A 63,772-nucleotide genomic window follows, 5' to 3' on the forward strand; every position below is an offset into this window, starting at 1 on the left:
CCCATCCAACCTGACCCTGAATGTTTCCAGGGATGGGATGTCCATCACCTCTCTGGGCAATCAGTTCCAGTGCTTAACCACCCTCATTATAAGAAATTTCCTCCTTATATCTAGTCTCAATCACACTCTTTTACTGTAAACCATTATGCTTTGCCCTATCACTACAGGCTTTAGTAAAAAGTTCGTCTCCATATTTCCTGTACTCCTGCTCTAATTGTACTGATAGCTCTGCAGCTGCTGATTCCTAGAGAAAAACGTGGAATTACCATCAGCTCAGGTTTTCAAGAAGAGTTTGGACATATTTGACCCTGCTCTGAGAGAGATACAGGGAATTGATTGATGTCTCTTTACGATTACCCTTCAGAGCTTCTGGTCTTTTCTCAGTGATGCTTATTCTCTCCTCTCAAAGCAGTGAGTTAGAGAATATTTTAAGACTTATGTGAAATTAAATTACAGTGCTGTGAAATGCTTTTAGAAAAAGTATGGGAACACTGCTAATGGGAACATAAGTATTCTTAAATAGGACAATATATCTAAAAAATATCTCAAATATTTGAAGCAAAATCCCAAGTGAGCATAAGCTAGGTCATTATTTTCGTTGCCTTTCCTGACAGATTATAGCTAAGTTTGTCTCCTGCTTTTATAGTTAATAGCTATATCTTCGCAGTTTTTAAAATGTTACTGTAGGGGTTTTTTTACAGTTTGCTTTCACTGTTAACTTGGATAATGTAACATCCTACATTTCCTGAGGATAAAAGACATACTTTTTGTTCCCATGTTCTTTGACAGTGCCCAGATGAGGTGATAACTTATAAACAAATGCATTCTTTGCAACCCTTTCATTACCCCATTTATTTTAATAGAACCTTATGAGGCTTTTCTGCTATTTTTGCTTACTCAGAACAGCCAGACAGATGTCTGTTCTTGTCCTCTCAAAAGCATCAGTTGCTTTGTTTTTATTAAATACATTGTTCTCCGGCCAGCAGAGAGCCTTTCCACTTGGTCAAGGACAAAATTCCAGCCAACATTTTTTTTAAGAATGTGAACAATGACAAAAATCTTGCCAATAAGAATTGCTTTCCTCTTAGTGTTGAGAGGTCACAAATTTGTTTTAGTTATCTGGCCATTTCCCCAAGAATTTATGTTAGTCACAGAGGCTTGCTTCAGTCTCAAAGGCTGGAGTAAGGAGGAGAAGCAGACTCTTAAGTTAATCAAGCCATTAATGCTCTGCTTTCTTGCTTTCTGCTTCCCCAAAGCCTGCCATTTTAAAAACAAATAGCCCTATGAATAAGAAGGTATTAATCTTATTCATAGGGCTATTATCTAGACAAAAGAGAACATTCAAATTATGTACTTATTATTTTATATAGCTGCACCCTGTTGATTTTTAGAAAGTCACATTTCAGCTCAGCAGCTTGCTTCACTCAGCTCAGCTTGTGCTCTATTTTATCTGATGACATCTTACATATTGTCAGTCATGAAGAACACAGACATAGCAGTGGCTAAAATTAAAAAGGGGCAACACTAAATACATATCACATGTTCAAGCAAAACTGTTGGGACTTCCAAGGTGGAGAAAGGTGTCTGATATTTTTTTCTAATCCTGAACTTCACGACCTCTGTGAGAAAATCAGATCAGCTATTGAACAATAGTTAACATATTTTCAATAATTCCATTAGTGTTCAATATGTTTTTCAAATTATATAGATGTGTATGTTGGAGCCTTGCAGCCCTTGAGCAGGTAAAACTGCCAGTGACTGACTTGTCTCTTGGCTTTTCTGGGGATTTGTTCTCTGTTGGAGAGATTAAAATGACACCTGGTAATAATACAGGGTTGTGGATTTACTCCCAGCTCAACGATCCACTACAAACCTTAAAACTGACTGGGCACCCAGCAGCTCAGGGGCTGATGGGTGTGGAGAGATTCACTGGTAAAATGGTAAAAATGAAATAGGTGGATCTGGGTTTTCCTTTGGAGAAATTATTCCTAAAAAGGATTAGGGCAGGGAGGGGGGAAGTAGAACAGAAAGGATCTGATAGCTTTGAGCAGGACAGGTAACTGTATACACGCAAGAAACTGTATAGTTGTGGAAAAAAACCCCAAAAATCAAAGAATCTACAAACTGAATATTGCATGTGCATTTCTTCCCAAATACATCTCTACTTACAACCATCTTCAGAGCATATAGGCACTACTGCCATGGACCACAGCCTGGTGTTTTCTTGTCAACATGCTTTTCCAAGCATTATAGAAAGGAAAAGCTCTCCATAAATGCAAAGCATTGAGAGAATTACCTTGTTTTGACAGAAATAAAGTCTATTACTGCAAAGCTTTCTTCCTGCCTTGGCAAAGGAGATCTCATTCCCAGTGTCCCTGGCAGTATTCTCCATTGCCACAATGACATCTACTGGAGGGGATAGGGCTGAACAAGGATTTTGCTGTCCAAGTGTGAAGGCTTCTAACATCAGCAGGATTGGTGTAATTTCACTCACTGACATCTCTTACAGTACTGAAATGTGTGAAGAGCAACACGACAATGTTTGTGTTCTAGATATTTTAAATTGCAGCTCCCTCAAGAGACACATGAGAAAAAAGGATATAGAAGAAACAATTCAAACCTCTTCTAACACAAGTAAATAAAACTGGCTTATCCAGATAATTTCAAATTATTATATGAAAAGAAACTTGTTAAGTATCTCTTGAAAGATTCAAATATGCATTAACTGTAAAATAATATGTATTATTGTGCACTCCAAAGATATGCTAACCTGAAGCACAGGTTTGTTAAAACAAAGGAGATATTAAAAAGCAGTTATGCAAAACAGTATAAATGAAAAAGAAAATATATGCAATGATTTGCATATGAGGTCTTTTGTTTTCTCCACAATAAAAATACCAGATGGTGGCTAGAAAGAATAGTGTATATTCTTGCTACATTTTCACTTCATATTTGCAAATGCAAATAGATCTTCACAGTAACTGAAAAGGAGTTACTCAGGAGAGCAACTGAAAAGGAGTTACTCAGGAGAATAACTGAAAAGGAGAATTAATATGTTTTCTGAAGCATCATATCTAATTTCTGTTGTTGGAAAAGAGTTTCTGCAAATTTTGAATGAAACTGAAGTCACTACTCATTGTAGATGTTTTCTCAAAACAAAATTTTGCAGGGAAGCACACTTATTTTCCTTTAAGCCCATCCCACTGCCAGACTATGGCTGCACCTTGGCTGCCTCCTCTCAGCCTCCAGAGGTCCACCACCTGCAAGAGGGGGGGCATGCACCAAGGAATTCTGTTGTCCTTTTGTTCACTCTGTTCTATTCCTTTTCCACGGTCAGGAGCAGAGAATAATGTTGTGGGGCAAATGCTGTGTGATAGCAGGGGGTGGCTGCAGGCTCAGCCTGTCTGGATTGGAGAGGCTGTGTGTGGATTCTGGCTCTTGCTTCTGAGTAGGTTTATGGAGGAATTTCCCAGGAAAGGAGTGCACACAACAGGTCAGATTTTTGCCATGAAACCAAAGGAAACAAAATTATTCCTGATCAAATAAATTTGCAAATAAATAACCCAAATCCTCCTGATTAAATAAACTTGCAAATAAGTCTGCACAAACACAGATTCACTGTAAAAGAGGGCTTTAATTAACAAAAGAGTTTGTTTGCCTCCTGGAGCTCCCATTGCTTATCTTGTGCAGGAAGAGAAAGAGTAATGGGTGCCTGCAGATGAGGGGGTAGTCTGAAATTAATGATTTTTTTCCTTCAGAAAAATTGCTATATACAAAATGAGAACTTTTTCCAACATGAAGAAAATTCACTGTAATGGGATGAGAGGTGAGGACAGAAGAATAACACAAAGGAATTGTTTTTGTGGAAGCAAGAAGAGAAAAAATGAGACTAGAGTATCACAAGAGTCTTAGACAGCAAGGCCCTGAATCTTAAATTTGGCAATATTTAAAGAGACACTGAAAGCTTCAAATAGCAACATTAGACCTTGGTAGTGGCAGCAGTGTGAGATAATGCAGGATAAACTGGGATGAAGCAGTGTCTGTGACCAGCAGGCCAGCAAGGGAGAGCACCATGTATGATCTGTGCTGAGCAGTTGCTTGGTCTACAAATGGGTAGGAATCCTGATGTGCCCTTTATCAAACTTCCTGAGCATGCCTGTCCTGCACTTCAACTTGTCTAGAAATCAGAAACACATTGGCAAAGTAATTTGGCAGCAGATGACTGCTGCTAAAAGCAGCCATCTACTGCCAAAGGTATTAGGCTTGGCAGGCTGGGAATGTGCTGTCAGTGCCTGGCAGCTTAGGAACCTGTCACAAGCTGAAAAAAACCCCAGTAAATACTATATCTCTACCATAAAGATAAGAAAATGCTTCTAAAGATTTTACAAAAGGCTTTTTCAGCCACTCCACTTAAGCAGCAATGATGTTAAATCACACTTCTAGGAAACACTAGTGCATTTTCTTTGAAGGATATCACCCACATAGCTGGAGGAATAGTTACAAGAACTACTGTACATGCAACTATCTAACAGGCTCATTCATAAAATGCTACCCTTAGGAGGATTATACATATCAAAAAGGAGAAGACAGCAAAAGATAAAATCACAGATACGGAGAAGGAAAAAAATGTGAAGCAAAGAATGTAGTCCTTTCTTTCTTTCTTTCTTTTTCTTTCTTTCTTCTTTCTTTCTTTCTTTCTTTCTTTCTTTCTTTCTTTCTTTCTTTCTTTCTTTCTTTCTTTCTTTCTTCTTTCTTTCTTTCTTTCTTTCTTTCTTTCTTTCTTTCTTCTTCTTTCTTTCTTTCTTTCTTTCTTTCTTCTTTCTTTCTTTCTTTCTTTCTTTCTTTCTTTCTTTCTTTCTTTCTTTCTTTCTTTCTTTCTTCTTTCTTTCTTTCCTTATCATTGCTATACTTGAAAAATACCTCTGACCCCAGTCTGAGCAGGTTTCTTCCCACATCCCAATCCTTCAGTTATCATCTTTTTTGTGTGTGTGATGAAATATCATGATGCTTTTTCTTCCTGCTGGGGTCCTGTCTGCACTTCCAGACTATCAGTTACATCTATCTTAGTCCTTCACACATGACTGTGCTTCTGTTTTCTCCAGTATCAATGACAGAGGTAATGAATGCCCAGCTTAATTCCAGGTCTATTACTGACATATGAAAGACAAAAATATCTCTAAAACTGTGAAACTGTCCACATGTACAACTGGCAGGCTTGCTGTCCTCCTGGCCCAGGGAGGCTGTGTTGAGGGAGAATGCCTGACCATTCTCACACTGTTCAAGGAGCTGCACACACATGACCCAACACTTCAACTGACAAGACTGGAGTTCCTTTACAGAGGGCAGCTCCAGTGAGCCAATGGATGATCCCTTTTGACTCCTTGTGCACACACATTCATTCTTAGGTTGTGTTTCCTTCTCCTTCAGTCTCAACTCTCGGATTCCTGCAGCAGAGTCTCAGGCTTTGGATTTTTTAAGAATAAATCATTTAATAGAGTGATACAGCAGCAGAGCCAGCTCAATCTGGGTGTCTCCAGAGGGGCAATGCAAACAAAGACACCCCTGGGCAATTACACCCTTATGATTTATGCATCCATGCCTCGTGTGCCCTGCACGGGACTTTCCAGTTCAATGGTGATTTGTGGGCTGGGGTGTTCTAACACCACATGGGATCCTTTCTTCATCTCCACACATGGAGCCATTAACTGTTCTTACTTTCTCCAGTTGCATCTTCTGCTGCCAGCTCTTTCTATTCTGGTTTGTGCCTCTTGTGCACCTGCTCACCAATAGACCATGGGAAACTAAAAAAGTCCAAGACCGAGGAAAAACATTAATAAGCAAAAACGAAATCACCAGTGTGTTATCAAGATTATTCTCCTACTGAATCCCAAACACAGCTCTGTACAAACTACTAGGAAAATTAGTAGGAAACCAAATTTATTCCAGTCAGTGAAAATTCACAGCTTGTGGCCCAAAATTTCAGCAAATCCAGTTACTCAGGCTAAGAAAGCAAAACTAAGCAAATAGGATACTAAATCATACAACATTGTAACTCTAATTGACTCATTCTATTTAAAACTTACTTATTTAATCTAAACTAACATCTCTCAACAGTTGGATATATTTAAATTCTCTTTGCAGTCTCTCTCCTTCAGTTTGTCTCCACAGGGAACTTCTGAAAGGTTATCTTCCCCTCCTGTGTCTTCTCAAAGGGTTTATAAGTCTTTCAACTCCTTTTGATATTCAAGGTCTCGGACTGAAGTTTGTTTCTCCTTGGAGATTGCGTGCCATGTCTCTGAATCCTGCTAGTTTCACTCATTATCTTTTCAGTGCAGGCTTGTCTGTTCTTGTGTGGGAACAATTACATGTTCTTTGTTTGCTCTTCCCACAGCCTCAGGCTAAGTAAGATGAAGATGGGACACTCAGAATCCATCCTGTACATGCAGTGTTTTCAGATCTGTATCTTTCACCACATCATTGCATCCCAGGGCTAATAATTTTATTACATACCCTCATTTTTTTTTTCAGCAACCCATTGTAAGCATCCCAGACTGCTGTTATTCACACTGCTTGGATCAAAGGTCAGCCTAAATGTGACTCTGCACAAAGAATATCATCAATGGACCCCCGTTGCTGATGTTGCATTATGCACATGTCAGCAGCTGAAAGTCCTCCTGAGTAATCTGGAAACACTTCACTGTATAACTTAAATGAAGGTCAGAACTGTGAGCATTCTTGCTCTGCCAGAGTTTCTTACTTGTACAAATGTCCATACAGAAACTCATTTTCACTAAATTATAAGCTGTCATAATTTCATTTCCCCTGAAAAATCCTGTTTACTTATCTGCCATTTCAACACTGAGAATACAAACTCCTGAGAAAGACGAAAGTTCAGTTGGAAGAACTGGAGTGCAACTCCCATGCAGCTGCCCTGACTAGGGAAAGGGATCAGCACAATCTAATCTAATCTAATGTAGACACAGCCTATTGGAAGTAATTTCTTGTCCCAAAGGTCAAACTGTTTGCTCCACTGTGATTCAGACACAGCAGTGTTGGTCTGGAAGTTGGTGCTGAAGCCAGTGGAGATCATTATGCCCTTCCAGCACTTTCTCCATTCCCATGTGGAGTTTCCCTTCTCAAGAAAACAGAAAAAATCAGTCCTTGCAATCAGCAGTGACTGCTCTGGAGTTCCAACTCCTGCAGTGCTGGTTCCCTGGTCCACTCTAGATTAGTGTAACTCGGGGTCAATGGGGCTAATGTTTTTAGACACTTGGCAAGATCAAGCCAGAGGTCTGCCACATGTAAAATTAAGACCTTTTTGAGCAGCCCTTTGAACATTATAGTCATGCTTCTTGCTGGCCATGCAGTGCCTCCACTTGTCTACTATGCTCCATAGATCCTGCATTGGGATATCATGTTTATTGGGCCCTTGAGATCAGAAGTGTTATTTCTTCTTTACAATCTCATACTTGTCCATGATGTAGCCAGTTCATCCAGCCAGACTCTAATCTGCTTCATAGAGAACTGCAAGAATCATTTACAGGAGCAGCTGCTTGACAGCACACTCCTGCACTAAACAGAACAGGAAAAAACATATCCATCTAATGAAAAACTGAGGAGAATTTTAGATAGATAGATAGATAGATAGATAGATAGATAGATAGATAGATAGATGGATGCAATTTTTCCACTGAAATTCATCCAAAGACCCACCGTGAGCTGGACTCTCTGTTTTACTAAGTGGATACAGCTCTGCTGACGTCAGTGGATTTGCAGCTGTTCACAACAACATGAATTTGGCCTTGGATTTAACAATCTTATTGTTTTCAGGGAGGAGAGAGAAGGATTGTTTGTTTCAGATAAAACTGGGTCAGTGATTGTGTCATAGCCCTGCTCACTGCCCGCTGGAAACCAGTAAAGCCTCTATTATATTCCAGTAGCACTGGGGAGACACTAACACACTGCCACAACTGAACAGGGGAGATATCGGAGGTCAGTGTGTATCAGGCACTGACTTTGACATACTCATAAAGACTTTTATTAATTTCCTTGAATTTCAGATGATTTTATAAAGGGATAATACGCTACTGAAAGCAGCCATACCATTCCCATCATCCATGCAGCACGTACTCAGCACCATCTGGGCTTGGATACAGACAGATTACTGCATCCTGTAACCTCCTGTCTAGTGAGTCTTTCAGCCCTCTCTTGGTCACCTCCTGTGTCAGCCCCCAGCTGTCTGTGCCAAGGGTCAGGTCCAGCATGTGCTAGCTGCATAATCTTGGCTCATGCTTTTGAGAGAACTGTGAGCTTGTGAACAAAAGCTGTGAGACAGTTCAGGCAGAAGGAAGGGAAAATTACAGGTAGAGGTGCTGAATAGGGGTAATAAAGTGGTCCAAGAAAATCTGAGAGGAAGAACATTAAAAAGGAAAGGCATAAAATATTATAGGTAGGGAAATATAGAGGTACCACTGTCACTGGAGGACTCAGTGAAAGATGGCAATCTAGCCACCCTCGTGATTGCTCCAGAAAGCAACTGACTGCAGAGCAGCTTCTTTTAATCACCATTAATTGTTTCTTTCAAAACCAGCTTCTGCCTACCCACAAAACAAATGTGCAGTCAAATGAACATGACAAATACATCAGTGTTGTTATAAGATGATTTCTCAAAGCTAGTTTCTCCCAATAGCAAATGCATTATCAGCACCAATGATCCCAGCAGTCATTCAGCATCCAGGCCACCCCCAGGCTCTGAAGGTCCCTCACCTCTGTCCTATGGAAAACTTCAGCCTGATGAGTGACCGGAGAGAGAAGAGTTGGAGGGGCTATTTCATTTTCTTCAGGTAAATGCTGAAATGACAGAACCTACCTGTATAGTGCCTTTACTTTGCTAGCTAACCAGTGTTTCGGGTTTCCTTCTAGAGCCCTTATTCACCCTGGGCCCTGTCAATTCCCAGGAAAGCAAATGGGGTTAGCACTCTTGTGCTAACCATATGGCACAGGCATGTTAGCCCAGGAATGTGAGGCCAACAGGACCTACTCCAGCAAGAGGATGGAACAACAGGGATAACAAGAAATCTTTACCACTGTACAGGGTTCTGCTGACTGTAGGATGGGTTCCACAGTCCTTCAGCTGATGCATCAGGTCACACAAAAGGATCTTTCTCCTTGTGAGCAAGGTGTACCCTTGTTTCTACTTTGTGAGACCCTCTATCCCTCACCTGCAACTAACAGGCTCTAGCACACTTACCACTTCTCAAAGCTTTCTTTTCTTCCCTTAGTTCTCCCATACCTTTCAGAGTGGGAGAACTCAAAGCTAGAGCCATGGGTTTGAGACAGACAGCAAGCATTAAGCCCAGGTATCACTGGGAATTTGTGAAAATCTATTTTATAATAGTATTTTCATAATACAGAAATGTACACAGAAAAAAAAGAACAATCTGCACAAGTTTGTGAGTGTTACCTTACCTGCCAAGTCCACAAATGAGTTCTTCATCTGCCCTAAGGTTCCCACATTAACCCTCAGAAAGTATTTTTTACATTCAGACATTCAAATAAGTTTTTAACAAGGAGTAAAAATTTTATGAGTCTTAAATGATCACAGGCTAATACTTCTTAACATAATCCAGAATAAACTATCACTGAAATGGCATTTTAATCTTTGTGTGATGGTATTCTAGCTTTTAACATCAACAGCTCAACATTAATTCTTACTGTCATAAAAAATCAGATTGTTTCTAAGGCCGTTGGGCAATTATGTGAGTAACATTATACTGTTTATAATTGGATATTTTAGATGGATGTCCATGGCTTTGTTCCAAAGGAGGTGCCGCAGTTGTAGGTCTCCTGAGGATGACTCACACATTGTTTCCTTGAAGGCATCCTCTTCCAGACAGCATTTGGAATGGAAAAATATTATTTGTTTAAAAATATATATACACAACTATCATTTATATCATACATATTTATATAATTTATATTTGTGTTTATAATATATACAACTATTGTTGGGGCATAGAGGCTGTGAGTTCATTTAAACAATGGTAGAATTCAACATGACTATGAAGGCAGTTTTGTCATTTCCTCTTTTGTTGCTATTAAAAATTTTACATTTGTGCCCTGCTAAGAGCTTTCCTTATATGAGAGCAATCTTTCTTCTCCTTTTTTTTGGTCTGTGAACAAGAAGTAGTTAATTGACTTATTCAAGTAGAAGGGCCTGAGGAATACCCCTTGTTCACCCTATGAAATCTGTAAAAAGTTGTGAATTGAAACTGCTAACACCAGCTTTCCTATTTTGAAGCCATTCTTTGGTAGGTGAGATGGCATAAACTTTGTTCAACTTAGTGTAACGTTCCTTTTCTGTACCTCAGTTTAGCTGTGGGTAAAGCTCACAGAGACAATCTCAGATAAACCCAGTCCTTGGTGTCACTCTTCCTACATTGCCCTTTATGTTCCTACTTTGAAGAAAAAAAGAATAAAGATACTAAGTTATAAATTTATGTTGCAAATAGACACACTTAAAGTGTTCATTTACAGATTTTTACTGGAAGGTCAGATAATGTTTATTGCGTGGCTGAAAATAGATCTGTGAACTGATGGAACCCTTATTGTGGAAGATTGATGTTCTCTGTAACACAAGACAGCAGTTTTACCCATGGGTTTGGACTTCTGCACAAACAGTTCCACTACTGTCTGATCCAGTTTCCAGCAGGGAAGTTAGCCTAGTGAGAACTTAGACAAGTTCAGACACTTAAACACATACTGCCTGAATTCCCCTGCTTAGCAAGAGGATTATTTACACTGAGAGCCATCCCCAAGAGGGGCTATTTAGGTGTAAATAATCTTTCCTGCTAGGTTTCTCCCAAGAAAAGACTAGTTACCCAAAAGGAGAGGCACAGCTCTTGGCTGGGACTGGGGTGGTTAGAACGTGCTGAAGGGCAGAACATGCTGGAAGAAGACAAGGCAATATCCTATTTTATGTTGTCTCTTTGAGGTTATGGTATTTCAAACTCACTAAAAAGAATGTATGTTTCAGTGTTCATCAAACTGATGCCCAAGAACTTAAAGCAATAAAATCAAGAAGGTCACTTTTTTTCAATGAATTCCCCTGTACATTTAGGGGTTTTTTTCCTATGCTTTTTGTGACCTTGCTACAAAAATCTCCCTTGCTAGGGTTGCTTGCTTTTCCCTCTCATGGGCAAGGAAGTCTAGGCTGTTTTGCAGTATCCAGAAATGTGTCAGCAGGTTCAGGCTCTGCAGTCCCAGCCCCTGGCAAGATCCCATTCATCACAGAGGGCAGGAATCTATGCTACAAGGAGACAGAAAAACCAACCCCACATCCTTATACTTCACAAGAGGGCTTGCTATGTACAGCTGCTCTACTGCTATGTTGGTAAAACCAGTGCTACAGTAGTTACTGAACTGGCTTTAGGACACATGAAATATTATTTTTTCCCTTGGCAGAGGGACAAAAGAGTGGGCTAGCTTAGAAGCATTGCAAACAGCCCAAGTATTTATTGTTCATTAGAGCAGAAAATCTAAATGAAGGAAAAGATCTGGAATTTGGTTCCAAGTGACACCAAAGCCCAGGAAATACATTTATTTCCAGGAGATGTTAATGACTTTGTGTAACACCTCTTGTGGCAGAATTGCCCCCTGCCTGGCATCAGCCAAACAGCATTTCAGGGAATCCTCTGCTTTCTGTGTCTTGTTTACTTTATCTGTTCCGGAAAGGAGATTGTTTCCAGAGTTTTCATTTGTCACAGTTGCTGCCTTTGGCTGGCTCTGGTGATAAATCATCCCACAATAATCTAAAATGGAAATACTGGCATGGAAAAGGACAGCTGCCTGACAGAAGGCACGTCCTATCCTGGCTGCCAGGCCAAAGCAGCCCGTCACGTCCCCAGCCTGACCAGAGAAGTACAGAGCAGCTCTATGACAACAACAGTACAATTAAACAGCATTAAATTCAGCTTGGGAGATTGCAGGAGGTACCAAACCAAATCAAAGCCAAACATGTCTCGCTGGAAGAACTTCCTCATCCAAACTGTTGGAGCTGAGAGCACCCAGGCAGGCTTCCACCCTGTCCCAGGACTCCTGCTGGCTGCCCAGGGACTGCAGCTCCTTGTCACCTCAGCTCCTTGCCACCCTTGAGCCAAGAATGACACAATAACAGACAAGAGACCCAAATGCTAGAGGAGAAAAGAAAGCCTTACTACAAAACATTCTTTGGTTTTTACAGACCAATACAATACATCCCACTTGATTGGCTGGTTAAAGAAAAACACCTTTCTCACACACCTTGAGAAGAACAGGAAAACAAGGTGGAAAAACACCACCTGCAGATTGTTTGTACTAACAAGTTATCACATTCCTACAACTCCCTAAAATCCTCACAAGCCACTGTGAGAAAGGAGTGCTGTTTCTCTCTCCCTGACCAGACTGGCACCCACAGCTCCTCTGATGGCCTCAGGATCGTCGGCTGCTCCCATCACAGCCCTGGCTCCGTTCAGATGTGGGGGAAGGCACCCTGCCCAAGGAGGCATTCACATGTCAGGATGGGGTCTCCTCCACTGCTGGCTCCCTCCTGGGGCAGCCCTGCTCTTCCTGCCCCCTGGCACAAACGTGCTGCTTTCAGATAAGCATTACTTGCTTGGGTGAACAAGCAGTAAAAACCACACAGAACACACAGCAGCTACACAGAGTGAAAAGTGCCAGTTGTGGCTCCAATTGTAAATTATTTCATGGTCCAAGTTTTCAAAGGGGACCTTAATCTTTAAGGCAAAAAGGGAAAAAAAATCCCACACTGACCTTACATCATGAATAAACAAATAAACTATAAATCCATTTTAGTCTCTCTTCCCCTTGCCTGTAAAGTTTACTGCAACTGTTGCATCTGTCAGAACAGAAAATTTGGGATGCCAAGGGATATTGTGAGCCACAGTTCACATTGGGGTAAGAAAACAAGAGTTTTCCCCTCATTAGCACTGAAGGCACAAGTTTAAAACTTGAGAGAAAGAAAAAAGGGAAGAAATTTATTTTAATAAAATAGAAATGAAGCCACGTGAAAAGGGTACTTGGATTCTAGAAACAAGCAGTGAGAAAGCCTCCATTCAAAACATTAAAACAACACTCCCAGGAAAGAAATCATGACCTCTAGTAAACTGCAGATGAAAGAGTATCCTGGAAACACTTCAAACATGAAGAAACTGTTCAGACCAAATTCCCCTAGTGCTCTGGCACAGCTTGGTGGTACAAGACATCCTTGCTTAATAGAGGCCTCTGGCACCCAGTAAGACCCAGCTCCTGAGAAGACCAGCAGTTAAGAATGAACTGGTCAGAACTGGAATATTTATTTCAGGCAGTCTAAGTTCTCCCATTGCTCATGAGAGTACAAGGAAATAAACCTTTGATCTTCTTAATGTACACAGTAAGACACCCTGGCTAATGTGGTGATAAGCTCATTTTCTCCTTGAAGTTTATGTCTCTTGTAAGTATCAATGCTAAGACTTGTCCTGGCACTACTTCTGGCATAACACAGTTTAAATTCCTGTATGTAGCTGAATAGGAAAAAAAAGGACTGCTCTGGAATAAATAGAGAACAGCCCTGAGGTTGTTTTCATAAAAAAAAAAAAAAATATCTGGGATGGGCTAAGATTAAAAGAATGGGAAACATTGCAATTTGGAAAGTATCTTGCCACTGTGTTAGAAATATACCTGAGACCTTCATGCAGTTCACTTCAAAACATTATACCTGCTGACAATCCCTGGTTTAATACTGTCTCAATCAAGAGCCTATTTTCTTCTTTGATGTCCTATTTCCACTAATCCAGTAAAGTCTCATCTGAGCACTTGTCATTGATATTTTTGCTCTCTGCTGTGACAAGTTAGTTTGTATTTCTCTAATCCACTGAATACAAGTCAATGACAGACTCAAGAGAACTGTTTTTAAAAGCAGTGTCTGCAAAATGCATAATTCGGGCCTCAACTGGGCAATCTTTCTTTCATGCCACATGTGCCAGCTCCTCTTTAGCCAGCATGCACTGAAGGAAGCCTGTTTCCCATCCCAAGTCCCAGGTTTCTGTTTGATTTCACTGCTTCACCTGGGCTGCTGGCTCTTCTCGTGACAGCAGCACTGCTGGTACCTGTCAGCCAGCCACACCAGGTGAGCAGAGGGCACCCGACCCTTCACAGAGGCTGACCAAAGGCATTTGAGTCTGTCACTCTGCTTCTGCCAGAAATAAGGCCATAGCACTGCTGAGTGTCACATTAGAATGAGATCTTTCAGAGAGCATCACTGTGCTTCCTTAAGCTAGGTGACTGCTCGGGAAGGGGGAGTCCTCCTGATCTCTGGGAGAAGAGTGCAGGGTTCTCTTGGCAGCTTTCCTTTCAGGGCAAAAGTGGCACTGCAAGTTGTTCTCTCTATGCAGCACAACCTTCCTGTCCTCACTCACATTCCTACTAGGACCCACCATTTTCCTCATCTTCCCCATCTTCTCAAACACATACACTTTGCCCACCAAAGGCAGAGGCACTACAGGCAAGACAATGGGAAGGGAAGGGAAGGGAAGGGAAGGGAAGGGAAGGGAAGGGAAGGGAAGGGAAGGGAAGGGAAGGGAAGGGAAGGGAAGGGAAGGGAAGGGAAGGGAAGGGAAGGGAAGGGAAGGGAAGGGAAGGGAAGGGAGGAGGGAAGGGAAGGGAAGGAAGGGAAGGGAAGGGAAGGGAAGGGAAGGGAAGGGAAGGGAAGGGAAGGGAAGGGAAGGGAAGGGAAGGGAAGGGAAGGGAAGGGAAGGGAAGGGAAGGGAAGGGCAGGGAAGGGAAGGGAAGGGAAGGGAAGGGAAGGGAAGGGAAGGGAAGGGACGGAAGGGAAGGGAGGGAAGGGAAGGAAGGGAAGGGAAGGGAAGGGAAGGGAAGGGAAGGGAAGGGAAGGGAAGGGAAGGGAAGGGAAGGGCTTGCTGCTTCATCTGAATGAGGAAAAGGCACGTGGAGATGGGTTACAAGCCACAGGCTCAAGGGAGAAGACACAAAACTGCAACGACAGATGAATTCCTAGCGTGCCTGCAGATTCCATACAGAGTCCATATCATTGTGACATAATTGATGTCCAGGTGTCAGAAAGATAAATTACTTGTGGGTTGAGAATTGCCTCGTCAAAGTTTAGAGCTTGAGATGCTTTAATGATCTCAGACCTAGGGGGAGGTTAACAAAGCCTAAGGGAGCCTTTGTGCCTCTGATAATGGGCACAAAGGATACAGAATTTACAGACCACTAGGACATTTGGCAGAACCCCCAAGATAAGGGAGAAACTAACAAAACCAACTCAGCAACTGTGCTGAAATCAGCTCTGACTGGGTAAAAGGTCATTTCAGCAGGGGGAGATCTGCCACCACTGACCCAAGAAACCCACAAATCAACAGAAAAGGAAGACTGGGCATGCAGATTAATTAGCATGAGAAGTGAGGGAATTCTTAACCATAAAAGAAGGAACACTAATTAATAAAAGAATGAGATACCTTGTAGCCAATGAATGTTAATTCCTTCATTTGCTAAAATGTATAAATAGTGAAAAGTTTTCCTAGTCCTAGTGCTGGCTTTGGGGCTTTCCCACCCAGCACCCCTTTCTACACAGAGCTGTCAGTAAATTGACTCCCTGTATGGACTGGCCTCTTGCACAATGGGTGAAAAAACTTATTTTTCTGACAGTATGAGACATCTCATATATTCACACTCAGAACTTCTACATCTTGTCTTACTTTGTGACTCAGAAATAAAACAAGGCACTGGTGAAGGTTAATATTTATAAACAGTCTGTAACAATAACAAAGTAACTGAGTAGCCTTCCTCCTGCCCAAAGAAGCACATGCACCCCTGAGAGAAAAGGATGCTGTAAAAATCCTGACTTTCACTCCCAGGCTAGTATAAAGAGCTGAACATGTTACGCTGTGTCATTCTGGATCTGTTCTGCAAAGTCAGAACAGATCCAGAATGACACAGACTTGCTGATCTTTTCATTTCAGTACAATGTTTATTACTTCAGCTTCTTGATGGAAAGATCTCTACCAGAAGTATGTATTAGAGACTATTAGATGAAACAAACAAGGTTTTGTAAACACTTCAGGATATCTATCTATCTTGCACCACTCTGTTTAGCAGCATTAGTTTATGGCTTAAAATGTAATTTGATATGTTTTTGAAACCACAATGGATATGATATTGTTTGTGTCGGGCCAATGGTTTTCCTATCATGAGCATTAGAGGATAATCCTTTTCTCGTTTTGATTTTAACTTCAGTTTGTGAATTGAGGGATAAAATACCATTAAACTTTTAGTGTTTGTAGAGTACATTGAGAATACCAATGTGCTCAGAAGAGACACGGTACATTACAACATTTTCATACGTATTAAATCCCTTACAAATTTCCTAATCATTTGGATTATTTAAATTTAATTTCTCAGCATTCACAAGAAGCTAACTCTTCTTTCCAATCTTTAGCTCAAAATTTTGAGTAAGAGACTTCTGTCCCTGAGATTACTGTCCCTGTATTTTCTGCCATCCCTCAAAGATGGTAATTTTTTGGTGTTCAAATCTAGTACCAGTACATGTTTGGAAGTTTTTTCATTGTGACGTGTTCTTCTTGTATTTGTTTAATTACACATGGCAGTGCATGTTTGCATAAGTGGACATGGAACTGTTGGAGCAAGTCCAGAAGAGGCCACAAAGTTGGTAAGAGGACTGACTTCCCCTATGAAGTCGGGCTGAGAAAGTTGGAGCTTTTCAGCCTAGAGAAGAGAAGGTTACGTGGAGATCTCACAGCAGCCTTCCAGTACCTGAACGGGGCTTGCAGGGAAGCCAGAGAGCACTCACTCTCCATCAGGAACTGTAGTGAGAAGACAAAGAATAATGAGGAGAAACTGAAAGAGGGGAAACTTAGGCTAGGTATTAGAAATAAATTCATTACTGTGACAGTGGTGAGATATTGGAACAGGTTCCCAGTGAAATTGTGGATGCCTCAAGCCCCAACCCTGGCAGTGCTCAAGGCCAGGTTGGATTGGGCTCTGAGCAACCGGATCTAGTGAAAGGTGTCAGGACTAGATGATTTTTAAGATCCTTCCAACCCAAGCCATTCTATGGTTCTATGCACACACAATAGCTGGTTTTCATCAGAAAGGTGGGTATATGTGTGATAGATCTTATCACATATAAAATGACATTTAACCCTGAAAGCATTTCAATTTAAAGTAAATCTAGAACTTTCTCACACAGCATGCCAGCTTCTTGTTGGTAAGGCAACTGCTCCCACCTGCTTTGGTATCAGGCTCTGCTCCCAGCTCAAAGCTCCTTTCAGGGCAGGGGGCCCTTGCTGTTCCCTCACAAACTGTCCATCTTGTACTGTGGTCTGCAGTAGTGAAAACTTCATGAAAGAAACTGGCTCTGTGGTACTCTGTCCTTTAGGGAGTACAGAAGTTCCCCATATTGCAGGTTATCCTCAGTGCCAAATCCCACTAAAGCTGCTTGCAAAATTCAGGTGTGGCTGACCCCTCGTTTGAGCCTGGGCATGCCCATGATGTTAGCTGCTTGCCTGTGTTACAGGCAGCTCCCTGGATATCTCCTGCACACTGGTGCTAATCCTTAGGTCACTAATGCTGCCCATCCAGGCACAGAGCAGCACAAAGGGAGATACCACACCGAGTGCTGGCAGCGACTGGAAGTGCTCAAGTGTTCTTTCTCAGTGGAAAAGGAACCAGCAGTAAATTCTCTGCTTAAAAGCAGCTCCCCAGGGAAAGGAGGGGCAGACCTCTGATTTTATCTTTCCTCACCACAGCCTGTGTCAGAAAGGGTCTGACCACGGGAGCAACAAGCTAAACTCCTTAACCTAGCCTACTAATCTTCCAGAACATAGCAGTGCACTTGGGACCCAGCTCAGCTATTTCTGTGCATCCCATGGATAAAGGAGGCATCTTATGATTACCTTCAAGATGAAATTAAAACTCTATATGTAAACTCTTCATACTGTGAAATCTGAAAATGGCCAGAAGTACATTCCCAGTTTTCTCATTTTTTACAGTTACATGATAAAATCTGGAAAGTCAAGTGATAGCTGTGTCAGTTTTGTTTACTTCAACAAAGCAAAGGTCAAATGCATTAAAATTCTTACAGCTTCCATGTAGTAGTAATTGTTAGATTGCAGAACCACAGAATATCAAAGTCTATTTTTTTTAAAATCTTACCATATGGGACACGATATCACAAACAAAGTGGCTCATTCCTTTTATTAATAAAAGAGCCTCATGTTGTTTCTGCAGGAAACTCTCTCCCTTCAAGTCATGGCATTAAGCTGTTCAATGCCTTGTTATCCGCGGAATTAAAATTCGGAACATCACACGAATGCACAAACAGCAAACTCACACTGAAACCTTAATTTGGCTGTCACTACCCTCTTCAAAACACGAGAATGAAAGCACCAAACATTTTGGCATTATTTCTGGGAGAGGGGTGGCTGCGGCTGTCAGGACAAAGAGGTTTTCTTCTGGATCACGTTTGTTTCCTTAGCCGCCCACGTGAGACCGGGACACACGTCGCCACGGCGGGACGAGATCCCTCCAGCGGGAGCTGCAGGAACCATCGCACGGGGCGGAGGAAGTCCCTCCACCCGCCGGGCAGGGCAGCCCCGTGCTCCTGGGCAGGCGGGGCACGGCAGGGTGTCCAGCAGCACGGCCAGACCGAGAAGCTCCAACCTCCGACCGCGGCCGCTCCTGAACGGGATAGCAGCTCCCGGGAAGGAACCCTGGCCCCGCCCCCCGGGCCCCACGGCCCCGCCCCGAGCCACGCCTCACGGGCCACGCCCTCAGACGGAGGAGTGTCCTCCCGGTAAAGCCACGCCCCCACGACCCGCCCCCCTCGAGCTGCCGCGCACGCGCCCTCCACGTGCGGCCGCCGAGCCCCTCCCCGCTCTTTGTTTACCCGGCGTGGGGCCGCGCGCCGGCTGATGGCGTCAGCGCGCCCGGCCCCGCCCCCAGGCCGCGTCCGCCGCGGCGACAGCGGCGCTCCGGGAGCCGCCCGAGCCCCTCGGTGTGCCCGTCCCGCACCGAGCGCCGGCACACGCTGTTCGCCGCCCGGCAGCCGGCGGGCGCATGTTCCCGGGCGGGGTCGGCGCGCCGGCGGTGAGCGCGGGCGAGCATGGCCGCGCCCGGGTCGGAGAAGAGCAGCAAGAAGAAGACGGAGAAGAAGCTCGCCGCCCGCGAGGAGGCGAAGCTGCTCGCCTCCTTCATGGGCGTCATGAACGCCATGCGCAAGCAGGTACGGGAGGCGCTGGCCGGGGCCGGCAGCCCGCGGGGTCCGTGCTGCCCTGAGAGCCGGTCCCGCTGCCGCGCCGAGGGTCCCGAGGGTTTCCCGTCCCTTGGGCCCGACTGCGGGGGAACCCAGCGGAGCCGGCACCGCCGGTGCCCCAGGCCTCCGGAGCCGCACAGCGAAGTGGCGAGTTCCGGTTTCTGTGCGCCGGCTCCTTGTGGGTGCTGGAGGCAGAAGACGCCGTGGATCTGTTTTTCCTTATCTGATAACGCCTTGCGGGTGGTCGGGCAGGAGTGAGGCTGTGGTTGATGGATGGCCCAGTGTCTCCAGCTGGAGCATTCACGGAGCCCATTTCGAACCGAGCCCTGAGGGCAGTGGAAAGGCGCTGCTGCTGGATTTTTGACCAGAAACTCTTCTCTGAACAAATTGACTGTGTACCCTGTGAACAGTGAAACTGCAGCAGGAGGAGAGGGAAGAGTAGAACCATGGTTTGGTTTCACAGGTGGCGTTTTTGTATTGAAGACCTCTGGCCATCGCACTAGGAAGCCAGTGGCAGTGTAGGAGTTTGGTGGCTTCATCCGGCCTCAAATTGTGAAACTCTTGCCTGATCAGCTTCCATGGTCAATATTTTAATAAGTATTAAAGGTGACTCCTCTGTTTACTAATAGAGCAGGAGTGGTAACCAAAATCACAGTCATACAAGTGCATTTCAGTTGAGCTGTCCAAACTGAAATAAACACTCAATTTTATTACTTTTTTAATAAACAATATTGAACTAAAGGTACAAGAGCAGAAGGATTAACTCCTTGCATATGAAGAAATCTTACTTCTCAGAGAAGGATCTAGATTGGTTGTGGAGCTTTGTTTAAAAGTAGTGATGGGCAGCCAGAGTTAAAGCTGGCTCTGAAGCCAGACCATGTAGGGACTTCAGACTTGGCACTGTCTTGTGTTGTATCTTCGAGGGTTTAGTTGCTTGTCCTCCAGTGTTAGTCTTGCCAGAGGCTCAGTCCAGCTCTTAGTGCTGTCTGCACCAGCAGTCTGGGTCCTGACCTCGCAAGTGTTGGTGTTGGTTCTGCTTTTCTCCAGCACTTCAGCCCTGTTCTTCTCTCAGTAAGACAGTCAGTTATGTTGTCTGCATAAACCATTTCATACAACTAAGCTCTTATGTATGAAAAACTGAATTTTTCTTTCAGTGACTTTAGGTGGTAAAGACTTAAGGCCTGTGATCTGTGTTTTTTATGTGGGCTTTGTTTCTGATCTAAAAGTGTAAACATATTCCAAGGTGTGGCTGAATTCATAACTCGGTTCCTTGCTGTTTAGTTCATACCTCTGCCATTGTTTGAAAGAAAATGCCAGATGCTTTTATGATTTGTAGGTAGATAAAGGAAATATTGGATATATGGATATATGTGCAGGCCCCTGTGCAGAATTTCACAGTGCTTTACCATGTCCCTGTTCCAGTGTGTGGTACCACATTGCACTGTGTAAGTGCCTCATCTTGCGGTACAGAGGAGTGCCTGCGCTCATGTAGCTATGAGCCACTCCAAACAAGGAGTGAGAGGATCAGGATTAAGTGCTGTGAAGTTTGTGTGTACTTCTGATTCAGATTCCAGAATCTGTTATGCCCAGGAAGTAGCAGCTCTGACTTTTGCCTGCAGACTTCTCATCTGACCTCAGATGCTTTACATATCTCACACAGTGCTGACTGGTCCAGAAATTTTTGCAGATTTCATGAAACTCATGATTCTTTTAGGAGTTGTTTGGAAGAGGAGCTCAAGTATTACTGAGGGAGTAGGAGGAGGTGTGGTTATACAGGATAAATATGGGAAGTCAGCAGTACCCAGAGGAAAACACACTAGTTTCAGCTCATTAATTGGGCTAAAGTTGTAAGAGGATTTGTAGTCAGTTCTTTCCTCTTGTAGTTTGGCTAGTCAAGACCTATGCTGTAGTTACAAAACCTGAATATGAGTTAAAATTTCCTGTGATGAAAACATCAAGGTGCTCATGCAGCTCTAGATATTTAGCTCATTAGTTAATCCTGTAGGAATCTGGGCCAATGGGAACTTACAGCTCATTTTAAGGAGGCTGCTTTTTTGTGTGAGCTGGGAAGAAGAGGAATCCTCCATGAGTATGGGAGTTTAGAGTAAACTGTGGACATACCTGCACTCAGTACAGGTGAGATGTTGGGCCAAGTGTGCTTAGTGCTTGGAGGACTTGATGCTTGTCTCCAGCATTGATGAGCCACATCTTTGTGGGTTTTCCAGAGCTCTTGGACAGCGTGTGCATAAATCATTTGTTGCAACATTGGAGCTCAGTGGAGGTCAGCCAAGAATGAAGTCATTGTGAATGAGGCTGGGGTAGAGCTGCAAGGTGTTGCTGAACCTGTTATTTAGAAGGTGAAGTGCCCTGCAGAAGCTGACGCTATGGTGTGTCCTCTGGTTAACACCAGTCACCTGTTGCATCATGGAGGTGACCCAGTGACAACATTGGGTCCTTCTGGAAAGAAGTGCAGAAATCCTCAGAAGAGCATTAGTTGAAATGGAACCATCCCACCCAGAAACCTCCCAGGCAAAGAAGTTAAAATGGTGGTCTGTTTGGGTTGGTAAATGCACCCAGAGCAGCCTCAGAGCATCTGAGGTGTTTCAAATGCTGAGCTGAGGCATTTAAAGTGGCTTAGAAATGCAGCATGGGGCTCAAGCAACAACTGCAAGTCTTGGCAAAGCTTGGCCATATGGTCTCTTGTGCTGCTAGTTTCCAATGCTTGTTTTGAACTAGAAGTGTTAGAAATTTCAGCTTTTAAAGGATTTCCTCTGCAGCTTTTCCAGAATGGTCTCTTTTTTTTTGTTGTGGTTTAATCATAAATGGTTTAAAACTACAAAGGAAGCTATATGTCACCCCTCATCTAACTTCCATTTTGATAATATTTTTGAAAGTATTATTTATATTTTGTCCAATATGTGCTTTTGAGTGTCCTGTAAAAAAAATCAGGCATGTTTAAAGGAATTGTAAATGTGGGTTATCAGCCCTAGATAATGTTGACTTCATGTGGAAAACACTGTCTCAGTTCTAAGCAAGTATATCTTTCTCACAGTAGAAATGTTGTTTTCTGGGGCTGGCCTTGGGATGTGTGTGTGTAGATGTTTTTGAGAGCAGTTCCATGAACTTAAGGTAATAGTCCAAAATTATTTCCTATTTTTTGAGGAAGCAGTGCTGCTCAGTTTTTCTTTCTTAGTAGATATTTATAATTAACTGTAGTATGATGTGCATTTATTTCACTCAGTATGTTCTTAGAAGAGACAGCATTTCAGAATCTGTTAAAATTATGTGGTTTTACCTTGATCCCCCCAACAGCTTATATAAGTTCTGTTGCTTTCCCTTCTCTTTCTAGAGCATGGCAGTTCACATGTAGGGGAAAACTAGCTACCTACATATAAACAGCAAACAAATGAGAAATAAATTAGGTTTTGTTTGTTTGCTCATCAGGTATGACCAGTCAAACCCTTCCCCAGAAGTGGTATTTTTTGATACATTTTCTTTAAAATGCTCCATTGAGTGCTTTAAACTCATTCATCACTTTGACTCCAGCTGGGAAATAGGATGGCAGTCTTCAGATATGAGGTTCTTGTGAATTGTTTTGAAAATCAGCAGCAGAATAAAGGAGAGCCGCTGGTAGATGAAAGCAGGGCAATATAAATGCAGCCCCTACTAGATGCTGCAGAGCTACATTATTGTAGGCTGATGTAAAAGCTACAGGAAATACTTGGATCAGAGTTCATGTTATTTGTGACCATCCTGTACAAATTCATGGGTAAACTGATGTTTGCTAGTTCTCCAGGCTAGCTTTGACTTCCAGAAAATCTTTTTATCACAATAATGCTCTTGAGTTGTGTGTGTTACAAAAAGTAATGAATTTCCATAAGCTGTTTTTAAAGAAATATTGTTAAAATATCTTCAAAAATGCTGATTTTTGTCTTTTTTTCCCTCTGATTCAGAAAACTCTTTGTGATGTCATTCTTATGGTTCAAGAAAGAAAGATCCCAGCTCACCGTGTTGTGCTTGCTTCAGCCAGTCATTTTTTTAACTTGATGTTTACTAGTAAGTCTTTTGAAAACTGATTTATTTTAAACTTTAATTATGATATCCTGTTTATATTTGTGTCTGTCAACCTGTTTATCTTATGGAAGTGATTAATTTGAGGGGTAAGTACAAGTGAAGATCTCATTTTGTCTCCTTCCATTCATCTCTGTTCACCCCTCCCCTCATTTTTCCTTTAACTCTTTTGATCAAGTCAAGTGTTACTTCATATATAAGCTCTCTTAATTAATAACTGGGGCCTATACACTGTATTAGTTTAACTCCCTTAACCTGAAAATTGTGAATTTTTTTTTTTGTCCCATTACAGAATTTGTCTGCCATTGGGCATTTCTGCAAATAAATTGCACTATCAGAGGTTAGAGACATGGTTTAGTGGCTGGAGTGGATGATCTTAGAGATCTTTTCCAACCTTAATGTGATTACCCTAATTCTGTGATTCTGTAATTCTTTAATTTTGCTCTCTTTAAAAATTCAGTTATGTAGTATCTTATCTTTTGTATGCCTTGCCCATGAATCGTAAAATTACTGTAAAATCCAAGTTGAGTGGAAGTAAAATAACCATTCATTCCACTGGTCAGTGAATGGAATTGCCCATCTGTGGGCAAACCTAGTGCTGTGTCTGGATGTGGGGAGCTCGGAGCTGTCTCCATTGTTATCAGCTTGAATGTGGAAATGGCCTTTGACAGTGGTAATGCTAACATGGCAGTCTGGCTGCAGTCAACAACGTCTAGGACTTTTTCTACTTAACACAGTTTATCATAATTTAGATAATACAAGGATGTACTCACACCAGTTATCTTGTTTGTTCCACTGCCTCCTTTCCTGACTTGCATTAGCAATCCTGGGAAAACAGCAATCAACTCTGAGCAGTTTTTAGGAGGTTACTTCTTTGTATAATTGCTTTATTTTCTGCTGTTTGCAAAACATACAATAACTAGAGTGACGTCTTGATTAAAAGTTTGTCTTTTAATCTGTTTGCAGCAAATATGATTGAATCAAAGTCCTTTGAAGTGGAGCTAAAAGATGCAGAGCCTGACATTATTGAACAGCTCGTGGAGTTTGCTTATACTGCAAGGTAGTTTTGTTATTTAAAGCTCACATTTTTCTAGGAAGTCTGCCAATTTTAAATGATAAAAACTTAATACAATGTTTTTGTGATTCATCAGTTTTGTTACCATTGAAATTCTTTCCTTTTTTTAAAGCCTGATGTGACTAGACCTTCTATCCTTCTTCCCTCTTCCTTTTTCTTTAACCAGTAGGAAGCCCTACAGACTAAAGGAAATGGTATTTGTCTCCAGAAAACAATTCAAAGCACTTCAAGCTTTTGACTTCAGTGTTGGAGTCAAATGATGTTTCCCATGGTTCTGTAATTCAGGTCCTCATTGATGTCAGCAGGGTCTCTCTTTGTGGCCCTAGTAGCTGTAGAACAGAACCATTTCCAGGAAGTTATACCTTCATCTCAAAACAGACAAGGTAGATAACTCCTCTGTAAAAGTGTTCCCCCCCCTCTCTCAGCTTTGGGGGAGTTGTCCATGTATTTGGGGGTTTTTCTGGTCTTTTTTCTCTTCCAACCCCTCCCCCCACCCAAACAGAGCTCTTGCAGATGGCTAGGATTGTAAACAGTACTTAATCAGCTTTAATCCAACCTATGGATGGCAGGCCTTTCATCTAACGGGGTTAACTCTCATTAGGGAGGCTTTCTCCTTTCTTTTGAGAGCAATCTTGTATAGTCCATCAGTGGCAAGAGGCAGTCTGTGTCAACAGCCCACCCCAGCCACATGGTTGCCTGCCCTGATAGCCAAGCCCTAGACTGTGCCTTCCATAAGTTCTCATGAAGCACTGCCAAATGGGTTGTTCTGCTTATGCACTTTGGACAGACCAGTCCTGACAGATTTTAAACAGATTTTGCTGATACCTGTTTGGAATTTGAAAATGGTCATTAAAAAGGTTCTGAGTTTGTTGGGGTTTTTTTATCTTTCCTGAAAGTGGTTAATCACACAACTCATAACAGTAGAATAGGACTGCAGAGGACCTTTGTTAAAGGCTTATTATTCACATCCAAGGACTAGTTATTCTTTGCCCTGCCTGGGTGAAGTAGAGCAAACAAAAGCAGTTTGGAAAGATCATGAAGGATGTGTCTTTAGACTGTATGTGAAAGATTCTTGGGTAAATGGGAGGGAAATAATTTTGCCATTTATGTGAATTTGTGTAAGTTTCTTTTTTTTTTTTTTAATTGAAACAGAGTAGGTCATTTCAGTGATGCTAATTTTACACCTTCTGTTTTGCAGAATCTCAGTTAACAGCAATAATGTCCAGTCTTTACTAGATGCAGCAAACCAGTATCAGATTGAACCTGTGAAAAAAATGTGTGTGGACTTTTTAAAAGAACAAGTTGATGCTTCCAATTGTCTTGGTGAGAGAGATAGAATTAAATTTGCTGTTTATTTTTTAACTTTGCTGTAATGTCTGTGGATAGCCATAACATTTGTCTAAATCCATGTAAAAATAGTTTTTCTCTGAATCTGAACTGTTGCCCCTTGCCATAGGGTCTGCTGACTGTGCAAGGTCTCATCCAGCTTGGCAGAATGCTGGGGCTTCCTGTTAGTTAGAGAACTGCATGCATTTAGTGAGGTGGAGCTTTCAGTTGTTATTGTACTTGCAAACAGAATTTTACATATTTGTAACTTCTCCAAAACTAGCGTATCTTTTACAAGTATAAACAGAGTAAGTTTAGGCTACTTTTGGTTTTATTCACTTTTTATTTTGACTGAAAACAATGAATGTTATCTGGGCAGGTTTGATATCATGTTCTGTAGCTCTAATGTGGACTCAGTGTTACAGAAATGGTAAACAACAAGTAGAACTAAATACTTTCTCATGCTTATAGATTTGTTGCACTTTATGTAATCAGAAATTTAGGAGAAACATTTTGTGGTTTTTATTGTCATTGTTAGGTATTCTCCTAGTAAGATCTCAGTCATATTACAGATGCTTATAGCAGCAATAGAAATGTTTTGCAGAGTATATCTGAATTGCAGCTGACACTTCAGTGCATTACAGCTGTGGCTCTGTACAGCTGTGCTACAGCTGCTGGAAGAAAGGCATTACCTAAGGAAAATACCACTTAGGCTTGCTTTGAGGCATATTTCTGCTCTGTGGCTTCTGTTAGGTGAAAAAAATTAATTATGGTCTCTAACACATGCATACTTTGTTGCTAATTTATTGCAAAAAGATTAAAACAATTTTTCCTTATGGCATTGTTTTTAAATTGAAACATGTTTTGTGCAGCAAGTACACAGTTCATTTTTTAAAAAAAGTATTTGAAAGAAACCATGGCTTAATTTGAATCTTGAAATTTTGTCCTATAGGTGGATTTAATCCTTCTAGTTTGTGTTTTACTACTCTGAGCAGCTCAGACTAATTTCAACCCTTATGCTAGTGAGTTGGTCCTACCCCGCTTGCCATTTCCTCTGTGAGAAGGAAGACCTGTGGCATGATGAGAAGTTGCTGCTGGAAAGCTTTGTGCTTACATGGTTTTTAATGGCAAAATTGGCAGTGGTGCTTCTCAGCTGCTCTTGCTGTTTATACCTTTATGCCAACCTTCTGTCCTTCCAGCAACACCAACTTGACTTTGTGTTGGTCTGCAGCTTACTGTGCTACACGTATAGAAAAATCCCAGTTCACCATGGCTCTTGAAGGAAACTGGGCTTGGTTGGTCACTGATGGTGGATGAGCAGGTCAGGAGAGGTTGTAAAACATGGATCCAGTTTCTCAAGCTGTTCTGGTTAGACGTGGGTAGTGTGGCTTGGCTCAGACTTGGTTAAGGTGCTTTGTCTGGTTTGTAGTTGGGAAAGAAACAGTGAGGAAATAGTGCTGGAGAGACAGTTAATACAGCAGGCCTTGCAGGTCTGACTCTCCAATGAGTTCAGTAGGGATAGGGATCAGCAGCTTGCTCCTGTCTTAGTTTGCCTTGAATTGCAGATGAATTATGATAGCATGTGTTTTAATGGGGGGAAAAAAGGCATGGTAATAAATATTAAACTGGAATTGTAAGTATCACTGAAATTACAGTAATTGTATTCTATTTTCATATATTAAAGGTAATTGCAGTTCAAATTTAAAAGGGTTTTTTTCTTAATTTTCCTTCATAGGCATAAGTGTGCTAGCAGAATGCCTCGACTGCCCAGAACTGAAAGCTACTGCAGATGACTTCATCCATCAGCATTTCACTGAAGTTTACAAGACAGATGAGTTTCTTCAGCTTGATGTTAAGCGTGTGACACACCTCCTGAACCAAGATACATTGACAGTGAGGGCAGAAGACCAGGTGAGGTCCCTGTTTCATAGCAGCTAAAAGCATCGAACTTAACTAAAAAGCATTGAACTTAACTATCTTTTTTAATCAAGAACTGGCTTCAGGTGTTCAAGTATCTCACTTACTGATGTTCCTAGAGGATATGATGCACATAATGCTTGCTAAATTGTGGAGTAAAAGGTGCATCCTGACTGGTCAAAACCAAATATTAATAAATATTCACATTTCAAGTGTAGTTTAAACATGTATTGTTTCAGCAAAGTTGGAAGAAAGAAGTCAGAGAGGGAATAAACAGTTTCCTTTTCAAGATAGCTGTAGGGCTTAATTGTTTCGTTTGTAGTGGTTGCTTCTAGATTGAGATTTTTGTGCTTTTGGTGAAAGTGGACCACTTCAAAGTGGTGAGCAAACTGCACCTTAAAGGATGCACATTTCTACCTGAGTATGGCCTAGCCTGTTCCAGAGAGGAGTTTTGTCATGGAAACATACATATATATATATACACAAGCCTGAGGAAATAAGGGACTTGGAAGTAAGATGAGTAAACACTGAAAACTACACGCTTTGGCAGTGATGGATTGCTGGAAGACTCTTTTTTAGGGACTGGACATAAAGTTTAGGTGGCTGAAAGGAGCCTGGAGTTCACTCAATTACAGTTTGTAACCCGTAGTAGAAATCACATCCACAGCTGTCCCATTTGGAATGCTTGTTTCAGCTTAGAGCACAGCCCTGAATGATAATTTTTCAGCTTGTTCTTCCTACTGCAGGAAAATAGGAAGCATATAGGTTTCTACACTGCAGCCCAGACAGGTGGTTGTAGGCTGTTGCAGCAGCTGAGTGGTACTTGAAGCTACTGGGCACTTGTAGCTTCTTAGTCAAAGCTGTTAAAAACAAACTGAAATCTTACCTTTGTAGCTCTGCTGTTCAGGTGCTTGAATTAGGTAATTTAAGTTTGGGTGGATATGGCATCATGAGTTGACTCATACCTTTGAAGTGTAGCAGAGGGATGTTATAGCTGAGATGGTGAGTATATCCTTTTGGATGTTCTGCTGACTGTGAGGTTTCTATTGACACTGACCTCCAACACGGAGAAGAATTGATTTGAAGCATTAAGGTGTAGTTATTTGTCTTATTGTATGGTGATGTACCTTACGAAAATAGGAATTAGTGTATCAGGGGATAGAATATGGTAGTTGGTTTGTTACAGGTATAAATATGAGTAATGTTCAACATTTTTGCTGAGTGCTGGGAGAAGTTCAGATCATGGGGTAACATTCTCAGAGCTGGAAGTGTTTGGCTTGCAGCCAAAATGGCACTTTTGATTTACATTCTTGAAGTTCTATTGGTAAGGTAGGAGGGCATGCTTTAGCCTGGCAGCAGTGGTAGAAATGTTACGTGTTCAGCATGGCATCATTAAAATTCCTTTAGGAAACTGGTAGTGTGCAGTAGGAAACTAAAGAAGTTTGACAGTTGCACTACAAGAATCGTGTTTCTCAGAAGTACTGCTAGAAAGTTGACATTATATCCTAACTTTTATTTCTGTGTGGAGCATACTTATATTTAGCAAAAAGAGAAGGTAGCATTAAGTGCTGTCTGTCTTACACAATGTTTCTGTTCAAGTCATTCTGTTGAATTTCCTTAGCTGATGGAATTGAGCCTTTAATTGCCTTTTCTTTTCTCTCCCACATTCCCTGGTAATTTTGCAGAGTTACAGCTGGGCTGTAATTATTCAGGTTCTGGTAGACCTGAATAATTCTTCCATGTAATGTCATTCCATGTTATATCTCAGTCACTCAGCACTCATCACTGTGACCAGTATCAGCTACAGGTGTAGGCACTGCCTGTGCTATTGCTTACAGCGAGGTTGTCCTGCCACTTTCAGTGCTGCTGAGTAAGCTTGCTGTGTCTGAGAGCAGCATGGAAGTATCAGAATATGCATGTAATCCTGAATTTTTTTTTTGTTTCTTCCTGACTCAGTGTCCAATTATAAATAGAGCAGATTTCTTGATTATCTTCCCTGTTCTATCTTCCCTGACCCCTAAGAATACCTATTATATTTTCCTGTGAGGAGGAGAAAAAGAGGAGATGATCTGGTAAATTTACAGTAGTTTGCAGATCAAAATTTTGATTTAAGTGATCCCCTAAGACACAAGAATAGCAATGTATTTCGATACCCAACAGGATGATTTATTCAGAGAACCAGTTTATCACCTCAGGAGACTGTATCAAGTAGAAGTTACTTCCTTTCTGTGAAAGCATTACTGATGTTATGGCACAGAACTTGAAGAGTATTAGATTTAACCTGGAACAGGAGTTACCCACATAAATGTGAATTGCAGATTCATGTGAATTTCAGATTCGTGTTTTCCATTTGGAGAGAAAAAAGTTAAACAGCAGAAGTAGTAGGATTTTCTAGATGACATTAATTCAGTGTTTGTGCATTTGTTTTATTTGTCTGAGCATTGTCTTTTTTGGGCTTGGTTGACTTTTGTTGTAGGGTTTTTTTTCAAAAGATGTCAATTGATCCCAACATAATGAAATGTTAGTATAGGCTAACCTCCAGCAGACTTTAGAATCAATTCATAGCATTAAGGTTCTGTTACTTGTCATGCTGTGTGGTGATGTACCTTATCCCTTTGTCTCCTTGTCTCTTGTTCAAGGTTTACGATGCAGCAGTCAGATGGCTGAAGTATGATGAGCCAAATCGCCAGCCGTACATGGTTGATATTCTTGCTAAAGTCCGATTTCCTCTAATATCAAAGAACTTCTTAAGTAAAACAGTTCAGGCTGAACCACTTATTCAGGATAACCCAGAATGCCTTAAAATGGTGATCAGTAAGTTGACCTCTAGCTGAAATCTTTATGATGTTCTATATAATTTTAAAAGTGCTCTGAAAATTTTTGAAAATTGTTTGCTTTAAAATGCTCTAACATTTTCACATTAAATCCGTCTGTGTTCCCTCTAGGATACTGTGTTTAGTTGAAGTTGGATTAGCAGATTATTATGTAAATAAAACTCATCTTATGTAACAGTGTGACTTTCATTTGTTTTCTCCTAGCAAATGGCATGAACTCCATGAGAAGTAATGGAATGGAGATTTTGTCAGTGACTCCTTAGGGTAACTGAAAGTTAGTCTGCCTTTGTGACAGGCTTGTAACTTCAATATTGTTCATGTTTGTATGTGCATTAATAAAAGAAATATGTCAACATTTTGAATATTTTAAAGCTTTCCTAAGGAAATTAGAATTTTAGGTGTATGTTTTACTGTTTTTATCTATTGTACACTGGCCATTGATCCTACAATGATTGTTCCTACATTTGCATTCTCTGGGTGCAGATGCAATAGGAAACAAGCTTTCCTTTTGTTTTCAGACACCATTTGTAAAATTTTGTCATGTAAGAAAGAAAAGCAGTTTCAGTAGCAGTTAGCTAATTGGCTTCAATTTACTGTAGATCTAAAAATCAGTACACAATTGTTTTCCTTCACTCAATGGATAGGATTCAAATTAACCTATATGTTGGTAAGTATCTGCTGATATTTGACGTCAGAGTCATACTTCTTGTGTGACGCCAAATTAGGTACATTGTATAAGAAATAAGGATTTTTTTCTTCTGGTTTTAGTGGCTTGTAATGTCACTGGTATTTTTGTACTTTTAGGAATGGGCTTTTGGGCTTGCTTCCTTTTGACTGTTTCAATGCAACAATCTTAATTGCTTAATATTGGATAAATGAGCTGATCAATCCATTGGTACATGAGCCTGTATCTGTCCTGTTTTCACATGGAGCAGCCAGTTTGGAATAGGGTGTAAATCTGGTTGTATGCTCCCACCCTCACATGCTGCTGTGCATTCTTCCATTTTGAATCAAGGCTGTATAGGTGTAATGTACAAACTTGGTTTTCCTCTTTTCCTTCCCTTCTATCTGTCCCCCATCCCTGCCTCTGAAACCTGCCTATCCATGTGTGAGCTACACTGGCTCTGCAGCTGTTGCGGTCTTCCTTGCAGGTGGGATGCGGTACCACCTCCTTTCCCCGGAAGACCGAGAAGAGTTAGTGGAAGGCACCCGGCCAAGAAGAAAAAAGCACGATTATCGCATTGCTTTGTTTGGAGGCTCTCAGCCCCAGTCCTGCAGATATTTTAATCCCAAGGTAATCGTTACCTCAGAATGCATTAAGATTCACTGTTTGTAATCTTACCTGTTTTCTTTGCTGTTGATATTAACTAAGACATAATGATCTACGAGACGGTCTTAGGAAGGAAGTATTCCCTCCCTCCTGGGTATACAATTGGAAGAATATGGTTAATTAAGTATTTTTAAGTCTGTGTACCTAGATGTAACACTTTGTTTTGAATAGAATGATTGTGTTTGTTTCTTAGCAATATTAGATATGGAGAGCTGATCAGTGTGTCTGAGTTGAGCATTGATTGGTATGTGCATTTCTCAGCTGCAAATAAACAAAAGGTCACTGAAACATCATGCAATTGGTTAGGATTATATGAAAGTCTGTATGCATGTGCATGCACATAGGTGTTTAGAGATTACTCAAAGCAGGTTTTTTTAGCACATGTTAATTTACTGGCTTGTATGTTAGCGTAGAACCCAGCTTTTATTGCGGTTTTTTAGTGCATTTATTATAAATATGCAACCGCTTCTAAATCTCAACTGTTCACGGTTTTGTTCATTCTTAAAAATATATATGGAGAAGAATGGGGAGCCAAGTATTACATAAGTGGAAGAGAGTGAGTTTTTACAACAAAAAAACTTAGATATGATCAATTTACAGCAAGCAAGTTCTGCCTGAAATTTGTTCCCATGTTTTTTGAATAAAATCAAGTCACAAGAATGGTGTATATTTCAGCTATGCAGATTAAAGGCTCTAAAAACATCAACTGCATGCAGAAGGATTACCCATACCCTGCTTTGCCAGGCAAGCACATACAGTAATACAGAATAAATTTGTTCTGTATTCAATATGAGAGCCCATAAACATCAGGGCTCTCGTAACTTAGGAGATCCCATGCATGTAGTAATATTCTGTTGAAAAAATTTTGGTTATAACCCAGCATATTAAAAGCTTGTTAAAATTTCAAACAGTTTTGCGTGCTGTGTTAACTTCTTAGTCAATGTGAGCCCTGTCAAATCTAATTCTGAAGGAATGAGCCTTTGGGATGTGCTTTGAACTTTTCTTTCACATTCCTTTTGTAAGATAAAATTCAAGCCACCCTCTCTGAGTACCCTCTCTGATTTCTCAAGTCTGGGGAGGGATACCTCAAACCTACCAGCCTTGCTGACTTAGCTTGAGAGACACTTAATAAGTATTCCTACTGGGAATTCAAAATTCTTAACTAATGACTGCATTTTTCCTTTATGCATATACTCAAGATAAGCAGCACTTAAGCTGGGGGTAAGGAGGTGAGGGGTACAGAGCAGATAATTCTCTCCTTTCCAAAATCTAAGTTTGGGAAGCCATTGATCAGGGCATTTGTAACTTTTCAAGCAGTTGCATGGTTTTGGCAAGGAAATCTGTTTTGTAGGTAAAGAGTAGTGTCTGTGAAAGTCTACACAAAACATAGGATAAAAGAGCTTTACCTTTCATGGACTGTTTGTCCAGGTAGAACACCAAAAAATAACTGAATTTGGAAGACATTTTGAAGAATTGCCTCTTAATCAAAACTTATGGCCTTGCATGTGGCCTTAAGGAGTGGGGGAAGAATGGGGCAGGGAAGGAAAATTTTAAAAATGGGTAATTGGATATCTTTATTCTAACAAGCATGTGCTCCTTCTGTGTTTTTTTAGTGCTTATATGCTTTCTTGGGTACTCTTAGCTAGCCTGTCGTGTCTTGTTGATCAGCTTTTACTTAATTTCCAACTCTTAAGCTATTTAAAGGTCCTTTTCTGGATGTTTTCCTTGAGTATTCGATTTTAATCTTTAAATTCTGACAATAGCTTATTAAATGCAACAAACCAAGGACCCAGAACCGCTGCTGAGTTACCATTTAACTCACTTTAGCTGGTCTCATCAAAAGATGATGGGAGGATCACAGAACAGAGAATTAAGCTTCTGTATGTACTTTTGCAAGGTTAGGTCCTTGGGAAAAATTGGAATTTTGCTTGTCTGTTGAACTGATTGAATAGTGACCTACTGTTCACTTCTGATATTAATCAAACCCAGTAATTTCATTAAATTGTTACATGTCACATAAACAATTCAAAACAGAAGTTATATTTTTCCTGAAAATATTTTCTTGGTTGCAGTATGAGTTTCTGTAGCTGCTATATGATTAAACTAGTGCAAAAATTTTAATTTTCACTGATTCCTTTGCCCACCAAATTAGTCTCTAATGCTGATAGTCATTTCCTTGTTGTTGGAAAGGTTCTTTAAATAAGACCGGGTTGGGTATTGTGTTTTATTTGTTGAGAATGTTAGCAGTATTATTTTAAGACTATATTTGCTATCTTTATTGCACTGTGACTGGTATTTCTATTGATGCATGTTCTTCATCAAGAAAGCAAAATGATGCAGTGGGATAGATGCAGACGGGCATAACACTCGTGGAGCAGTCTGGCACTAATTTGAGTAGACATACATGATTTCAGAATACTACTAGAAATCCTAGATGTTCTGTTAACAGTTGTGGGAAGCATTTTCTTGTTGAATTTTTCACAGAATTTTAAGAAAAATTCCCTAGGTTGGGAATAAAATACTTATTGTTTTGTTTTATGAATTCTCAGTACAGAATTTATATATGATTAAGATTTTGTGTCAGCAATATACTTATTCTTTTGAAATTACTATCTCTAGTGGCCGGAAGTTTTAAATTCTCAGCAGTGCAAAATTCAACAATGGCAAATAAAAAGTAACAGATGCCTGGCAATGCTGTTTCTTCATGATCAAGAGAACCTGCATACCTTTTATTAAGAGATAGAGCTGTAGTCAGGAAGCTATTAGTGGGGAGGTTGTCCACAGTGGACCTGTCTGCTGTTTTTTATGACAAACTTGGAAGAGGAATCAATTGAAAATGAGGAAAAGTCTAAAACAAAAAAAGGTACTTTTTCACAGGGCCCGTAATTGTGCGTGCCATTCTTGTCACAGGGTCTTGAGGCTCTCAGGAGTCGGAGTAGTTTTTATAAGTGATTCAATAAATTGATGAAAGAGAAAAAGGTATAGCTTTTGGCTCTGGTGTCCTGCATTGCAACTTGATGAAAACAGAGATCAGCAGGGAAAGAGTTACCATGTACTTACCTTGGTCCATCTTTCCCTACTCAGTCTCTGAGAATGGAGACTTGCACTTCCCAGGGCTGTGTGGATCTTGACTGTGGTGCATAATTCTTAAATGTGTTCAATTCAAAAATTGAAATAATTCTATGTGGTACAGACTAACATCGAAGAGCATTGCAAGAGGATGTCCTAAATTGCCTCCTGCTGAAAGAGGAGGATACTGCTGAGTATACTCAAGTTATGGCTTTTCATTTGATAAAGGTATGGATGAACTGGATACATGAACGGAAGCCATAAAAGTGGGTCAGGCCACTGCCCTTTCTAACAGTAAAGGAAAACAACAGGATATTTTGTAAAATTGCCAGAAGTTTGAGCTAGAAAGTATGTTGATCTTGCACAATGCACTGAGACATTTTCTTAAGATTTATGCAGCTATTTATTTTGCCATGCTGTAGTATGGCTTTCCTTTCTAGGATGCCCCAGGACCTGTTTCTCACCATAAAGGGCCACATGCAGCTGACAGCTCTTCTTGATATGGGGGATGCTACAAGAAAAGATTGTAAGATGTTCTGGACTATAACATGCTCTGCCTCTCTTTCTTTGAACCCCCATGTAGGAGTCGCTGTTCTTCCTCATTGACCAAGGTGTTTGAAGTATGTCCTTGCTAAGAAAATGTAATGATGTAACGTCTTGTGTGAACCATTACAGTGAAGGTCATTCAGCAGGTTGAGGTAGACCTTCTTGAGGTGGCACAGATAACAGTTAAGGTCCCATACTTTCCTGTTCAGTATAGGATTCAAGCTATGCTAATGGAATATGTGAGATGCTATTACTCAAGAAGTGTTTCTTGTGCTGTATGCTATCCTGGTCTGCCATCAGTTGTTGAGTTTGGTGTTTTTAAGGCTTTGGGCATTACTGCTCATATTTGATACTTGCTGATTTTGCCAATCTGTGCAAAATCAGTTTCTAGGCATCATGACTACCAGTATTTGTGATGGAGCATTACCCTATTTCTCATGCTATCAACTGTGGATAGCTATAGAACGTTTGTGTTTTGTAAATTCTGTAAATAAGCTTCTAGTTGTCATGGTAATAAAGTATGTATCAGAGCTTTTTTACTGAGTTGCTTGTCAATTTGGATATTATCTTCTCCTTTTTCCATTGTCTTTGTTTGGTACATTCTGTATTTTATTATTTTTTAGAAAGAATCTGTTACTATATGTAAGATGTCTTTTTCCATTGCTATAAAAGAAAATGCAATCCTACTTTATTGGTTACATGCATTGTTTCTAACATGATAGCAGCTGAAGGTCAATTGTGTTGGGAAAAACACCAAAACTGTTTTTCAGGGAAGCTGTACTGGGTGCACACAGGGAATGTGGAAATAGAATTTCTTAATGTCATGGTTCATTGCCGCTAACTATGTCTGTGTCTAAGAGAATTTTTCAAGAGTACGCCTGAGGAGTATTCTTCAATAAACAGTGTTCATGTTTGTTTTGAAAAGGAACTTAAAACTGACCATATCTAAATCTCTATGAAAAGCTCTGTTTGAAAACACTCACTGTACAGGTAAGTGTTATAATCTATTAGACATTACTTGTTCTTTGTAATGCAGGATTACAGCTGGACAGACATCCGATGTCCCTTTGAAAAGCGCAGGGATGCAGCTTGTGTCTTCTGGGACAACGTAGTTTATATTTTGGGTGGTTCCCAGCTCTTCCCTATAAAGCGAATGGACTGCTACAATGTGGTGAAGGATAGCTGGTATTCCAAGCTAGGACCTCCAACACCTCGAGATAGCCTTGCAGCCTGTGCTGCTGAGGGCAAAATTTATACATCTGGTGGTTCAGAAGTGGGTAAGACACTAAAAATCTTTAAAACAAACAAAAAAGCACAAAGAAAGATAGCTGGAAAATTTTCTGGTTTTTTGCATGATTTTGTTGACCAAAAACTGCACGTTGCCATGTTAGCCTAATGAGTTTATTTTTCATATTTAGGATTTTATCCCCCTTTGCCCAGTCCAACAACCTAATTCTGTTGTGTTTTGAAAATGGTTTCACTGAAATTAATAGTATTTACATTAGTAAAAAGTACACTGCAGCTCTTAAAGAGTTAAATAGGGACGAGATTGGATGGAGCTGTGAGCAACCTGATCTAGTGGAAGGTGTCCCTGTCCATGGCAGAGGGGTTGGAAATAGATGATTTTTAAGGTCCCTTCCAACCCAAACCATTCTATGATGGTGTGATTCAATGAAATATATTTTGGCAGTCCCACTCTTATCTTTCTTCTATAAATCCACAGAATTCAGTGTAGTTTAAAATTTTCTGGAATGTGTGACCAGAATAGCTGCATTTTGACAATGGCTTTCCTTCTATACAGGATATGTTGGGCCTAAGGAGGTCTTTTAAAGCGGGGGGGAAGTAGAAAAGAAATCTCTTATAATTACTACTTTTGGTGGTGAAATTATACTTGGTCCTGCAAAGGAATTTGTCCAATTTTTTTTGTCAAATGACAGAAGTTATCTTCTGTTATTTTGTTATTCTGTTGGCTTGCTTCCACAAATGGAGAAATGATACTTTCTTTAGATGTTATTATTCAGCATAGTAAAGCAAAAAAAAAGACCATTGGGATTTTTTCTCTCCAAACACCCTAGAAGGTGACTAATGCTGTGGTGCTGCAGGAACATTTTATTTTCTCTAACCATGACACATCATCAGCAACCCAAAGGTTGAAATGCAGGCATGGTATAGCCATAAAAATAATAACAGTAATAAAGCTGTGTTCTGGGGAATAAACACAAATGGAAAAAAATCCTAGAAGGAAGATCCTTTTGAAGTCTGCCTTGCTGCAGAGAGAGGTGAATAGAGAAAAAAATTGAAAAATTGTCCTGATCGGTTCTTAACACTGATACCTCAGTTAATGGAGGATGTAACATTTAGGTCATGCTTTCTGACCTCTAAAATATGTTAAGAGGTCTAATGCAGTAGAACAATAAGTAGTTCCCAGCTGCCACCTCGTGTGGTGAATGTGAAATAGCATCTTTCCCATTACTTGAAACAGGCTTAACTAAGGACACATTGGGCAGCTTGGAACGCTACATCATCTCATAAATCTTCACAGTTTCCCATGTTTCAATTCATGGGGAATAACAGTAATTTTTTTTTTATTGTACAGTATATTTTCTAATGCATGGTGAATAGTTAATACAACTATAGTTGAAGTTTTAATGTAGCAGTTTTCTTATGAATACACCCTCACATTACTGCACAGTTCCACTTTGCTTTCCATAAATATTAATCAAGACAGACTAGTAAAGGCTGAACATAAATAATTGAGTTTAATTTACCAGTACTTTTTCTTCAGAATTCAGTGAATACTGAAATTGGGAAGGTCTGTCTCTCCTGAATCTAGTATTTTTGAATTTGAAGCGGGCAATTATGTTGAAAGCATTAATCCAATAAAATGCTACAGTGTGTTTAGATGTAAAGAAATCTAAAAATTTCATGTTTTTTCCATCAATTGAAGAGGTTGGATTACTGTACCAGTCCATTACAGACAACATGGCTCTTTTCCCCTTCTTGAATTGATGAGAGTCCTGTTCTATTTGCAACAACTAACAGAGTTTGGAAGCTGAACATACCAGATACTTCCACTCTTGTTTCAGTGCAGGAGAAATACTTAACATTATGCTGAAAATGAAAGCTTCTGCCTGTTTAAAAAAAAAAAAGACAGGTGTGATGGATTTTCCATGGATGGGAATTTCTGCAACTTCAAAGCAATAAGAATGTCTATTTACATGAAAGAAAACATCTGTTTACATCAAAGAAAAAAATGTCCCCCTCTATTCAGTTTTTGGTGATACTGAGAGTGACAGGGTGGGAGTGAACAAATGCACACTTATAGGAGTGTTTACAGGAGTCATCTTGGGTCTGGAAACATAGCATCCTGTTGAAGGTTCAAATCCTCAGCTGGTAGTAAGTGCTGCTAGTGTGACATGCTTAATTTTTAGAAGTAGAAAGCCAAGGTAAAACAAGCACAAGAAAAGGCACTTTTAACTGTTCTAGATGAATATATAATTTGAAACAAAGATATATTCTGAGAAAGTTGTATTCAGCCTTCCCTGCCTTGGCTATGATTCGGTCACTTACCTGAGTTTGAGCCCCCATCTTTCTTCATTAGAAAAATTGCTTTTGATATCAGTAATAGTTTTCTTGGCTTTTGAGGGAAGAGTACACAGACCCTGCACTTCCAAGTGATAAGTATCTACCAGTCCTCAGGAAGGAAGTAAATTGGGCAGAGGTAGCTGTTTTGTGGTTGCTAATAATTCCAGGAGTATGTTATGACATAAGCTATCAAATTCCAGAGGCAACAAGTGTTCTGGGTATTGGACAAGTCACATTGCTTAGAGGAAAAGACTCATGAACTTATAGGGAGTTTACAAGGCTGGTTTCATCATCTTCACATCTGAAAGTTCAGTATATTTCCAAGTAGAAAGAGTAGCATGAGCTGATGACAATGGGATGGGTAATTTCTACACGTCTCTATTTAGCATTTATTCCCCTCCAAGAAAAAAAAAACCAACCTTTTTTCATGTTGTTTTTTAGCACAAATAGCAATTTTATAAACTTACTTGCATATTTTGGAACAAAAGAATCAAAATAATTACATGTATGTGCTTTCTGAATAATCCCAATTTTAAAGCTGGTTAGTTCTACATTTGGAGGCAGGGAAGCAGCTTTCCCTTTTCCACTAGCAAACAAAGCATCAATTTAATAATTACTGTTAGACTCTTCTCTTGAAAGACAACCATGAAGATTAATGCCACTTTGGTGGGTTTCTATTTTTTTAAGGCAATTCTGCACTGTATTTATTTGAATGCTATGACACGAGAACAGAGAGCTGGCACACAAAGCCCAGCATGCTGACTCAGCGCTGCAGCCATGGAATGGTAGAGGCCAATGGGCTCATTTATGTGTGCGGAGGGAGCCTGGGAAACAATGTTTCCGGAAGAGTCCTGAATTCCTGTGAAGTTTATGACCCAGCCACAGAAACGTAAGTGTTGTTTTAAGGCAGGTTGGCTTTAGTCACTTGTGTAAATGACTGAAGTATAGATGACTACAGGAAAAACTCTGGTAAGAAATTTTCCCTGAGTCAGCATTAAGAAATCAGTTCTTTGTACTTCTACTTGAAAGTTGTTTTTTCTTAAGTAGCTTTCTTCCATATTTTATTTTCCTAATGATAGGTTATACTTATTTTCTATTAACCAGATGGTGATTTGTCCTTTTCTGTTTGATTTATTTTCCCCAGGTGGACTGAACTGTGTCCAATGATTGAAGCCAGAAAGAATCATGGGCTGGTGTTTGTAAAGGACAAAATATTTGCTGTGGGTGGACAAAATAGTTTAGGTACTTTAATTCTATTAATTCTCTGTCTGGTCACACAAGGTTTCATGGGGTTGTTTTTCTGTTTTGAAATTAATTCATTCCACTCTGTTCAGCTGCAAAGCTTTGAGCAGCACCATCAAACATGTCTTCTTGTCACATCAGTGTTGCCTTCTTCCTTTCACCTCCCCACTTCACTGTTACCTTATTTTTCAAATTCTTGTCTTCATGATAGTCAAGTTCAGATACGCACCCCTACTGTTAGCCCAGTTCTGAAGCAGTTAATATGGCTAAACCAGGCATTTGAGAAAAGATTTTTTTGTTTGCTTGGGTTTTTTTTTTTTGGGGGGGGGTTGGGGTTTTTTTTTTTAGTTATTCTAGTATTTTCAGAGATATTAGCATTCTTTTGAGAGACAGGTAAAGGTATAGCCACTACTTTAGGAATTTTCATCTAAAGACTTAAATCTAGTCTGGTATTGTAAAATGGTGAAAATGTGAGACCTCTTGACTGCTCTAGCTTTGAAATACAATTTGCTGTCATGGCCAGGTCAATTATGATCTGCCTCTCCCTTGTCTTTGAAACTAGAGGAATAATACTTAACAAGAAGAATTGAGTTTGAATTGCACTGGGTTTCTGAAATGCTTTTCAAAATGGAAAACTCTCATTTATGAGGTTTTTTTAATCACTACTTATGGTAAGTGGAATTCTAGATTTCAGATGAATGCTGTTTTAGAATATAGCTTGATTTTTAATTGGCTGCTGAAACTATTCCATTGTGATTGATTCCTCATGCAAAAATAATAGATGCATTTATTGCACAAACATTTTATCAATCCATAATCTGCCATCTGGCAAAATATAAGTGTATTCACTGAATGCTCTTCTTAGAAGTGTTAAAAATTGTTCTTACTGTAGTAAAATGAGGAAGAGTTATGTCTGGGTTTAAAAGCTCGTTAATAAGCTCAATCATATGTTAATATGATTGAGAGGTTTCTTAATCTCTCAGATCTAGTAATTCAGTACTGGAAGTAAAAACTGAGTTACATAGGGACAGCAGCATGTTTGTAGCTATTGTCAAGTGTAATTACTAGCATATTTCCTGAATATGCAAATCCTAGTCACAAAATCTACTCTTCCCTAATAACTTTTGGTTCTTTTGGCCCATTTCAAAGGGACTTAGGCTTTTACACTTGAATGATTTTAGTATCATCATGACAAGAGGTCTCCTCTACCAGTAAGTTGCCAGTTTTGGTAAAAGTACCCGTGAGCCCTCCAGAATGAAATGCCACTGCTATAGGGAAGTTTCAGGTAATTCCTGAGTTTTAGTCACTAGCCCCAAATCCATCAGAAGTTCAGCACTGAAGGTTCTTCTGTTCATGAAGAACATGTTGGAATCTATGGAAAGCATCTAGTGTGTATTTGTGAGAATACATCTTACTTTCTGTCTCCTTTTCACTTTTCCCTGGCTTTGTATTTATACAAGGATAAGCTGCTAGTTTAGAAACTGGGGTGTATTACCAGATTTGCTTTTTTAAGTGTAGCATTTTTGAAACCTTGACAATAAAGACTTCAGTTTGCATGCTCTAGTGCAATCCATACAGTGCAACATAATAAGCAGTTATCTATCTCATTGCTTTGTAGGTGGCCTTGATAATGTAGAATATTACGATATCAAGATGAATGAATGGAAGATGGTGTCTCCAATGCCATGGAAAGGTGTAACAGTGAAGTGTGCTGCCGTGGGATCTATAGTCTATGTCCTGGCTGGTTTTCAGGGTGTTGGTCGCTTAGGGCACATTCTTGAATATAACACTGAAACAGACAAGTGGATAGCCAACTCCAAAGTCCGTGCTTTCCCAGTGACAAGTTGTTTAATCTGTGTTGTAGACACTTGTGGGGCAAATGAAGAAACTCTAGAGATCTGAAGACTGTAGGAGATGCCGAGGCATTCTTCAAGGACTTGGGAAAAGATGGTTTTGGTGCTTTGCTTCCATGTTTTACTGAATCATGTTAAATTTAGTAACACAGAAAAAAAAATGAGATGCAGTCTTTTAATTTGTATATACGGCATATTGTATAACGTGGATTTTGTCATGCCCATTTTCTTGTTTGTTTTAAAGAGATGGGGATGTGTTTTGAGAATCCACTTACCTAGGTGATATCACATGGCATCTTCCTTTAAAACAGCTGTAGGTGTGGCCTTGTCAGAGACCCAGTCCAAATATTTAGAATGCCTCTAAAGCATTTGATAAAGAAAAAAATTCTGGTTAAATGACATTTTACCAATACCAGTTGCAGAGACACTTCCTTTAATGAAGGTGAGTAAATACAGCTTGACTCGTGAGAAAGAGGAACAACAATTTTTTCTCCTTCATACCTATCTGCAGAAATCTTACTGGGATGAAATGAAGACATTTTCTCAGGAAAGACCAGGGACTGCTGTCTAATAAAGGTTCCCAATGTTTCAACAGCTCTCTAGATCATGATAGCTGCCCTCTTCCAGTGAGTTTCTTCCATCATTTGCATGACTGCTTATCAATTTTTTAAGGTTAGAGAGGCCATACATAAAAATTAGAGAAACTCTTTGATGGTCTCTGGCATTTTGTGGAGCCTTCACAGAAAGACTTTTTGGTTTTTTGGTTTTTTTTAATTACACTGAGGTAGGGAATGGTGGGGCAAGTCGATGACAATTGTGCACTATAATTAGGAAGTTGGAAATTTGGAAAGAATTTTCAATCTTCCCAGGCATCAGACTGTACATACTGTAGATGCCAAACCCTTAGCAAACATGGGAACAGGAATGAGAAAAACAAAGTCAATACAACAGATATATTGATTTTCTTCTTGAAAATGACTGTTTTTAAAATGGCATGAACGAAGTCATTAAAGATACTTTACAGAAGTCTTCAGAAGTTGCGCATGGTTATTCATCTCTGATTTAGAAGCAGAGTTCTGTAAATGCTTCCAGCCCACATGATGGTAAATTTCTTCATGCAGCCTCCAAGTCCAACCTCTCAAGCTCTGGGAGTCATTGACATTGTGTGCTTCTTCCCAGTTCTGGAAAACTGTACAAATGACATCTATCCTGCTCCTGTGCTAGTTTATTCATAGCTGCATCATAGTTTTGTCACCTCTCTTCTAACTTGCTGATTTTTTCAGGTCTGTTTCTATGAGACTAGTGAGTTAACTTCAAAATTTGATGCTTGCCTGCCTCTACCTCGCTCGTGTTGTGGATGTTTATTCTGTTTTAGTTCTGAAGTTCCTCCAGCTTCTCCTAAGTAAATCCTGGTTTTTCAAAGTCAGTGCTTTGTAGATTTGCTCCTCGTTTCCTTCCTCATCTGACAACTCTGCCTGTACAGACAGGACTAGATGCACTCACGGCCTCCATTGTCGTTCCTTCAACTCCCTTCTTTATTCAGCAGTAAGTGAAGGGCGAGCTACATTTTTTGTTTTCCCTTGCCTTTTCACTTCTCCTGGCCACGAAACGTGTTCCTGGTGTCTCCGCACCTTGATTCCAACCTACTGGAATTCTGGAGGGAACTGTGTGCTTTTTAGACTGGACAGGCTCTTTTATCTGTTTTTCATCCGCTTTTAAACTCGCGGCGCCCTGTCCCCAGGGAAGAATAGTCCCCGGCACGCCTGGGCGGCGGCAGCGCGGGGCGGGAGCGCTCCTCCTTCGGCTCTGCGGTGCTCCGGCCCCCTCGGCAGGGGCATCCCCACTCTCCGGGCACCGCATCCCCGGCCCTCCGTGCCCCAGCGCGGCGGGGCGCGGGGGCTGCGGGCGGCTCCCGCACCTGCCCCGGTGCCCGCCCCGGGCGCTGCGTGCGGCTTCTGCCGGCGGGAGTCCCGGAGAAGAGCGGGCCAGGCGAGTCTCGGTTGGGGCTGCCGGCGGCAGCCTCTGGTTCGGCCCTCGCAGGATTGTGCTCTGGCTAAAGGACTGCGAGATGGGCCACGGGGCCGTGGGAAACCAGCTCGGGCATCTCTGCTGCCAGGAGCAGCGTGCGGCAGCTGCGTGTTGTTTCCATTCTCACCGGCTTCGGTGTTGGACAGCTTTGGAAGGCGAGGGACTGAACGGAGAGCCGAAGGCTGCGATTGCCTGTCTTTATTCCTGCTCAAAGAGCCGGCGTTTGCCAGTTCATCTGGGGTGTTTACACCTCTGGAGTTCTTTAATGAGTCCTTCGTGTCTCCCACTGTAACTTTCAGGACAAGAAAATGTACCAAAGCCCCTGTCTTTGTAACTGTGGAGGGTGGTTAGAAGTATTAATCTGTTTCCTTGGAAGTTTTTGATTTTTCCTGTCCTTGCAGGCTTTTCAGATGTCTTCTTTCAGAAGAACTGCACCTGGAGTACTATGGCAGCAAACAATATAATTGGGAAATGTGTAAGCAGTTTAAAAATGATGACTCATGGGGACAGTCTGTGGGATAAGACTTGTTACCAATCTTCAGGTGGCAACTCTTGACTTATCTCCCAACTCGGAGATGATCAGAATTCCAAAATATCCTTCAATTCCTGTACACCAAAGAGAATGCCAAAATAGCAGCTAGTCCATATGGTCTACCCTACCATCATCTTTTTGCCTGAGCTCTCTGGCTCAGAATGTCTGATATGATACCGCTCTGTATGTAAAGACATAAAAATTTTATATAAGGGAAACAGTAAGAGTATTTAAACGAATCTTATATTAATTTTTAAAAAATCATCTTTTCAACTTGAAATAGAAGGAAAGCAAAATTCCTGTTGGATTAGTGAAGTTTCTATTCTGATTCTAAATCTTTGTTTGTTGACAAACCACTTTTCTTTTTTTATTCTTCTTTTTAAAGTCTTCCCCAATAATAAAAATATGCAACTTTTTCCTCTCTCTTTTCAGATAGATGCTGTTGAACTGTTAGCTGAACAGTGGGAAAATTGGCTGATTCAGTGGAAAGCTTTAAATGCAGTAGCAAAAGCAGCTTTGGTAGGTGTTCACAAATGGCAGCATATCTGTACTTGATATTTTTAAATTAAGTAATTTACACTGATGTTTATGATGGCTAAAAAGACTTCTGAGATGTGGCAGTTGTGATGTGCCACCTGGGCATATTCTCTGGGTTCCTGGAATCAGTGAATTCCAGGTGCTATTATAAACCCCTTCAGTTAACTGGGGAAAAACATGCATAGGGATGGTTCCATGTTAGCAAGGCAGCAGCTGGATCCCAGCTTTGCAACACTCTCATTGCAAGCTGCATGAAAACAACCAGAGCTTTAGTCTGGGATCTGGCTGTGTACGTGACCAGGAAGAGGCCAATCCCCACCACAGCCTTTTTTCCCATGTGCTGATGTTGACTCTTCCAAGAGAGGATCAGCAGACTGGACCAGAATTGCTCTCCAGGACTCCTTAGGATAAATGAAGCATTTGGCCAAGGTCAGGATTGAGGGATTGATGGGAGAGAAGCCCTTTGGATACCATTTGAAGACAGAAGGAGTCATTGGTCCTGGGGAGGTGGCAAACACTTGTGAATGGAGATGGTTTTGCACAAGCAAATGAGCAAATGAGCAAATGCCTGAGTTCAAGCCCACATGAAATAACCAGGGAGGCAGAGGAAGTGGCTCTGTTTGAGTGCAGCCTGCATGAAGTGCAGGGAAGGTTGAGTAATGTGATCCCAGCCCTTGTTCTGTTCAGTGCTGAAGGTGGACAAGCAGGATTTGGGCTTTACCACAGACACAGATGTGCTGAAGAGAGAGAGCTGAAGAGAGTGAGTCAAAGCTGTGCCCTAACTACAGTCCTGGAGCACAACCTGGAACAGTAAGAGATGAGAATGAGAGCTCCCAGAGGGGATCAGGTCATTGATGACAGGCCAAAATCAGTCCATTGTAACAGATTTGCATTTCTGGAGGGTTTTACAGAGAAGAGCAGGTATGGCCTTGGAGCACGTAAAGCACTGCAAGAACAGGCAGTTGTGAGCAGTGATCACAGTCCAGCATGGCTGGAGTTGGGTTCAGTAGGACTGGGCAGCTCTGGCTTGTTTCAGCTAGTTACTGAGAGAGAGTTCCCTGTTTTGGAATCTAGTTTCTGTGTATGTCTCTGGAATTTTTTTCAGCTCTCTGCTTTCAAGACCACAGGCACTCAAGCAGCACCTGCCTTTGGGATGGGAGGACAGCAACCCTCAGGCTTTGGGCTGTCAAGTAAGTTCCTGTTCTAGGAACCAAAACATTTACACATTTTCTGTAGTTTGCTGCTGCATCTTTGAAATATAGCAGGAGTTTAGCATCCCTGGAGTATGAATTCTAATATTTTTTTGTCCATTCTCTGCTTGCAGGCTTTCCTGTGAGCAGCAGCAGCAGCAGTACCAGTGCCAGCAGTTTCTCCTTTAAAGCCAGTTCCAGCCTCATCAGTTCCACATCATCTGGGAGCAGCCCTGCTGCTGGGAGCTCTTCTGCTGCTGTAAATCCTCCTGCATTTGGGACAGCATCCTCTCCTAGCACACCCCAGTCCATGGGCTTTGGCAGCGCGGCCGCTCCATCCGCAGCCTCCTTCTCCTTTAAAGCAGCTGCCACGGCTGGTGGCTTTGGGACTTCTGCCTTCTCAGGCTTTGGCAGTGGAACTTCTGCTGGGAACTCTGCAGGCACCACTCCAGCAGCCTTTGGAGCCTTTGGTGCCACCGGAGCCCCTTCTGGCTCACCCTCGAGCGGCGCTTTATTTGGACAGAGCAGCAGTGCCTCTGCACATCCTGTCACCTCAGCGTCTGCTGCAGCCACCAACTCCAGCCCTGCCTCAGAGAAGTTATTCACTCCCAAGAGCGAACTGTCAGCTGAAGAGTGGCAACAGTTTGAAGCAAAGGAGTTCACAATTGGAAAGATTCCTCTGAAGCCACCACCATTAGAACTTTTAAATGCTTTTGACCTTTTAAGTTTATTCTAAAATGTTGTTAATTTTTACTTACTTTCTCAATTCTCTTCTGCACTAACAAATGCAGCAGTATAAACTTTTGAACCTTATTTTTGGGCAGACTTTTTACATCTGAGAAATGAACTGTTGAAACTAAAATAGAACACTTCCTTCTATATGCTGTCCTGTGAAATTATGCACAAAGTCTATATGAAAAATATGGTGTCAAAAGAAAGAATGTTTCAATCAGATATTTAAAAACTACTCTTGTATCAATGTATTATCTCCAAATGTACAGTCCATGGGATGTAGGACTGGGCACAAAAGCTTTTTTCCCTATTGCTCACACAAATTGGTATTGTAAATTTATTGGTGAGCCTTTACTGATAGTTATTACTGAATGTGTGCCTTTGCTGTCCTTCTAAAATCTGTTGCTTTATTCCTCAGCTTTACTGAAACTAGATGATCGGTGAGGGATGCCTCTATAATTTCCTCCACTCCCCTTCACTAATTATCAAAATCTTCCAGCATCCTAATGTTTACATCTTTAAGTTGACCCTTCCTGTCCATAAATGGTACATGAATTCAGGTCAAAAGGAGGGGCTATTTCAGAGCCCAGAACCCCTGCCAATCCTTTTGCCTTCTCTTAATACCATTCTCTTCTCATCCACATTAAAAAGGGGTTCAATATAGCCTACATATCCCACCAATTAGGGCTATGAGTCAGCATGGTAGTTTGCAAAAGCTGATACATTCCTTCAGGATTCTTTCATTATGAACCAACAGATCATTTCCAACTCAAAAAATCAGACGTAGTGTAAGGAACATGTCCAGAAAAAAATGGCTGATGTTCTGACCCCACTGCTTGTCTGTGCTCTATATTTTGAGTTGTATCCTCTTTATCCATCTCTACCCTGCTGTTTTAGGGGTGTGGAATAAAGGGAACTAACATTTGCACATAAAACCTCATCCCCTTTTCCAACATCCACTGTAAAATAATATTAATCTGCAATGACACATTTTCCCCATACTCCAATTGATAAAGTGGCCACTAGTGATGACAATATCTCTTCATTTTATCTTTAGTCACTGGTTCTCCCCTAAACACTTCCCAGCTTTTGGGGATGCAACCTAGACGCTTTGGGGAAGAATTGTGGATTGGCATGTTCCCATCATGTTAATTTAATAACATTCAAGTTACACAATTCTTTTACCCTTAGGTCCAGACCTTCAGTAGTTACATGATCCTAGTCCCCCTGACTGGTTACACTGATAAACATACACCGTTTGAAAGAGGAACACTGGTACACCAACCAATCCCAGAATTCTATTCCCCTTTTTGCACTTATGTAAGTCTCTCTGCAGCATTATACCTTGAGTTGCTCACCACCTTTAGACTGGAGAAGATTTGATGGGGTCCATGATCAGCTGGTCGGTATGTGCTGCAGTCCTGTCTCATCCAATTCTCTATTGCCAGAGGAAGCAAGATGGTCTAGTCAAGGCTTTTGGCCATCCCCCCTGGACACCCAGAACTCCCAAATATGGATTCTACTGGGTGCAAGAAGCAGATTTGCACACAGAGTAGAGTTCATAGAATATCCTGACTTGGAAGTACCCCACAAAGATCATCAATCCAACTCCTGGCCTTGCACAGGACCATCCCCAAGAGTCACACTATGTGCCTGAGCTCTGTCAAGTTGGTGCTGTGATGATTTGGTGCTGGTTGGGCACTGGAGCTTTCTCCAGTGCCCAACCAGCCTCTGGGTGAAGAAACTTTTTCTAATACCCAACCTAAACCTCCCCAAACACATCTTCAGGCCATTCCCTCATGTCCTGTCACTGGTCAGCGGTGAGGAAAGATCAGTGCCTGCCCCTCTACTTTTGAGAAGTTGTAGACTGCAACTCAGTCTCATCTCCTCCAGGCTGAACAGACCAAGTGCCCTCAGCTGCTCCTCATAGAGTTTCCCCTCAAGCCCTTCTTGATCTTCATTGCCCTCCTTTGGATGCTCTCTACCAGCTTTATGTCCTTCCAGCACAGAGCCAAGCGGGACAATCCCTTCCTTGCCTGGCTGGTGATGCTGTACCTGATGCACAGAGATCTTTGTTACATGGCTGTGCACATGGGTGCTGGGTAGTGAATCCCTAAATGTAGCACAGCCTCTGTGTGCCAGCCACCCACTTTTATACACTTCAAATAGCAACAACTCAACATCTCCAAGCTATGCTGTACCTACAGTGAGAGGACTGAAGAAAATGGCCTTAACCTGAGATGGGGAAGATTCAGGTTAGATAATAAAAAAAGTTTTTCACTGTTAAGGTGCTCAGGCATTGGAATAGATTGCCCAGGGAGGTGGTGGAGTCACTGTTGAATATGTAGTACAATTTTCCTAAGAAAGGATGTTTGATCTTTATATACTTTCAAGCCTAATCAACAAGAAGGGAGAATTAATCCCTGAAAGGGATAGCAGCTGGCAAGCTCTAAATGATGCTAATGTGTTAGAAAGACAAATTACTTGTAGGTAGAATTGCCTTGTTAGGGTTCAGGGCTGGACATGCTTCAGTGATCTCAGACCTAGGTGAGGTTAACAAAGCTTGGGAAGAAGGAGTTACCACTGATAGTGGACACAAAGAATGCAGAATTTACACACCACAGGAATATTTGTCAGAACCCCCAAGATAAGGAAGAAAATAATAAAAACAACTCAGCAACTGTGCTGAAACCAGCTCTGACTGGGTAAAGGGTAATTCCAGCAGGGGGATCTGTGACCACTGGCTCATGGACCACCAACCCAAAAAACCCATGGGCCCACAAGAAGAGAAAGACTGAGTGTGCGGACTAATTGACATGAGAAGTGAGAGAATAATTAACCAATGGAAAATAGAATACGAATTAGTAATAGAGCTGTATAACTTGTAGCCAATGAATGCTAATTCCTTTGTTTGCTAAATTGTATAAATAGAAAAAATTTTGATAGTTGGTGTGCTTGATTTGTGGAATACCATCTAGCACCCGGGCTTGTGCAACTCTGAAATAAAAAGTCTTTCAAATGTGTAATTATTGGCTTAACACTGGGTAAGTAATCAAATTCTGGCAAACATCACCATCCCTGGGGGTGTTTAAGAGGAACCTGGATCTGCTGGGTGATGTGATTTAGAGGATTACAGTGGTAGGGATGGGTTGGTGGTTGGACTGGAGGACTCTAAAGGTCTCTTCCGACCCTGCTGATTCTGTAGCCATGGGCTATACATCCCTTAGTCTCCCCGTAAAAGACACAGCACAGAAGCGTTTCACCGCGCAGGCTGCGTGAAGAAGAGCTTATGTGAGACAGGGGCGGTCACAGCCGAGGGGCGGCTATTTTACTGTGTCCGTGACTGCAGGTTTGCACGGCACAAATCAAATCCGTATTTGACTTTATCAGCAGCTTGTTACTGGGCTATCCCTAGCCTTGACGGGACGCATGTGCCGGCCCATTCCCACCTCCCGCCGGCCCCGCCCGGGGCCGAGCCCAGCCCGCCGCGCGCCCGCCGCGTCAGAGCCGCGCGACGGCGGGGTGGCCATGGGCGTCTGCCAGTTCTTCCTGCGCGGCTACTGCCGCTTCGGGGACCGCTGCTGGAACGAGCACCCCCGCGGCGCCGCGGGCCGCCCCGGGCTGCCCCCAGCCCACGGTACCCGCTCCGCGCCGGGACGGGGCGGGAGGGCGGGCTGGAGGCGGGGCTGCCCGTCCCGGGTGCTCCGTGCGGCCGCTGCCGGCGGGAGCTCCGGAGCGGAGCGGGCCGGGCGGGTGTCGGCCGCTGCCTCTGGCTCGGCACTCGCCGAGCTGAGCTCTGACGAAGGGCCTGGAGCGGAGGTTCTGTGAGGAGCGGCCGAGGGTGCTGGGGCTGTTTAGCCTGGAGAAAAGGAGACTCGGGGGCAGCGTAGCTCTTTCTACAAGCGCCTGAAAGGAGGCTGTGGGCAGGGGGAGGTCGGTCTCTTCTCCCAGGCAACCAGGAGACACTGCCGTCAGCTGCAGCACGGGAGGTTTGTGTTGGGCATTCGCAGAATGGGTGACGAAACATTGGAATGGAATGCCCAGGGAGGTGGTGCTGTCACTGTCCCTGGAGATGACTGGATGTGGCACTTGTGCCATGGTCTAGTTGACAAGATGCTGTTTGGTGATAGGTTGAAGGCGATGGTCTCAGAGCTCTTTTCCAACTTAATTGATCTTGTGATTCTGTGGCTGCTGGATGTGCTGCAAGGCAGTGGGAAAACGGCTTGGAAAACTGTTCTCATGAGCAGCGAGCAAGTTTCCAGCTACTGTATGTTGTACCCAGTGAAGGCTGTTTCCATTCTCATCCGTGCTGGGTGTTTGGGAGCTGTGGGAGGAAAGGGGCACGACAGAGAGCTGAGGCCTGCAGTGATGGCATGGCAGGAACTCACTACAGCTGCTTGTCTTATTGCTGCTGGAAGGAGGGTCAGGGTTTGCCTGTAACAACAACAGAGGTGTGTCTGAGGTCTCAAAATGAAACTCAGGAGCTCCCTGTGCTGTAGCAGAGCCCCTGCTGTAGCTATGGAGGCAGGAGCTCCGATCATAAACTTATGGTGCGTCCAGTTTAATCTTTTTCTGCTGGGGTATTTCCTTTATGAAACAACCTAGGCAAAACTGAGCCAGTGTCTTTCTGCAGTGCCACAAGTTGTTGTTGGCACAGTGATGTAGTTGAAGGTGTCTCTGCTCATTAAGGCACAGGGGAGATCGAACTAGTTGACTTTTAAAGGAGCCTTCCAACCCAAACTGTTCCGTTTGAGAAGCAGGACTTGAGAACTACCCTGGGTAACTCACTAGTTAAGCTGACTTAATAATGAGGTTAACTTATTAGGAAAAAACTGTGTTTTAATTTCAAACTGTTCATTGTCGCTGTAAGACTAGTTATACTTACAGTTTTTGCTGATGTTGATTAATATCTTAATGATTTAAAATGTCTGTTGTTTGCTTTTTTGTTTGTTTGTTTTAACTGGCAGTTACTAGCGGAAGAGGAGGAGGAGGATGGGGTGCCTCTAACCAGAGATACAGTAATGTTATCCAGCCATCTTCCTTCAAGTCTGATACGTGGGGTGGCAGCAGAGATCACGGAAAAGGTTTCTTTGGCTCCTCTGACTTCGGATCCTCAGGAGGCAGCAGCAGAAATGCAGACTTTTCACAGAACAGGTTCTCTGCCTTAGCCAACAGTCAGAGTGTTGCTGATGGCTCTAAAGATGAAGAGGAGAGACTTCTGTAAGTTACAGTCCTGTCTTACTGGAAGCATTTAGAATGAGCAGGTTGAAAGCTCACTGACTTCCCAGAGATAATGCAGAGGACAGGCTCCTCTTTTTTTGAGATTTGTGAGTAGAAAGCTGGGACATGGGAAGAAACAGAGAACATCACTTCATTTGGTTTTCTGGAATGATGCTGGCATGGGGAGGAAGTGATCCTTGTTTGGCACCTGGGCTGGGCAGACAGTCAACTGTGATATTAATAAGATGGTGTGGTATTTAAGTTGTGATCAGGAGGATAAGGAAAGAAACAGATTTCAGTGCTTGAAAATAAGAAATCAGAGCCCTTTTAAGAAAATGAATTATTTTACTTGGGTTTTTGTCACGTAAGACAATGAATCTTTCTGCCAACAGCAAAACTATTGGTTTCACAGAGGTGTATGTTACAGTTACAAGTGGCTAGAAGCTTGCAGGGCAGGTACTGAGAAGCAACAGATTTCCCAAAGAAGCAAGGTTTTGGAAACACTTTCCATTGCTTTTTTTAAGATTACATTAAGAAAACACTTGGTTTTCATGGTAGCAGGTTTTTGACTCTAAATTTGGATTCAAACCAATTGTTTTAATTGGCTGTTACTGGTGTTTTTAGTTTGACCATACAATTTCACCTTCATCTGTGATTTTGTTTTGTTTGTTAGTGAATGTGTAGTGAAAGACATGGAAATTTGGGAATCTTCTGGACAATGGATATTTTCATGTTACTCACCAATGAAAGAAAAGCCAAATGTCTCAGGTAGGTAATGTTTTCAGTGTTGTGTATTGCTGCTGTTGAGGATGTTTCTGTGACTTGCAACATCGTTGTACCTCTGAGCAACCATTTACAAGGTGATGATTTGCCTTGTGATACAACAGAAAGGAATATTAGTGGAAGGCAGATTCAGTTTGGAAGTTCACACTTCTGACACTCTGTAATGAATCTTTTTTTTTGTCTCTGACTATCGCTCTCTTAAGAGAGTCAATGTATCAAGATCCATGTCCTCTTAACTGTAGAGAGCAGTTGGAAGTATCAGTCTGTTTTCTTGGAGGTTTTTGACTCTTCCTGTCCTTGCAGGCTTTTCAGATGTCTCACCAGAAGAGCTGCGACTAGAGTATTATGACAGCAGAGCAAACAATATCATTGGGAATTATGTAAGTATTTTTAAAATGTTGGCTGGTGTGGACACTCTTGAGGAAGGACTTGTTACTGTTCTTCAGGTGGCAGATAATGATAAATGAACTCTTGATTCATTTATCTCCAACACTAGGAAATTATTAGAATGCCAAAATATTTTTCAATATCTGTGCATCAAAGCAAATGCAAAAATATCTGCTAGACACTCCTTGACTGAATCTTGTCCCTGCTCCTGAGTGTTATTTGTAGAAGTTACTTGAATCCTGTCTCAGAAGTTTAATGCCTTATACACTATTAGGCAGTTTGGTTGTTATAGGTGGTTATTTGGTGCTTTAAGTAGAATTTGAACTTGTTCTTTTACATACCTTTGTTGCAGGGAATTAATGATGAAAATAGCAGATACTTATTTTCTACAAACAGATATGTGTATACTCATTTAGAAGTAAGGCATATGTTTTTATATAAAACATCTCTCAGTGTGTATATATCATTCCTTCCTTCTAGTCCTGTCAATATCAAGGAAGCTAACAGAGTTTAGTTTTGTGCCAGGAAAGAAAATAGGCTGTTGGCAGATGCAAGTACAAATTAATTCAAACTACATTGCACTCTTTGCTCTTCTTGGTTCTGTGTTACAGAAGGAATTGCTCTTGTCACCACTCTTGCTTCATAGGTTTAGATTTACCAGAATTGCATTTTTAGAGACAGGAGACACAAAATATTTTTTTAAACTTCAATTAAAATAATAAACAAAATAAATAATAAATTACAAATAATAAGCAATCTACTCTCCATGGCTATTTAAATAAATAGGGATCTCATCAAAGCAGTAAATGCAAGTTTTCCTAACTCTCAGTGTATAGATGATAACTGTATGATACAGTTCTCTTATAGGATGTTTAAGTACAGCATGTCTTTTCTGTGTTTCTATTCTTAAACTGGGTCAAAATCTGAATTTTCCAGTTTGTTGTACAGGAGCAGATACCAAGCAACATGATCTTCCAGCATGTGACTAGACACAAAAGAATTATTGATATTTGTGGTGTAAGACTCTTTTGAAAAATTGAGGAATTTGCCTACAAAAAGATTACTCATTCAATTTTTACAGGCATTTGTGTCACTAAGTGTTTTACTTGTTTAGGTTTTAGAGAAAATTCAATTAGGCCAGGCATCAAATTAGGTGTGTTGCTAGACTTAAGTATAAATATAGGAAATTCAGGTTTGAAATTCCTGAAAGATTGTTTGAAGACTTTTTAGGTTTTTGCTTAGTACTAAATTCAGTTTCCAAGACACAGATACCATCAGATAACTGCACTGTTCTGTGCAGTTATCTGATGGATCACACTAAGGGGGTTGATTTAAATTAAGGAAGTTAATTTCATCAAAAGTAACTATTTTAGGATGATACAATTGAACTGTTCTGAATTACAGTGATTTGAAAGTGGGTGGGTTTTTTTCTGAAAACGAGGAAGAAGCTAAGGTAAATCTTAGGACTTCAGCTTAGCGAGTGAGTGCATAAATGAAAAGGCCAGACTGAAGAGTCAGTTCTCATATATATCAAACTTACATCTCTTGTTTTGTGTCATTTTTTCCCCAAGCATCTAATTCAGAAAAAAATAGAACCTGGATTTGAAAAGCCCCAGAAGTTGTTTGAGTGTTACTCTGATGTAAAGTAAAAGGGTTGATTTAAGGACAATAGTAAGAGAGCTTAAAGGAATTCTCTGTTAAAGACATCAGCTCCTCATGTTGAAGTTTCAGGAAAGAAAGTATCTTATTGGGTAAATGAAATTGCTTTTCTAATTCGAGATACCTTTTTCCCCTTCAGTTGCCAGATGACTTTTTTGTTTTAAGTCTTCAGTAATAAAACCATGCTTTTATTTACCTCTTTTCAGATAGATGCTGTCCAAAATTTAGCACTACAATGGAAAAATCGGCTACTTCAGTTGAAAGCTTTAAATGCATCAACTAAAGCATCTTTGGTAAGTGTTCACAAATGGCAACATGTCACTGTGCCTGATGTCATTTTTTAATGAAGTAATTTACACTGATGTTTATGATGGCTAAAAAGACTTCTGAGATGTGGCAATTGTGATGTGCCACCTGGGCATATTCTCTGGGTTCCTTGAACCAGAATCAGTGAAATCCTTGTGCTATTATAAACCCCTTCAGTTAACTGGGGAAAAACATGCATGGGGATGGTTCCATGTTAGCAAGGCAGCAGCTGGATCCCAGCTTTGCAACACTCTCATTGCAAGCTGCATGAAAACAACCAGAGCTTTAGTCTGGGATCTGGCTGTGTACGTGACCAGGAAGAGGCCAATCCCCACCACAGCTTTTTTTCCCATGTGCTGATGTTGACTCTTCCAAGAGAGGATCAGCAGACTGGACCAGAATTGCTCTCCAGGACTCCTTAGGATAAATGAAGCATTTGGCCAAGGTCAGGATTGAGGGATTGATGGGAGAGAAGCCCTTTGGATACCATTTGAAGACAGAAGGAGTCATTGGTCCTGGGGAGGTGGCAAACACTTGTGAATGGAGATGGTTTTGCACAAGCAAATGAGCAAATGCCTGAGTTCAAGCCCACATGAAATAATCAGGGAGGCAGAGGAAGTGGCTCTGTTTGAGTGCAGCCTGCATGAAGTGCAGGGAAGGTTGAGTAATGTGATCCCAGCCCTTGTTCTGTTCAGTGCTGAAGGTGGACAAGCAGGATTTGGGCTTTACCACAGACACAGATGTGCTGAGAACAGAAAGCTGAAGAGAGTGAGTCAAAGCTGTGCCCTAACTACAGTCCTGGAGCACAACCTGGAACAGTAAGAGATGAGAATGAGAGCTCCCAGAGGGGATCAGGTCATTGATGACAGGCCAAAATCAATCCATTGTAACAGATTTGCATTTCTGGAGGGTTTTACAGAGAAGAGCAGGTATGGCCTTGGAGCACGTAAAGCACTGCAAGAACAGGCAGTTGTGAGCAGTGATCACAGTCCAGCATGGCTGGAGTTGGGTTCAGTAGGACTGGGCAGCTCTGGCTTGTTTCAGCTAGTTACTGAGAGAGAGTTCCCTGTTTTGGAATCTAGTTTCTATGTATGTCTCTGGAATTTTTTCAGCTCTCTGCTTTCAAGACCACAGGCACTCAAGCAGCACCTGCCTTTGGAATGGGAGGACAGCAACCCTCAGGCTTTGGGCTGTCAAGTAAGTTCCTGTTCTAAGAACCAAAACATTTACACATTTTCTGTAGTTTGCTGCTGCATCTTTGAAATATAGCAGGAGTTTAGCATCCCTGGAGTATGAATTCTAATATTTTTTTGTCCATTCTCTGCTTGCAGGCTTTCCTGTGAGCAGCAGCAGCAGCAGTACCAGTGCCAGCAGTTTCTCCTTTAAAGCCAGTTCCAGCCTCATCAGTTCCACATCATCTGGGAGCAGCCCTGCTGCTGGGAGCTCTTCTGCTGCTGTAAATCCTCCTGCATTTGGGACAGCATCCTCTCCTAGCACACCCCAGTCCGTGGGCTTTGGCAGCGCAGCCGCTCCATCCGCAGCCTCCTTCTCCTTTAAAGCAGCTGCCACGGCTGGTGGCTTTGGGACTTCTGCCTTCTCAGGCTTTGGCAGTGGAACTTCTGCTGGGAACTCTGCAGGCACCACTCCAGCAGCCTTTGGAGCCTTTGGTGCCACCGGAGCCCCTTCTGGCTCACCCTCGAGCGGCGCTTTATTTGGACAGAGCAGCAGTGCCTCTGCACATCCTGTCACCTCAGCGTCTGCTGCAGCCACCAACTCCAGCCCTGCCTCAGAGAAGTTATTCACTCCCAAGGGCGAACTGTCAGCTGAAGAGTGGCAACAGTTTGAAGCAAAGGAGTTCACAATTGGAAAGATTCCTCTGAAACCACCACCATTAGAACTTTTAAATGCTTTCGACCTTTTAAGTTTATTCAGAAGTAACATGTTTTGAAATGTAATAAAATGCTACTTTTAACTTTTGTTTCATCTCTCAAGTCTGCAGGAATAAAATTATAAGTATAAACATGTGGACATTGTATTTTATAATTTCTTATTTTGGGACAATCATTTTACATCTGAGAAATGAAATGTTAAAAATAAAATGGAATATTTCCTTCTAATTTTTGTCCTGTGATATTCTGGGGCAACACTGTTTATAAAAAGGTTGTGTCAAAAGAAATAGTGCTTCAGTCAAGTGTTCACAACCTACTGTGAATGGAACTCTAGAAAGACACCTGCAGTACCAATGCTTGTTGTTGGATAGCCTTTTCTTATGCCTCTGCTGATGTTTGTGCAGTGTTGGAGGACTGTGTTAAGAGAAAGGGATGGCTCCTGTGTGGTCTGTGCCACACTACACTTTTCTGTCCCCTTGGAGCCAGTTCCTGTGCCAGGTGACACAATTCAGCTGTTGATTAGTAGTTTTGCCTGAGGTTACCAAGCCTGCAGGAATGTCATATCCCCCCCTGAAAGCATTCATCCTGCAGAAGGAGCTTGTGGGTTGTTATTTTGGTGCCTCTTAGGGGAAATGTTGCAAGCAATAGCAAAACTGCCTTTCTGTGAATGATGTCAGGTTCTCAAAACTTGATGGGTGAATATACTAACGTTACCTCACCTGAAGTCATGATGGTAAGGGATCAGTTTTGTTGCCAAGATGATCTAAAGCAGGAGTCAGGAGTCTTCCAGAGGATATCCTAGACTCAGGGAAGGAGAACATTTGCTCTTGACCAGGCCCTCCCCTTAGTAGTCTATAATTACCAGACCTCATCTTTAAGAGGAAAGTAAAAGTTTACTTCAGGATACACATAACTAAATCAGTGGTTTCTTTAACACTTGTAGACAACATTTCAGTTCTCAGTATGGACCTTGTAGTCCTACATGAAACTTCACCTGTGTCATGTATCTGACCACAGGTCCAGCAGAGACTGGCTTGCTGAAACAGTGGGAATGGCTGGAACAACATCCAGAATGGTAGGCTGGGGTAGACACTCTGCAGCCTTCATGGAGATCCAGGTTCCTCAGTGTGTGCTCAGTGCAGATGTAGCAGAAATTGCAGGTGTTACATATCTCAGCAGTCTGTTACTGCTAAACTGCTCTAGGAGCTTCCCAGGCTTAAAGTGAGCATGTGCTGTTTTAAATGGAAGTATTTTGCCTTAAAAAAAAAAAAAAAAAGCCATAAAAATCTGGATATTCTCCTGCACACACCCAAACAATATTGGCTTGAAGTTCTCAAGCATCCTTCTAACACATGGAAACCTAAAGGAAGAAGGAAGTTTTAAGTGTTAGGTCACATTGCCATTAATAAACAAAGATTAGGTGAGGTATTCCTAATTCTGATGACAAGAAATAAAAAAGTTTGACCAAATGTGGTTTTTAAAATCCTCTCCTCACCCTTAAAAGTTTTTTAAAAATTACTGTTACAGAGGTACTAGGACTTGGTGTTTTCACAAATGGGCTTCTGAAAAGATGGCAGGGAACAGTATGATATGACTTACCTGGCAAAAGGCAAGCTGGGGTTTGGCTGCAGAAGTAGGGATAAGGATAGAGCAGAAGAGAAGGGAATAATATTACTCTAGGGGGCTCACTAAACTGCAGAAAATAGGCAACAATTTATTAGACTAAATCTATCCCAATATTGGGTCTGTGTTTCTTTTTTTTTTTTTTTTCTCCTGTTTGTCCTCTTCTGCTTTTGGTATACTTTTTATCAAAGTTGGTTGCAAGCATAAAGGAGGCTGAATAATACCTTCTATTAGCTACAATTCTTTCATTTTTTTAACTTCTCCTTTTTGCAACTGTTTTTGTTTGTTTAGTATATGGCTGCTCCCTAGAAAGTGATAATATTGTGTTATGGCATGTGAAAACATATATAGGGTGGCAGCAAACTCAGAGATTCACTTACTGTATTTTGATGTAGAGCAGGAAACATGAGGTGATTGTCCAAGTAAAGATGTGTAATGTCCCCTGATTTGTTGAAAATCTTGGTCTGTGAAATAGGCTGGAACATTCAAGCTCCATGTGATATTTTCAAGTACTTCCTTACTTTGAAATAACAGGATTTATGAGTCACTGAAATTCCTGCAGTGTGGTGCAAACAACTAATTTGAAGAATGAAGTTTTGGTTTTCAAGATATCCTGGATCAATCCCCAGACAGCAGCACTTGAGGCTGGCTGTATACAGGAGAAAAACTCTCTGCTGCCCCAGCTGAGAAAGCAACCCAGCATCTAACAACTGGAATTTTCTCTGCCCTTTTTCCTCACATACTAGCAGCATTGGCAGATCTCAAAATGGGATTTAGCATCTAAGAAGGAAAAGAAAAGAAACCCGTGAACTTCAGAAAGCATTACAAACAATTCGGTCTTAAAATTGAAGCATCACAGTAGCCCTGTGCTCCATAGTTTCAGAATGTGCAGCAGCAAGTGCCATGGTAGCCTTACACTGAATGAGGGAAGATGGACTGCAAATAATCTGCTGACTGGATTTGAGCCCCAGAGAACAAGCTGAGGGCATCCACAACAATAAATTAACAACAACCAGAGGGCTGAGGAAAGAAGAGCTTTCATAAATGCGCCTGGGGAGGGAAAGGAATATGAAAATCCTATTAATACAGGAACACTGAATTGAGATTGATAAGACTGAAATGGTGGAAATCTATTTAAAAAGTACCCGAAATGAGGGATGGTTGAAAATCAATAAGGATGTCATGCATTAGCTGATGAAAACAAGTAAGAAAATATTTGTGAAATGTGAGCTTACTGCAGCATGGTGGGACTCCAGATAATTTGCTGTACAGGTCAGTAAGGGAATCAGATAATGTACTTGCTACAGTTTTGGTAAGTGATATCACTCAGATAAGGGGCAGAACACCAGGGATTTGATAGCAGACCAAGGAAAAAACATACCTCAGTGAGCAAAGGTACTCAATTTGTTGACAGTTACAAATAATTTGAGGAGATGGAGATTGCAAAGACAGATCAACTGGCTTTTAGTAAGGCATTTGATACAAGCATTTGGGAGGTTTCAGAGGTTTATTTCACTGTGATTAAGGTTGGTGATTAATCAGAAACATCTATGAGTGAATGCTTTTGTTTCTAGTCCACCTGCCATGTCCTAATGTAGAAGATAGAGAGAGATTTACCTGAGCAACAGTGGAGCAAAAAAACCACAAATTCTATTTTGACAATTTGTCTAAATTGATATCAATTTAAGTAGCTATCTAATTATATTTGACCCAAGTCTGGACTACTAGTGTGCAGAGAGTGGGAGCAAACTGTAGAGTAGAAAGGTGCTGACAGTAAGTGAGATCTAAAGCCATGCTGGTTCAGACCAGGAAAATGTAGTTTGAGCTGTAGGAATCTCCTATAGCTACAGTAATGCTGTGCTTAGTTCTGAGCCTGCAACTGCCAGAGAGCTGCAAGATGAACAGAAGGAGATTCAGAGTGCAAGCAAAGCCATTGGAAATGAGAATTCAGGAGGGAACTTTAGAGCTGAATGTTTACTGCTTGGTGAAAGCAGAGGCTGCAACATGCAATGACTGTTTTTGAAAGGGTGCCCTCTCAGGAAGGAGGAAACAGGACTTTTCTAGTAACCAGAATATTGCACTACTTTCACAGACTTGTCTTAGACAGGACGTTTCCCACCTGGAAAAGTCCTGTTCTACACCTCTGTTAAGTTTTTGGTTGGCCAAGCCAACCCAAAACATGAGAACCAAGTCCCTGATGTCAGCACTAACATCACATGTCCTCAGGGATGCAGCAGTCAGCACAAGTTCCTTTGAACCAAAATACATCAATACTTTCACAGAGAGTGACAGGGCTGCAACACTGAGCATTTGGGGCAGGAAGCTCTTTGTCCCTGTCACCTGTCCTGGGAATGATTCAGGGTGCTGGCCTAAAGAGGGGACATCTCTCCACTGAGTTTAAAGAGGCAGGTTAGCTCTCTAAACCTGGGAGTGAATATGCTTCTTGGTCTTGAAACTTACACTTGCCTTGAAACTCTCACTTGCAATTGCCTGGTTCTCCTGGTAGGAATAGCTAAGTAAAAAACCACAGTTGTTCTTAGCAGCTCAGCCTTAGGCAATATGCTTATTTAATCTCCAACACCCTTGCAAATTTTCAGTATCATGCAACAGGCTCCTTGGTGGGACTTGCTTGCAAAAAAAAAACAAAGCCAGATCTTAAAATGGAGGGAAGAAGAGCAAGAAGAACAAGACTTAAATGTCAGCAGGCTGATGCACATTTTTGTTCAGGTACATGGATTGCTTTGTCTTTCCTCCACAGCCAGTAGGATTTGTTCTTACCGCGTACATGAGGGACATAAGAAACAAGTTTTTTGCCTTTCCCCTTCCAGCAGGCAGGTCTGTTACGTTGCTAATTGCATGGCATCCATCAGAAATGCAATCTGGTGGTTTTAAAGTACCTGCAGCAATTATATCCTGTTCCACCTGAATTTCTATTTTGTTGTGGCAGTGAGTTCTTAGCAAACTAAATGCATTCTGGGCAACATCAAGGAAGAACATTCTGTTCTTCAATGGAGCCTTATCTTTGCAAGTCACATGAAATATTCCCATTGCATATGCCCTACAAACTAACTAGATTAGTTCTAATTATACCAAATAAACCAACCCTCCTGTGTGAATCAAACAAGCAACATTTGCATGTGTGCATGTAAAAAACCATGTCACATCAAATTTAAGAGGAGTCTGAGGTACAGTTTTGATCTCTGAGATGTTTTCTACAGAGAAAAGGCTACTCAGTGCTGTAGTGGTTTTCTGACGAGCATCTGTGCATCTCTGGCTTGTGATGCACTTCAGTATTAAAGCACTCTTTATAAGCCCATGAAATTTTGTTATTACAGTTTACTTCTGTAAAGCAAGAAAGTATAGCTTCTCTTGAAGTATCTGCAATGATTAAATAGAACTAAAAGTATATAAAACTGAAATAAAAGTTTATAGCCATGGGTTGCATTAAAAAAAAATAAAAAAAGCTGGTATCACTTATTGTTCCTGTATGATAAATGGACAATAGATGAGGTGGAGAAGAACCTTCTGTATTCAGGTTGCATGAACTCTTTGGGGCAGAAGAGAGCCTTCAGCATTCTCCCACAGCCTTGTTCAGGAGCTCCCATGGGCTGGGGGCCAACAGGCCCTTGCAAAGTGAAGCACTGCTTGAACTTCACCCCAGGAGCTTGGCAGAGCCTAAAAGAGAGCCCCAGCCTGCAGGCAGACCTGCCTGACTTGAGATAAGGCCTTTTCAAATTTTACTGCTGATCCTTCTGCCTGGAGTCTGCTTCAGACATCTCTCTATCTAAACTACCTGACTTGCTGGAGACTGAATTCTTTACTCCCTGCCCTGTGTGCCTCCCAATCCCCCAAGCTCTTGCCCACAAAGTCCCCTGCATTTGCACACATGGAATAGTGACTTCCTCAGCCTCCCTGTGCAGGTTTTGCAGAGGGAAATGGCCACCAGGAACCCCTCCTCTCCACAAGTCTCTGCCTCTTCCTGAGCCTGTGTGGGAGCTCACATGATATCAGGACACAGTATTCAGGACTGGAGACACCTCCAAGCCAGCCCGAGCACCCAGGCAGGGCTGGACATCACCCTGGCTGCTGGTACAGCTCCAGCATGACCTGCCTTTCCAGCTGGTGCTGTTTCAAGGTTCTGTCCCATCAGTGCCCTTTGCTCACATATTCAAACTCCCTATCACATGGCATTTCTAGCAAAATGATTCCCACTTTGATCATGCTCTGTAACCACTGGTGAACTCCTCCTGCCTGTTCTTCCCTGACAGCTGCCTCTGCCTGCACTTCTCAGGAGCAGTACATCTAGAAACTCAGGGGTGCTAAAGCTCCTCCCTGACCCTGACAGGAGAGTGCTTCTGCTTCTTCAGGCACTTGTCTGAAACACATCTAAAGGTTTCTTTTTTCCCAAAGATCACTGATACAGTGATGTGCTTTCCTTCTGGCTTGTGCTCTAGTCCCCCACCCCTTCAGTGCACTGAGGATGGAGAGGGCACCACATTTTGTCATCCATCAGGTGTACAGCCCAGGAAAGGGGGAGACACCTCTGGGCCTCCACACAGGAATCCCTGTAGTCTGTCTGCAAACAGTTGCTTAATTGTTTGTGTCTGATAACAATCAAATTAACTTTCTCCTATTTTTCCCTTCTGAGCGTCACTGTACAGAAGATGAGGAAAAGACAGGAGAAAAAGGGCACAAAATACTCAGGCAAGTT

At 41.6% G+C, this 63,772-nt stretch overlaps 3 protein-coding genes across 4 annotated transcripts; all 3 read left to right on the forward strand.

Moving 5' to 3' along the window:
• Positions 1–18,987: 18,987 nt before the first annotated feature.
• KLHL7 (kelch like family member 7) lies at positions 18,988–43,201 on the forward strand. The gene is made up of 11 exons (XM_009086038.4): positions 18,988–19,297; positions 23,281–23,383; positions 24,365–24,458; positions 25,672–25,796; positions 27,535–27,710; positions 30,356–30,530; positions 31,702–31,844; positions 36,532–36,772; positions 39,768–39,969; positions 40,225–40,322; positions 41,941–43,201. The coding sequence occupies exons 1-11, from the start codon at positions 19,178–19,180 to the stop codon at positions 42,222–42,224; spliced, it is 1,761 nt and encodes a 586-aa protein (XP_009084286.1). The 5' UTR covers positions 18,988–19,177; the 3' UTR covers positions 42,225–43,201.
• A 151-nt stretch (positions 43,202–43,352) lies between these two features.
• Positions 43,353–50,173, forward strand: LOC115485584 (nucleoporin NUP42-like). The gene is made up of 5 exons (XM_030241645.2): positions 43,353–43,720; positions 44,605–44,678; positions 45,168–45,254; positions 46,378–46,462; positions 46,597–50,173. Exons 1-5 carry the CDS (start codon positions 43,669–43,671, stop codon positions 47,196–47,198), a joined length of 900 nt encoding a protein of 299 aa, XP_030097505.2. The 5' UTR covers positions 43,353–43,668; the 3' UTR covers positions 47,199–50,173.
• Positions 50,174–50,703: 530 nt separating this feature from the next.
• On the forward strand, positions 50,704–57,573 carry LOC103812880 (nucleoporin NUP42-like). 2 transcript variants are annotated; one of them, XM_018909503.3, is made up of 7 exons: positions 50,704–50,831; positions 52,162–52,414; positions 53,088–53,182; positions 53,501–53,577; positions 55,450–55,536; positions 56,662–56,746; positions 56,881–57,573. In XM_018909503.3, the coding sequence occupies exons 1-7, from the start codon at positions 50,723–50,725 to the stop codon at positions 57,495–57,497; spliced, it is 1,323 nt and encodes a 440-aa protein (XP_018765048.2). In that variant the 5' UTR covers positions 50,704–50,722; the 3' UTR covers positions 57,498–57,573. The 2 variants fall into 2 exon arrangements, with proteins under 2 accessions (XP_018765048.2, XP_050827782.1); XM_050971825.1 differs by lacking the exon at positions 50,704–50,831 and adding an exon at positions 50,905–51,183.
• Positions 57,574–63,772: the final 6,199 nt, after the last annotated feature.

Source organism: Serinus canaria, chromosome 2, assembly GCF_022539315.1.
Source record: "Serinus canaria isolate serCan28SL12 chromosome 2, serCan2020, whole genome shotgun sequence".
NCBI lineage: Eukaryota > Metazoa > Chordata > Aves > Passeriformes > Fringillidae > Serinus > Serinus canaria.

What these genes read in the sequence shown, in the direction of transcription:
- KLHL7 (XM_009086038.4), top strand. Translation starts at nt 19,178, where the DNA reads ATGGCCGCGCCCGGGTCGGAGAAGAGCAGCAAGAAGAAGACGGAGAAG. An exon ending in TGATGCTTCCAATTGTCTTG is followed by an intron (nt 25,797 to 27,534) that starts GTGAGAGAGATA and finishes TTTCCTTCATAG; the next exon opens with GCATAAGTGTGCTAGCAGAA. An exon ending in TATGACCCAGCCACAGAAAC is followed by an intron (nt 39,970 to 40,224) that starts GTAAGTGTTGTT and finishes TATTTTCCCCAG; the next exon opens with GTGGACTGAACTGTGTCCAA.
- LOC115485584 (XM_030241645.2), top strand. Translation starts at nt 43,669, where the DNA reads ATGCACTCACGGCCTCCATTGTCGTTCCTTCAACTCCCTTCTTTATTC. An exon ending in ACAATATAATTGGGAAATGT is followed by an intron (nt 44,679 to 45,167) that starts GTAAGCAGTTTA and finishes CTCTCTTTTCAG; the next exon opens with ATAGATGCTGTTGAACTGTT. An exon ending in CAGTAGCAAAAGCAGCTTTG is followed by an intron (nt 45,255 to 46,377) that starts GTAGGTGTTCAC and finishes AATTTTTTTCAG; the next exon opens with CTCTCTGCTTTCAAGACCAC.
- LOC103812880 (XM_018909503.3), top strand. Translation starts at nt 50,723, where the DNA reads ATGGGCGTCTGCCAGTTCTTCCTGCGCGGCTACTGCCGCTTCGGGGAC. An exon ending in ACAATATCATTGGGAATTAT is followed by an intron (nt 53,578 to 55,449) that starts GTAAGTATTTTT and finishes ACCTCTTTTCAG; the next exon opens with ATAGATGCTGTCCAAAATTT. An exon ending in CATCAACTAAAGCATCTTTG is followed by an intron (nt 55,537 to 56,661) that starts GTAAGTGTTCAC and finishes GAATTTTTTCAG; the next exon opens with CTCTCTGCTTTCAAGACCAC.